The following is a 62,389-nucleotide window of genomic DNA, read 5'->3' as shown; positions in this document are numbered from 1 at the left end:
TCAGACAAATGTGGGACTTCATTTGATCAAAATGGGTGTTATTGGAGGCATCAACAATAGAGAATACAAACTTGGTTGATTGCCCGCAGATATATGGTGAATGTGGGTTAAATTTTCAAGGTATAGAGTTAGGTGGCTTTGAAGCCCACCAACAGGCAGATGTGTGATTATGGTGAATAAGCATTATGATGGGAATGGGATGGGGCTGTTGGGGTTTATATTTCTTGGGAGATGTTCAGAGAAGGAGAATCCTCAAAACCACAACTCAAACAAGGTTTGACTGCTAATGGAGGTTTTGATCTCCACTGTGGGAAGCATGACATAACAAAGTGAGTCTCATCACATTTGTAAAATTACTCATGTAGTCGATGTTAGAGTGGCAGTGTTGCAGAGCATCGCCATGATTTTTTTTCTTTTTTCTTTTTTTTAACTTATTTTTATCTAACTATAGTTGTGAGAATTTATTGGTTTATTTTAGCATTTTTCATTTTTAGTCATATCTTAGTTTCACAAAACATAGATTTGACTTGTAGAATTGGATAGAAAGTGTTCAATTATGTATTTTCCTCAAGGCATCCTGATGGAAATTAAATTGAAGAAACTATTAAAAAGAACTCAAAACTATAAGGGGCGTGATTAGGAAAATTGAAAGTCTAAGGGTTCTATTAAAATCTAGTCAAAGTAGAGGGGTTAATATTTCCAGAAAACGTTTGCATAATGTTATATATTGTACTGTGACTGCATACTTTTCTTGCAAACAAATCCAATAAGATTTTTATTCTAAATATTGTTGGAGCTTATTATCAAAATATGTGTAACACTACAACGAGGACATGTGAAGACATAGCAAGGTTAAATCATTAAGTGATGATTAATTACTTAATTATGGTGAACAATCAATCAGTCCATTAGATCCATTGTCCATCATCACTCCCAAATCCTCTCCAAGTTTATTTTGCTTCTCTTGGTTCTCCTTCCTTTCCATTCCTCCATTGCCCTTCCTCATCATTTTAGCAAATTCCCCATAATCTATTTGTCCATCCTGAAACACAACTATTTTAGTTAAAAGCAGTTTGCCGAATCAAACCACCTTATGAACTTGGCTATAGATAGAATCAAACAACCTTACTAACCTTATATTGAAACATTATTTAGGGTTGTTGTCTTGTTGGCATTGTGCAGCTGTGATGCTTTGAATTACTTAAAATTGTGCTCAATTAAATTTGATATAAAGCTATTTTTTTCTTTGAAAAATAACAAATAAATAAATAATTAGAAAATATAAGCACATGGGGGACGAATGTGATGGTCAAACATAAATGGACAACCGTGGGTTCCAATTAACTCAATAGATGAGGTTTCTTATTGTTGAATGAGGAAAGGAACATGTGTTTGAATCTACCTATACTAAAATAAAACTCATTGATTTTTTGGTCTAATAATAAATAAATAAACAATCATGTAGAGTGGATGCTATAAATTTCAAATGCTAGTTGTATCTTTAAAAAAAGAAATGATCAAGCTTATGTTATCTTGCTCAATTTCTTTGATCATTTCCTCATCAGTGGTTATGCACCGCTACCATCCTCGTCAGAAAGGGAGAATGCTGATAATACATTCTCCTCTGTCTCCAGTTTATTCAAATGAATAGTGCCAACTAGAAATTCTCAATAATCAGAGACTGTTTGGTTTGATGAGTTTTGAGTTATATAACTTAGTTTTTATCACTCAAAACTCAAAACTCAAAAAACGTGAGCTCCGCTTAAATGTAAGTTATTTGGTGGTTTTATTGTAAATCTGCCTGTCAAACACGGAAAGGTGAATATTTGTCCGTGTCAATTTCAGATGACTAGGAGAAAATCATAGCATACAAACTATAGTAGATCATATTGATGAAGGAGACATTTTTCTTATGGCATCCATAAGATCCTTGATTTCATTCAGACTCAAAAAGTTCAGAAGTCAGTTGCTTTAAAACCGTTTCTTTAGTTCATCCAATGTTATGGTTCCACTGTTGTTACTGTCTATTGTTTTAAACAGCTCTTTCAAATCACCTATTTTCTCTTCGGAAAGCCTCTCAGCTATGACCTACAAAATCGACGATGAAATTTAGAGCTCAATTTGCTTATAAAATTGTCACCACCACAATAAATATTAGGCCTAGGTACAATAGTTCAACGAGGACCTGTAAACATAAGAGGAACAGTAATTCAGCTTGAATACACTCATAAATTTTTTTACAGTATCTATTTTAACGATTTGGAAAAGAAATTGAAAGATGATATAGAATTCTGGTTTCCCTTCTCCTTCACACACCTTTTTTAATGATTTAAATTATTCAGGGATTTTGTTTAAGCCGCCTGTAATAAGATTATCTAGCTCCCACAGAAAAGGAAATAAATAATTACAGCAAAAACATATAGGATTCAACATTTAAATAATGGTGAAATTATATGTAAAATTAACCATTAACAAATGGTTAAAGTTTTGACATAGAAATAATTACAGCAAAAACATACTGGATTCAACATTTAAATAATCGTGAAATTATATGTAAAATTAACTATTAACAAATGGTTTTGACATAGATACGTGAAAGGATTAATATTATGTTACAAATAAGTGTTTATACTCATTTTTGCAAATTTGTATTCATGAGTCTACGAGGAGAAAGCCCAAGAAACCCTAAGCCCTCGTTTGAAAGGAGAGAATAGAATGAAATGAAAAGAAATAGAGAAAATAATTTTAGAATATTCTCTCATTATCTTATTTGAAAGTTTTAACAAATGGAATGAAAAATCTATTCCCTTGTTTGAGAGTTTAAGTGGGAGGAAATAGAATAAGTAGGAAGGAACACTCATTCCTCTCTATTTCCTTAAAACCTCAAATTTTCATTCCCCCCGAAATTAGGAAGAATTGGAGGGAATGAAATTAGAATTTAATGAATTTTTTTACTAAAACTCTCAAAAATACCCCTATATACTCAATCCCTTATTTTAAAATAATGGTCTAATAGTAATATTATCATAAAATGATTCCATTCATTTCCCTCTATATTACTCCCAAATAAGGTTACTAGCTTTCGTTTGCGAGTTTATAAGGGAATGGAATTGAATGATTATGAGAGAATGGAAAAAAATGAAATGTATTAAAGTAAGGAGAAAAGAAAGGAAAAAAAAATAGAATGGAATGGAATTAAGTAACCTTGATTGGATGTTTTTAGATAAAGAATGAAAATTAATGGAATGTATGTAAGCTTATTTGGGAATAATAAAGAGTGAATGAAATGAAATCATTTTATGACAATATTACTATTAGACCCATATTTTAAAATAAAGGGTTGAATATATAGAGGTATTTTGGGAGTTTTAGTAAAAAATTCATTAAATCTAATTTCATTCCCTCTCATTCATACCAATTTTAGGGGGAATGAAAATTTGAGGTTTTAAGGGAATAGAGAGGAATAAGTATTTCCTTTTACCCATTCAATTCTCTCTCACTTAAACTCTCAAATAAGGAAATGAACTTTCCATTCCCTTCATTTAAACTCCCAAACAAGGGAATGGAAGAATATTCCAAAATTATTATTTTCTTTCATTTTCATTCCATTCCATTTCCTCTTTTCAAACGAGGGCTTGCATTCCATTCATTTACATTTCTTTCTATTCTTTTATTTTAAAACATCCAAACAAAGGTACTTAATTCCATTTTATTCCTTTCTTTTCCATTCCTTTCCTTTGCTTAAATACATTCCATTCCATTCCCTTATAAACTCCCAAAAAAATAGCAATCGGGTTGTATTCTCAAAGGCTCAAAGAGAAGAGAATGCACAAATAGGGCCAAAACAATGGCTTAAAAATGAAGAATACTTTTTAGAATGGAGAATAAAGTCCAAGATAGGTTCATGGACCCCTTTTGGGAGAGGATTAATAAAAGGCCTTCTTGAAATAATAACATTGAGAATAGAGAATAAAGCCCAAAGTATGCCTATGAGCACCTTTGGGAGATGAGTAATAGGAGGCCCTTCTTGAGGAGTAAAATGGGTATTAGAATAGCCCAAAGGTGGAGAAATAAAATAGAGGCCAATAAGTGAGGCCCAGCATAATTAAATAAATAAAGAGAAAATAAAGCAAAAATTGGTCAACAGGCCCAATCCAATATGATAGAAAGCCCATGATGCCCTTGTATAAAGGGATAAGGATGAATTCTGATTCTGCATAGGTAAAACCATTATTGTCAAATCGTGAATCATACGTGAATCGATTTTTTATTTTTCTGTATCGTGTATCGTATCGAATCATGTATTATAAGATACACAAACACCTAGTAAAATTATAAAATAATTATAGATATACATATATAAAAGGTATATTAATTATAAATTCGAAATATATTCAACTAATGACCAATTTAATCATTACTTTTGTAATAAAATTTAACAAAGTTAACTAAATAAATCAAATTAACTTATGTTTATAACATGCACATTCGAATTGATTAAACTTAGAAGTAATGCATGATATATGAATCAAAATAATAATATCTTTTCATCATCTTGGCTAATCAACTCCATCTAAGTCAATGTTATCATCATGTTCAGCATTTTGCAAAATTATTTTTTCATAGACATTTTCTTCATTATTATCAACATTTAGTTTGTTTTTTTTTTTTTTTTTGATAGGCGAACCATGCATTCAATCTCATCACCTTTTGGAAAGCAAAGTATAATGCCTACCCCGCCAACCCGTCTATTAGATGAATCGTCCGTGTGTATGCTCCACTAAGGATACTCTCCTGCTTCTTGGCATTCCACGTTAGTGAATTCTGCGATGAAGTTAGTGACCACCTGGCCTTTGATGGCAGTACGCGGGCGGTACTGTATGTCAAATTCACTCAACTCTATCGCCAATAATGCCATTTGTCCAGTAGCTTCGGAATTGCTCATCGCTCACCGTAGAGGTTTGTCAATCAAGACGATCACCGTGTGGGCTTGGAAGTATGACTTAAGCTTATATGCTACTTTAACTAAAGCGAAGGCGAGCTTCTCCATTGGTGGGTATCTTTCTTCTGCACCTCAGAGTGCTCGACTTATGTAGTACACGGGCTTTTGCACCTTCTCTTCTTCCCTAACTAAGGCTGCGCTGGCGACCGTCGAGGATACTTCTAAGTAGAGGAACAGCTCTTCCCCAGGCTGGGAAGGGCTTAGCAATGGGGGGGACGAGAGGTAGGTCTTAAGGTCCTCGAATACCCATTGACACTCGGTTGTCCATTCAAAATATTTCTTCAGCATGCGGAAGAAAGGTAGACACTTGTCTGTTGCCCTTGACACGAACCTGTTTAAGGCTGCTATTTTACCATTGAGGCTTTGTACTTCTTTCACGTTCCTTGAGGGTGCCATCTCCATTATGGCCTGGATCTTGTCTGGGTTAGCCTCGATACCCCTCTGAGACACCATGAATCCTAAGAACTTTCTTGTTGTTACTCCGAAGGCACATTTTCCGGGATTGAGCTTCATGTTGTAAGAACGTAGGGTGTCATATGTTTCCCTGAGGTCTTCCAAGTGACTTTCCTCCTTTCGGCTTTTTACCAGCATGTCGTCAACATAGACCTGGACATTTCTCCCAATCTACTGTGCAAACATTTTGTTCATGAGCCTCTGATATGTTGCGCCTGCGTTTTTGAGGCCAAATGGCATCACTTTATAGTAGAAGAGGCACTGGCTGGTTACGAACAAAGTCTTATCCTAATCTACTTCGTGCATTCTAATTTGGTTGAAACCCGAAAAAGCATCCATGAAACTTAATAACTGGTGTTAAGCCATAGAGTCCACCAGGACGTCAACCCGCGAGAGGGGATAACTATCTTTGGGGCACACTTTGTTTAGGTTGGTGAAGTCTACGCACATCCTCTATTTTCCGTTGACTTTTTTGACCATCACCACGTTTGCAAGCCAATTGGGGTAGTAAACCTCCCTAATGAAGTTTGCTTCTTGTAGCATGTGGACTTCTTCTGCTATTGCTTGATCTCGTTCTGGGGTGAATACTCGATTCTTCTAACAGACTAGTGGAAAGGAGGGTGACAAATTCAGTCTATGCACCATGACTGAAGGGTCTATTTCCGACATGTCTTCATGGCTCCAGGCAAATACATCTTGGTTATCTCTAAGAAAAGTCATAAGTGCTTGGCGGACCGTAGGGCTAGCGAGGGTACCAATCCTTGTCATTTGGTCAAGCTTGGAGTCGTCAAGAACTATCTCTTCAAGCCTTTCAACAGGCTATGTCACCGTTTTGTGTTCTTCTATGTTCATGGCCTGGAGGTGGTCGTCCATCTCCATCATAGTTATGTAGCATTCACGTGCAGCCACCTAATTTCCGCGTAGCTTTTCTACTCCATAATCTGTAGGGAGCTTGATCATTTGGTGGTAGGTCGAGGTTACTGCCTTCCATGACCATGGTCACGGTGGAAGTGGCAGTACTTGTCCCTAGATCTCTTATTGGGATCTCCCTTCAGCTTGTCGGGGAATGTTAGGGCTTCTTCGTCTTTGATTTGCATTAAGACTTGATCAATCAGGGCGGTTAGCGGGGTGAAACTCGTGAACTTCCTCGTGGAGGGTTTGGAGCGTCTGTCCTCCCGCTGTTCTCCGGTCCTAGCCATCTTACGCCCCCCTGTCCGTCCGTACGTCTTCCTGTCTTTCCCTCTTCTTAGGCCTCTCTTCTCGAGCCAACAATGCATCTTCCGCATTCATGTACTTTGTTGCCCTGTACAGCACATCTGACATAGTTTTTGAGTCGTTCTTGTATAAGGAAAATAGGAACTTACCCTTCCATAGTCCATTTGTGAAGGCAGCCAGAGTATCTTGTCGTCGGCTTCATCGATCGAGAAAGCCTCTTTGTTAAAGCAGGTGATGTAGGATCTCAGCGTCTCTTCCTCCCGTTGCTTAATGTTCATCAGGCATGCAGTAGACTTCTTATACCTGTGTCCCCCGATGAAGTATGAGGCGAACTAGGCGCTTAACTCTTTGAAGGTACTAATAGAGTTAGGCGTCAGCCTGCTGAACCAAATCCTCGCGGATCCCTTCAGCATAGTGGGGAAGGCTCTACACATGATCTCATCTGGTATTCCCTGTAGGTGCATCAGGGTCTCGAAAGACTCCAGGTGATCTAAGGGGTCCTTGGATCTGTTGTAATTTTCCACCTGCGGCATACGAAACTTCGGCAGAAGGGGGAATGAAGTGACGGAGGCAGTGAATGGCGAATCAGTTTGGTGGACTAAGTCATCGAGGTCACTAAACACCCACCCTTTGAGGGCGTTCATCATAAAGTCTATCCGTTCCTTCATTATCCGCATCTCGGCGACTATGTGAGGTGGAACCGTATCGATGATGGATGGCCGACTCGTGTCCTGTCGTTCTAGCCTGCTTGGGGCGTTGCTCCCTTCTAAACCTTCTTAGTTCCTTCTCTCAGTGCTGGTACCTTCTTGGTCTTCCTCTTAGGTATCCATCACTGCGTTCTTTTGGCAGAGCTATTCCTCTAGGTCATGATTCTATTTAGTGAGACGTTCCACTGCTGCTCCGAGGGTTTGGACTTGCCTCTCTGGGGCAGTGGGCCGTGGTTCGTCGCCTTGATTGTTGGGGATGGTTGCCATCAAGCGAGTAAGTACCATGCAACTTTTCGTCCGAGAGGCGATAATATGGCTTACAAATCGCTATTTCCCACAGACAGTGCCAGCTGATGATGCCAAAAAATCAACAGTAAGTCACACGATCCTCACGTACTCGAAACAATACCTACACAAAAAAAAAAAAAAAAAAAAAAAAAAAAAAGACACAACAAAGAGCACTAGTGTGGTGCCGGCCAAATACCCTCTGAAGGTCAAGTTAGAACTTCTTACAACTCTAGAGTGCCAAAGCTGGGGTGAATTATGCGTACCTTGATTTGTGAGAGTCTCGGAGCTTTTATAGTAGTGTAGGGCTGACATCCATGCCTTGATTAAGAAGATGTTTCCTTGTAGGAGAGAAACTCTTTATTCCGCGTATCTTGCGGAATCCTTTTCTTGTAGGAGTCTTCTTGATTAGGGTTAAGTGTGGGGTGCAAAATATTTCCTTATATACCTAAGCGTGCAAACCACGCAAAAGACATGTTGGACTCGTTAGCTTCATCCTGTCAACTTATCCTTCTACAAAACGTCATTCTGGTCATCTCTAACCCATGCATTGATGACCTTTAGTTGCTCCCATCATCCCCAACATGGGTCGTCAACCTTTTGGGGTTAGTCACAAGAACATAAGCAAAGTCGTCTACTTCCTTAGGCCATCAGCTACTACAAGGTAGTTAGTCAGTACTTATGCTTCAGGACTTATACTTATCAAAAATGACCAAGGGAGTATGAATCAGTACAATTGAGATGGAGAGAGAAAGCTTTTGAGAGAGAGAGAGAGAGAGAGAGAGGTTGTAGAACCAAAAGTCCAGAACCACGTTTCTCTCTCATTCTTTTCCAATGTTCTGTTCACTTCTATTTTGTTTGTTTCATTATACTGTTTTTGTCTGGCTATCAGCAAATACCTTTTTTTCACCATTTTTCTTTTCTTGGGAAAGTTTTTCTTAGACAATGGTTGTTGAATATATATATATATATATATATATACACACACACCAACAGAGAGGTTTCTGAGAGAAGCAATGGAAGGGAATAAGAAAACGGTGTCATCTTCTTCCTTGACTTCTGAACTTTTTAGGTTCAATTAAAGAATCTTCTTCGTCATCTGGGATTTTTGGGTCTATCTTTGTGCCTTCAACCAAAGTATTGGTTTTAATCTCAGTTCAATTCTATTTTTTTTGAGCTAATGTTTAGAATCTATAAATATGTGATGTATTTTCTTTGATTGTTTCGATTTGATTTTCATTGCTTTTATTTTGTTATGTTCGTCTGTTTTCTGCATTTTATGGTATTGGTACCAATTTTTTTTTTTTTTTTTTTACAATGGGCGCCTTCTGCAGTTTGTCTATGTATCTCTCTAAAGCTTTCTCTCTCCATCTCAATTGAACTGATTCATGCTCCCTTGTCATTTTTATGTTCACATGAGTTTCTGTTAGTTTTTTAACACCAAACTAAGAGGTATTGATTTGGCAAGTGTATAAAGTTTGTGGAGTAAATTGGCCAATTTAAAAGTTCAGGGGATGTCTTGGCCACTACCTCAAAGTTCAGGGAGTGTGTGAGCTTTTTTTCCCATTTTATATATGTTACTTGGTTAATTAGTTACTAAAATCTCATAAAATTATATTAAAATAAAATAAATGCCTAAATTGGAATATAATGAAAATCTTAGGTACAATACTTAAATACTGTTCTTTAAGTTCAGCCAAGTAGCCTTTTTCTCATGGAATGGAAGTGTATTTTTAGTTAAGTACAGCCACTTGATTAAATTTTAAGAGAGGAACCTAAGTAAGTATTGTACCTAAGTTTTGCCCTTAAAAAAAATAACTTAACATATATAACCGTTATTGTAATGCCAAACATTTTGAATACCAAAATCTAGAATTGTGGTCTTGCAGATCCGAAATATCTGACTGCAAGTATCATCTTATCTTGATCCTAAACCCAGCAGGAAAAGATTAATAAAGAAACTTTTTCCATTACAATAACCCCAACAAAGCTTTTATCAACATCAACAATATATTGAATTACCATCAGAAAATTTTCTCAAAGTTTACATTAGCAAGTTTGTTTTATTTCCTGAATAATCGTAAAATGATATACTAATAGTTGTAAAAGAAACTAAGCATAAAAACATTAATAAAGAAAAAAGAAGTCACATATTAGACTGAAAAGTTTCTAAGTTTCGAGCTTTCATAACCAACTATTTGACAATTAGCAAAGAATTTTATAATAGCAGTAACAAAAGTGCAAAAGAAAACTAGAAAAGAGCAGATTAATTGCTCGCAACTCGATTGAGAAAGCTAAAATTGATTAGATAATCCTTAATAAAAACAATAGGGTTAAAATTGTAATTCAAAAATTAAAAATCACTTAAGAAACCTTTTTCCTATATATCTCACATACCTTTGATACACTTTACCTAAAAAATTAGCACCTACTAAATCCAGCAGTTTACTCCTTTTCAAAATCATAAATTTTAGCATCATAAAAATAATTAACAATAGACAAATTCAAATTGAAAAATTATGCCATTAAACTCAAAAAAAAAAAAAAATAGAAAAGCCTCACATGTGGAGAGCGTGTGATGAGGCAATATATATATATATATATAATATAATATAGAGAGAGAGAGAGAGAGAGAGAGAGAGAAGAGAGAGAGAGAGAGAGAGAGAGAGAGATAAAATTGACAAGGAAATAATATTTTAATAAAATGTAGTGTAAAATAAATAATCCGATTTATGTGTTTTTTTAAAATTAATTATGTAAAATAAAAAGTAGTAAGCTCTTGAGTTAAAATAGACAAAAAAAAAAAAATATATATATATATATATATATGTCAGGTCTTAAATTGTTGCAATGAGTCAAAAACTCAAAATTCTAAAGGTCTCATCCTATGGGCTCAAAGGAAAAGACTAACCCACCCTGGGCTCAAAAGACTAACCCACTCGTGGGAGGTGGAACCATGACTACCATTCACATGTCATTAATTTACTTAGGGGTGTAATCAGCCAATTTGAAGTGCGATTTTTCCACCAAAACAAAATTTTCGGTTTTACCAAATTTGGTACCGACGCCAAACCATAGAGGAGGAACACCAACACCAAACTAACTAGATTTCAATCAGTTTGGTTCAGTCGGCTTTCGGTTTCTTCAATTCCTTAAAAACCAAATAATAAAAAATAAAAATAAAACCTATTTCCCTTTGCTTTCCCACATTTTCTCAACACCCAAGCACCAAGCAAACACAAAAACAATATACTCAAAATCATGTATATATTCAGAGAACATACCAAAATGAGAAAAAACCTATTTCCCTTTGCTTTCCAATGTTTTCTCAACACCCAAACACCAAGCACCAAAAAATCAAAATCATGTATATATTTAGAGAACATACTAAAATAAGAGAGAAAGGTCATGAGGAACGATGGAAAAGCAGAGAGAGAGAGAGAGAGAAACAGCGGCATAGAAACGAAGGCATGATAGAAAGTGGAAGATGGGGAGAAGGAGAATGGATGGAGAAAGAGGGGAGAACAACTACTACTGAAGTGATAAAAAAATAAAAAATAAAAAAAGAAGGGTTAGTATGGTTATAAAACAAACCCAAAATGACATAGTTTTGTTATAATAAGGAGAGAAAATAAAAGTTATTTTACTATGGGCTCAAAAGACTAACCCACTCATGGGAGGTGGAACCATGACTACCATTCACATGTCATTAATTTACTTAGGGGTGTAATCGGGCAGTTTGAAGTGCGATTTTTCCACCAAAACAAAATTTTCGGTTTTACCAAATTTGGTACCGACGCCAAACCATAGAGGAGGAACACCAACACCAAACTAACTAGATTTCAATCAGTTTGGTTCAGTCGACTTTCGGTTTCTTCAATTCCTTAAAAACCAAATAAAAAATAAATAAATAAATAAAAAAACCTATTTCCCTTTGCTTTCCCACATTTTCTCAACACCCAAGCACCAAGCAAACACAAAAACAATATACTCAAAATCATGTATATATTCAGAGAACATACCAAAATGAGAAAAAACTTATTTCCCTTTGCTTTCCCATGTTTTCTCAGCACCCAAACACCAAGCACCAAAAAATCAAAATCATGTATATATTTAGAGAACATACTAAAATAAGAGAGAAAGGTCATGAGGAACGATGGAAAAGCAGAGAGAGAGAGAGAGAGAGAGAAACAGCGGCATAGAAACGAAGGCATGATAGAAAGTGGAAGATGGGGAGAAGGAGAATGGATGGAGAAAGAGGGGAGAACGATTACTGCTGAAGTGATAAAATAAAAAAATAAAATAAAATAAAAAAGAAGGGTTAGTATGGTTATAAAACAAACCCAAAATGACATAGTTTTGTTATAATAAGGAGAGAAAATAAAAGTTATTTTACTATGGATCGAACTTGTGTTATAGGTGTGAACATGCATGTCCTTTCCACTATGCTACCAAGAACTATCTTGATAGAACTTGTATATATTAATATTAAATATAATTCAGTTTGGTTTCGGTTAGGTCAGTGCATTTATGTGGAACATCGAAACCGAAACCGAAATATTTCGGTTTCAAGAAACTCAAACCAAAACTGAACCATACCAAAACAGAACCAAAATTTTGGACTCGGTTCAAGCAATTTATCGGTTTTTTTACACCACTAAATTTACTTTGGTGAAGTAGAAAGATCATAATGAATGTTGGTAGGCTTCAACACAATCTTCACTTCATCTCCATGATAAAGATATAGATCACTCACATTAAAAATTGGACTAATTGAAAAATCTTTTAGCAGCTCTATATAGTATTTATTCTGTCCCAACCTTCTCAATTCTTGGCATGGACCAAACTTCCTTTGCTTGAGCTTTCCATAAGTACCAACTAGAAATCTTTCTTTTTGCAAATAAACTTTAACCTAGTCACCCTCTTTGAACTCCAAACATATTCTATGAGCATCAAATTTGGACTTGTAAGCTTGAGATGATAACTTCAATTTCTCTCGAACTTGTTCATGAACTACCTTTATGTGACCAGCAAATTCTTCAGCTCCCATTCTCACTCTTACTACATTTGATAAAGGCAAGAGATCTAGAACTTGATTTGGATTTTTTTTTTTTTTTTTTTTTTTCTCCATGGACAACATCAAATGGAGGCTTATATTTTGAATGGTTGATTGAGTTGTTATAAGCAAACTCAGCTTGAGAAATGACAAACTCCCATTTCTTTGGATGCTTTCTTGCTAAACTTTTTAGCAACTTTGATATTTATAGGGATTGGTATGAGAGATACATGCATACAAAGAAGTGCTAGACAACTTCCAACCTAATTGACAACTTCCTAGATTGACTTCACATCACCCTATAATCAGATTATTAAGTTGTAGCTATTGCCAAAGAGACTCCATATATAACTTTGACCGAATAATAGAGATATATAAAAGACAATTGCACTCAAATAAATGACATATGTCACCAACGTGACTGCCAAGTGAGTCGTAACTATGCTTTTGCATCAAATTCTATTTTTATGCTTTATAGGTTTGCTTTATATTGTAATAAATCTAAGAAGTTTATAATCCCATGAAAATATTTAAAATCTCTATCATGAAATTAACAACCTTTTATGCATTTTTTTGTTTAAAAAATATAACCATATTTTACTATTTAAATTGTCAATAAATGTCAATTAAAATGAAAAATCAATTAAATTTAATCAATTTTTTGCCAATATAAAAACAAAAGTGTCCGAGTGCTAGGAGCTTTAGTTGGTTATGATGATGGCATGAGGAATGGTAGTGCTTGGGCAGCATGGGGCTAGTTATATGGTTTTATGTCTCCTCATGCTAGATTCTAAATGCTCCAAAGCGCTCTTTAAGGGGGACATGGCCGGTTCCTCAACTCGAGTTGGATCATTGAGCAGCTGATAAGGGTAGCATGTGGTGGTACCTTACTCCACATGATGCCCCAAGGTCATGGCATAGGAGGGCCATGGTGGGTAGAGATGGTTTCATGATGGGCAGCAACTGATGTTGTCAACCCTTCTGTGGTGGTGCATGACATTGGTGGCTTGGTAGCTGATTGCTTGTGTGTGGGCAATGTGACTTGTGTGCAAGGCAAGGCTAGTTTGCCATGATGATGAGCAATCTGATGATGTGTGCAAGGCATGGGCTGATGGGTGCTGGCCTAGTGTATGGACTAATGCTAGTGGGCTGATGGACAATTACTGTGTGTGTGCTACATGTGGACAGGCTTGTGGGTTATGTGGCTTGATGGGGGATGGCTTAGGCATGGACCAAACCTCCCCAAGCATGGATTGACACATTGTGTGGGCTGTTAAGTGATGGGCAGAAGCCTTATGATGTGCTAATACATGGGCTGCAACATGTGCTGATGTGTAGTGGCAATTACCAGAAATTACTAAGTAGTTCATGATGTTCTTGATGATGCTGGCTTGCTATGTAGGGGTTCGAAACGTGGGGAATGAACCTAGACAGCAACAGTTGATGATGTCCTAAGTCAGACCCAAGTGGTAGATTATCCAAAGTGCAGGCAGTAACTGCCATTAACAGTTCTTTCTATGTATTTGACCCATATGCTATTGAGGGAGTCAATAGCAAACTCGGTAATTGTTTTTTGAAGATTTGTGTGTATTTCTCTAAGTTTTGCAAAGATTTCCTTTGTACTTGAGAGTGAGTAATAAATGTTGGAGGTTTTTCCTGTAAACATAGTGTGTGCTATGCGCTTGTATTCCTAATAATATGTTCTAAGTGTTCCTGTAGTGTGTGTATTGTACTTGTTGGCTGAGACTAAGTTAGGGACTTAGGACCATCACAAGCAGAAAATTTAAAAGAAAAATTTACACTGTGACACCGTGCATAGCACACATTTTAAGGTTAGTGACAAGTAAAAGTTGAGTTCCCTTTGTTTTTCTCTTCCCTCTCATTTTAGCCAGGAGTAAAAATATGTAAGATAGCCCCCCGCGCATAAGAGAAATGGTTACTCTTATACCTTATTTAAATATTTTTAAAATTAAGTATAATAAAGGGGAATAGATATCTCTCTTTGATTGGATGTTTTAACAATTCAGTAAAGATATGATGGGAGAAAAATTTCATATAATTTGACAATTATAACCTAATTTTATTAATTTTAAAGAGATGAATATAAATTGATATCTTAAGGACAAGACATTTCATTTTTTTTAATTCCCTCCAAATTCCCCCCAGTTTGGGTTTGGGGGAAATAAAAAAGAGGGTTAGATACCCCTCCAAACCCCCTTCAAACTTCTCTCCCTCCCCTCTTAAAAAACATCCAAAACCATACTCCTTCCATTCCCTCCCTCCCCTCTCCTCTCCTCCCTTTTCCTCCAAACAAATCAATATATATATAAGTAGAGATCTCATACAAGAGAGCATGAGATTCTGCCATATGGCGCACTGTATGAAGAAAATTGAAATACTCTTAAACCACATCAGAGATAAGAACAAATTTAAAAATATAGACTCTTTATTTCTTTTGGTTTAATGTTTCAAGACTACTTTTTGACTTTGTTACATTTTTATTCAATATTTTAAAACTACTTATTTGTTTCATTTGGTTCAATGTTTCAAGACTTTTCTCCTCTCATACACGAAAAAACTTTTTGCATTTCCAATCACACTTTTCACTTCTACTCCTTTATATTCACATGCTTACAGTCTTTCATGCCATTCCATCTTTAAAAAAACCAAACAAAAAACGATGTCATTTGCCTTCAACCTTCCAACAAAACTTACATAACTCCAACATTGCAATACTATTTGTATCTAACCCATATGAGTAAACTATGACCTAGGAAAGGGGCTTGCGTTTTTTATTCAATGATGGTAGCTTACGGTTTTGATTTTGAAGTCAGATGTTGTGAATTTTGTAAATGTTGTGATTTGCTTTGAGTCTTTGGATGTTTGAGATTTTGGTTTGCGAAAGTTATAAATGTATTTTGTTTTAGAATTAAAGAAAAAAAAATATTCTAATTGATTATTTATAAAGTTAGATATTTTTTATATATTTGTGTTAGAACTCATACTTTGTAAGTTTCTTTGTACATTTTTTTACTATTATTTTGCATGGTATGAGCCATAGTGATAAAATAAAAATCGATGATGATTTCAAAATATTTTCAATTTTTTTTTTAAATTATACGGAAGTCCAACTTAAGGACAATTAAATTTTGATATATTGATATGATTTTAGCCAATTTCTCTTTGTTTAATTATGTTCTCTTTATGTTGATACTTACAGATGATTTCCTTAATTTCATTGAGATAATGAATTAGGTATTTGTGATTGAGGTCTCCATATTTGGTTGTGAAAATAGAGTAGTTGAGGAAGTGTTCAAGAAGTTACTTAAATTTATGTAATTTTAGGATATAAAAGTATTTTAAGCTTTAAATTCTTATTTGTATATTTCAAAATCATTTAATCAGTTTAAAAAAATAAAATCTACTTTTAACAGTATATTTTATAATATGTTATAGTCTTATAGTGTTATATAATTTTTTTTCCCTTTAAATATGAATTAAGAAAATCAAGTTTCAACTTTCAAAGCAATCAACAATGTTGTGGGCAAACATGAATATTATACAATAAAATAAGTATTATATGTACAGGTCTTAATATATATAAAAATAATTTCAAATCAAATTGTAAAGTAAAGAGGCTCACTCTAGAAAGTTTGATACTCTTTAAGTTGATTACATATGACAGACAAATCCATTGTGTAATATTGTGATTAGCTTGAAACAGAAAAAAAATTGCAAGAGTAGAATGTACTCCAAGACTCTAGCATAACTGAAACCCCATAGCAGACAAGCTAAATACATAATTCAGGGTTTAATGTATATAAATCTGACATGGACCGTTAAAGGTCACATTTTCGAACCATGGAAATTACAAAATATGCTCAGATTTCAATGGGTATTATTTAGAATAGATGTCACCAATATTTGAAATTTACAAATTTCAAAAGAAAGTTTTAAGAGATGTATGGGTGAAATTCACTCTCTCGGCTTTATGCACAAAAAGAATAAGCGGAGAGCCTAACCAGTTAGACCTTAAAATCATGAACAAAACTTTGGTTAAATCTGCAGCAAAATAGGAGCAGGAATTGCATGAGTAAGATTCACTGGCTCATGAAGAAGCCCCGGATTTATCCTCAACAGCCAAAGCTGCTGCTCTGTACCATGAAGCTGCAGCCATTGCACCAGGATCTGGTACTGATGCAAGGATCTCCCCAGCAACATATGTCGAACGACCAGCCTACAAAAGCTTTCTCATCAGATCCCCATGCTCATAAAACCAATGCATAAGAATGTGGAATTCACTTTTTTTTTTTTTTTTTTTTTTTTTTTTTTTTTTGGTAGCATGATTAACATATACTATACATACATACATCCAACCTGACTGCCGTCACTGACCTGAACATAAGATGTTTAGGTGTAAAATAAGTTATCATGAGTTTACAACCATCCAAACTGCATCCATCTACAATTCAAAATGTAACAACTAATCTCTGCATTGAACAGCAGAGGACAAAAGATAACCAACCGATTGGCCAGCCTTATGCAACAAAAAGACCAACAGACACAAGTCCTTAACTCTGATGCCAACTAGCAAAAACACACTTCCATTTTTTTTTTCTCTTCAAAATTTGAACATTGCAGATCCTATTCCAAACTGCAACAGTTATGGAAGAAATTAGTAGTACTGGCACTGATCCTATGGCAAGTATGTGTGCGATACTCATGGACAACAATGATGGTTATATATCTCAAGGGCTTTATAAAGCTCACCTTAGTTGCCCATCCAGACTAACCTCAAGAAAAGCACAATGTATAACCATCAGACTCAATAGCTTAAACCCTCTGACTCTAACACACCTCTAGGAACAATCATAGTATGCAAGTAAGCTGAAGATCACACACAAAGGTCAAAGGTTAAGTAACCTAGGATGCATAGACACGGATACAGACAGGTAAAGGTACAGGTACAGGTACAAGTATAGGTACGGGTACGGGTACAATACGGCGACACAAGCAATTTTTGAAAAATTATAACATGATACGGCAGATTGGACACCGTTACGACACGGGTACAGCACCCCAAATGAAGTTTCCATGCATCCTAGGTCTTAACCTTTGACCTTAAGAGCCATCTTATGCCAGAAAATGTGCATACAATGACAATCATTTAGAAGTCCATGTGGTTGACATCCTTAATAACTTAAATGGTTCCAATAAATAAATAAAGAAAAATAAGAGAAGAGAATCTATCAGTTCGAACCTTAAAAAGAAAGTATAACAGATTGGACAAGGTATGATCACATATAATTTCACTGCACATTTTTCAATCATTTTCTTAGAACCCTAGAGCTGTCCAAGATTCAAACTGAGGCTTACTGGATTCATGGAAATTACTTCCAACTTAATAAGTATCACGAAAAGAAAACACATGGTTTTATATGACTTTTTTTGGTCAAGGGCTATTAACATTCATATCCATCAATTAGTTACAATGCTCACAGAAAGAAGCAAATCCCCTACAATATAGGAAAAGGAATAATATGAATGTCACCTGTGCCTGCATGTGCTTGGTTGACTCAGCTCCAGCCAATGCTGCCTCAGATGAGAGGACAAAAGCAACACAGGGATCATCCCCAGCATTTAACCTCTGTAAGTGAAGATAGATATGTTAGTCACATAAGACCACATTAACAATGAAGACAGAGAGATAGTGATCATTATTGATGACCTCCTGAAGCATTGCTGATGCTGGAATAAGGGCATCTAACAATGTGCGATAACCAGCACTAGCTCCACCATATTTACTGATTGCAGTAATGGAAGCTTCAAGTGCTTCAGCCCCTGAAAGAAGAAACTTGATGAGTGAAGGTGCAAGTCTGATTATTATAATATTAGGAGAATCATCTCACATTGTTTTGCCGTGACAACTGGCTGAGAGCTTGCTTTCAACTGTGCATATGCTGCCTTACAAAATATATTATATCTGTTTCCAGAAGAGAGAAAAAGTCAACTTTCAGACTAATGCTACAGAACTAATTGTCAAAAAACATTATTGTTAAAGCTTAATCGAGTAAAGATTAAGATAAAGTAAAATACATGATCCCACTAGTTCCTCCCATAATTCTTCTAATAGATGATCCAATTTCATTCACTGTTTCTGCAGCATCATTCAGAGGATAACTGGGAACAGAAGATGGATACTAAAGTAAGAGAGCAAAAATCTGGAACGATATTCATCTGGGAATGTGACAAATATAACAAACTTAAAGATACTTGAGCTAAAAACCGTCATGTATGTTAGTTTAAAATAACTGTAAATATACCTGCTACCTCTGAATTTGTATACGCATAAGCTTCCAAAAAAAATATATCACACAGATCAACCAAAACAAGAAAAGGTATATTGCTTAAGTTCAAAGCTTTAAACATTATGGATCACAAATTCTGAGCATTAAAAGTAGCTCAACCACCATATTCAATAAGCACAAAATCCATATCACAATGCAAGAATTCAAGAAAGCATGTAATTAAAATTCTAAATTGCTTTTATCTTCTTGAGAAACCATAGCTAGGCTGGATATCTACAAATAAACTGAATTCTCTTTCCAGAGATTGTGAAAGAAGTTCCACAAGAAATGTTGTTACTGCAGTTTAGATCATTACAACTCATATTCAAAACAAAGGGATGGGAAACGGGCAGTTTAGGGAAGATCATAAATGAGATGGGTACATAACTACCTGGTAACTCATTTAATTACTTAGCTAATACCCATGCCCAACCCAACCCATTCCATTTAATAAGAGTTAGGACTTTACCCATTAACCCAATGATATCTCCACATAATATATATATATATATATATATTTTATCCAACCAAAAAAAAAATCTCCACATAACATATATAAATTTTTTATAAGTAATAATCATAACTGGTTTGGGTATATAACTATCCATATATCACTCATTTAACTTAGTAGATAGTACTCATACTCGTCCAACCCATTTAATAAGGTCAGGACTTTAATCATTATATAAACCACTCATACAAATTATGTACGCCAGAGTTACTTGATAGTTGATACTTTTATATTAACATGTTATTTTACATTGGCATAAGGGTATTTTGGAAATTATGCCATAAAGCATAAACCCTAGAGAGTAATCAAATTAACAAAGCCCTTCACCTTTTCTCAAATCTCTCTCTCCATATTTTCCCCCATATTTTCTCTCTGTTAATCCTAATATCTCATATTCTACAACTTCACTTAGCATCAAAGACTACTGATCCAGCCCCAAAACACATTGGAACAATCTGGAGGTGTAATTAGATAATCATGGTGTGTGCTAAGGTCAGCACCAACACGATCACTAAATTTTGGCAACCATATGATCATGATGGGCCCGATTCTTTTTTAATGGATCAGGTTCATGAAGCACCACAGGCTTGGGCTAACCCGCTATATCAAAACTTTCTTTTGCCCTTTCCTAATTAAAGTCTTTGTTTTTTTTTTTTTTTTCACCTCACCCAATTTTCAACTTAACCCACACTCAAACAAAAATCAGCTCCCACCTCCTCTCAATAAGGTGGAACTCTTCACAATCGATCTCAAATAGAACAATGACGCGGTATTGTAGCTTTATGGAGACAAACTCGGCGTTTCCTTGCGGGGGTGTGACGGCAGCACTCAGCGGAGTGGAGATGTTGCTAGACAACTCACAATCTGCAATATGAGTTGCCAATGGGTGTTGTTGAGATGTGCCCATGGCACAATGAAACAATGGTTAAAAGGATCTCTTGATGCATGGCAACACTTCCATGTTTTTAGCACAGACTCAACAATGGTGAAGCATGGGGATAAAGTTTAAAAAAGCTAGGGTTTGGTTAGGTTGTGAGGAAGGGGTTTTGACGTCAGTAAAGGTGGGATCATGATGGTATGTGTATTTTTTTTTTTTTTTTGAGTTTTAGTGATGATGATAGTGTGTATGGGGTTGTAACTTGTCATGGCTGGACTTGGTTTGATTTACGTTGAAGGGCAGTGTTGCTGACTGGGGCTATAGGTTTCAGTCAGGTGTTCGACTTTAGGTGGTTTGGGTTATGTCAATGGTGGCAGGATAAGTAATTGATGGAGGTGAGCAGCAGTGATGGGTTGCTGCAAGGTGGCAACTATGGCTTTTGTGGGCAGTAAGGATCAGGTCGTGGCTGTGATTTTGTTGGAGGTTTGTTTGACACTGCTTTTCGACTTGAAAACTGCAATCAAATTTCCATAACTGATGCAGCACAAATTCTCCAAAGGGATTAAGAATCAACAAGAACAGAATATTAGAGATAAATCTAGGAATCAACACCTAAATTTGCTTGGAATTAGCACCAAGCAAGAAAAAAAAAAAAAAAAACACCTAAGGTTGCCTAGAATCAACACCAAGCCATTGGAAAAGTTTCAATAGCAAATCTTATTACCCAAGCAAACTGTCTCCATTGGAATAAAATAGTGCACTTATATAGACTACTGATAGCAAACCCTAATCCCAATTAACTTGGGTCAAAGCCCAATTTATTGAATTATGAAAATAACTTCAACTCTTAGAAATTAAATAAAATACTAATAACCTAATTAGCTAATAAACCCGTCACAGCCTGAAAACAGAGTAATAACAAACGAACATGTAAGAGCTGCTCCATATCTGCATCACAAATTAGAATAGTATCATCCGCAAACAACAAGTGCGATACACATTCCCCACCACCCCTCCTACCATCAGCCCTAAAGCCACAAAGTAAACCTGCCCCCTCTATTCTCTTCAACATCCTACTAAATACCTCTATCATAACCAAAAATAACATAGGAGACAGTGGATCCCCTTGTCTCAAACCTCTTGAACTGCCAAAAAAATCTAGAGACCCATTGACCAACACAGAAAACTGAACTGTGGAGATACAAGTACGAATCAATCTACACCATTTCTCCCCAAAGCTCATTCTCTTTGGCAAATATAAAAGAGCCTCCCAATTCACATGGTCATAAGCCTTCTCAATATCTAGCTTACAAATCACCCCCGAAATCTTACTCTTCACCAGACTATCAACACACTCATTAGCAATAAGAACTGAATCAAGGATTTGTCTACCTCCCACAAAGCTATTCTAAGATTCTGATATCAACTGACCTAACACCACTCTCCAATGATTTGCCAGAACCTTAGCCAAGATTTTATAAATAATCTCCGCCAAGCTGATAGGTCTAAAATCTCGAATATTAGAAGCATCATTTCTTAGGGATCAAGGCAATAAAAGTAACATTGAGAGATTCTTCAAACTTACAATGCTGATAGAACTCTTCAAAGACCGCTAAGATGTCTCTTTCCACAACTCTCTAACAATGGTGGAAAAATGCCATAGAGAAGTCATTCGGACCTGGAGCTTTATCCCCTTCCAATTCTTGGACAACTAACAGAATCTCCTTCTCAAACCTCCTTTCCAGCCAGCCCCTTTCCAACCCCCCAATTTCATCAAACTCCAAGCCTTTCACAGAAGGCCTCCACTCTTCTGTCTCCTCATACAAAGTCTTGTAAAATTGAACTACTTGAGTAGCCATTTCTACTCCCTCCTCATAAATCACCCCATCTACTTCCAAAAAACTTAGATGGTTATACCTTCTGTGGGAATTAGCCATCTTATGGAAGAACTTAGTATTATTATCACCCCCCTTGATACACAACATCCTCAACTTCTATCTCCATGAAATCTCCTCCAAAGAAAGAAGATGCTCTACTTGAGACTTCACTCACTTCTCTCGTGGATTTCTGCCTCAGAGAGTCCAAGTTCCCCTTCCTTAACATCTAATAAATCTAAAGCCCCCAATGATTCTTTCTTCTGACAACTAACATTGCCAAACTCTCTACAGTTCCATTGAATCATGTCTTCTTTCAAAGCTTTCAATTTTTCAACAAACACATAACTAGGTGTACCAGAGAAAGAATGTCGATTCCACCAAGAATAAACCCTATCAACAAACCCATCCGTCTTCAACCACATATTCTTAAACCTAAAGGGACTCTTCCCCCTCGCCATTCCCCCTGCCTCCAAAAGAATTGGGAAATGGTCTGAAATAGGTTGCGGATTTTACCGCTGGATCATATCCAAAAAATGTTCCTCCCAATCATGTGAAACTAAAGCTCTATCTATCCTAGACATGGAGGGTTGGTCAGTGCCACTTGACCAAGTATATCTCCCTCCCTCCAAAGGCAAATCAATCAAGTTTAGATTCTCAATAAACTCTGAAAATTTTTCCATAGTTGAAGTAAGACAAGAACCACCCCTCTGTTCACTTGCAAAATGAACAATGTTAAAATCCCCAATGCAACACCAAGGAACATTCCAATATTGCTGAATACCAACCAACTCATCCAACATATGTCCCCTCATACTGTTATCATTTAGGCCATATACCCCTGAGCATGCCCAAACAAAACCATCCTCCACACCTTGCCATTGAACCAACACCGAGTAAGAACCCACCAAAAACTCCAACTTATCTAAAACCCTCCTATCCCACATAATCAATACTCCACCAGCCGTCTAGTCAGCATCTAAAGAATCCCAATCCACATACGGACAACTCCACAAACTGCTAACTAATTGTCTATTCATGCCAGCAAGTTTAGTTTCTTGAAGGCACACTACATCACACTTCCACTCATGTAACAAGTTTCTCACTACCAGACGTTTCTGAGAGTCATTTAACCCCCTGACATTCGAAGAAATCATTTTCAGCTTCATAAAGACCTTTTTTTCCCTACTATCTCTACTACACAACCAACACTCTACCATCCATCATAGTTAACAGAGGAAATTAAATTCCTTAGCTCTCTTTTCCCTCTACCTGTAGGAGCAACTACTTTTCGATTAACAGTAGCTTTTCACTGTAACAGGTTGTTCTCCTCCATCTCCCTTTCCAGCCTTTGAAGGTGAGCAATACACAACCACTCATGAGGACTAATAGGAAGCCCAACCAATTTACCAAAACCTGGGATTCTGTGCCTCACCCAATTTGAGACATCCAGCTTACTACCAAGACCCATTACCTTAGTACCATCGTGCACTTCCTCTGACAAAGCCAGCTCTGGAGGAGCAATGATAATCAGGGGGTTACAATCTGAGAAACACTCCTCACCCAAACCCAGTTTTGAGCCAGTCATTTCCTCCCCCATCAAACCACACATCCCTGGCAGGCCACAATTTGTTGTCAATGGTATCAACGCTAAAGTGGGCTGATCGAATCTCAAGGGCTGCAATCGGGCTGATGAACCAGTCCTCCTTCCCCTAAATAATACTCACACAACTCCCACTTCCAACTTCTTCACCACTATAGTCCGAGACACCAAAATCCATAAACCCAACTTTCGATAAACTCCAAAGAATATCTGCCAAGAAAAGGCCAATTGATGCTTGCAAAATAACCTTTCTGGTTGTACCTGGGACCATCGCGAGCCCATCAGAGCTACACCCGTCAGAAATGTTACGGTGAGCCTCCATCAGAGTCTCCACCAAACAACCCATTACCACTGCCTAAGAAGAAAGCTCGTGGGAGATCTGACAATCATCCTTTGTTACCGATAATTGGACCAGATGGCTCGGGCTAGGCTCCCCATCGGAGATGCCACGGATGAGCACCATTGGGGTCTCCACTAGTTGACCCAGCACCACTGAAGGCTCATAGGTGACTTGAGACTCATCCTTTGATGCCAAACGAATGACTAGAGGGCTTGGGCTTGCCTTAGATGAGTTCTTGCCCACTTCAAAAGTGCTTAGGCCTGAGAAACTTAATGTGAGGGGATTAGAAAAGCCCACACAAGGCTGAGTCAATTTCAGGCCGTGAACCAGATTGGGCCTACTATTAGGTTTTTAAATCCCCCGTGAAGCCCATTTAAAAAAACTTTGGTCCACCTGTTTTATAATCCCACATAACCCTCCTCTTTCCTTTCTCATCCACCTCCACAATCAATCCCTTCCCTGTCAAGCATGCATTCCTAAAATCACGCCCTCCGCCACAATTAGAAACTTTTGAATTTGAATTGAATGTCAATGGAAATCTCTTTTTATTTCCTCCCATAATTGTTTCTCCTAAATTAAAATCCACATTAATGCTCCGAGCTCTCTCAACACCGCCACCTATAGCAGTCAGACAAGGATTGGCCACTGGTTTTTCACTCAACAACAGTTTTGCAGGTTCTGGATTCAGAACCACCATCCTCTTCTCCCCTAACTGAGCCTTTCCTTTTTCTTTGGTAGCCAACTGCTCTGGGTTTTTCCTGTCCCTTGCTAGCACATGATGGCCTTTTAGTGTATCAGCAAAGGTTCTAGAAATTTGAAGCTTAGAGTTTTTAAGAGGCTGAGCAATGAACTTTGAATGGCCTGAAACACCCATAGCATATTGGTTAGGTTCCAACATCTTTCTAAATCCAAGCCCAAAAACCCTCCTACCATTTTTTGCATTGCCTTCAGGGATAATGACAGACCTCCTAAAACCACCAACTTTGAGTTCAGTCAATAATAAGAATTGGCCAAAAGAGTTGGAGCCCCATTGGAGAGTATAAGCAATATCCCCATCCCTAATTATAAAAAAAAATGCTTGGAACTAACCCCAACGACAGTGTGTTTGATACTCTTAATCAGCCATTGTACCACACTCTTACCCATAAAAACTGATTTCATAAAATATTTGCCCCATTCAAAAATCCGTAGAGAAAAATAACGTCCCCCTTCCTCAATCACCAACTGAAATAATTTAGATTCAATAAAAAAACTGCGAGAACCTCCCATACTTGCTCAGAGAAAAAGAAGAACAAAATATTTGGCTAATCTGAGGTAGTCGGGCCTCCTCCTGTGTTCTCTCTAAATTTAGAATTAATCTCTCATGTTTTTAGATTAATTCTGAAGAGGGATGAGCTGAATACTGGAGGCTGCAAAGCAACTCAGGGATATAATAGTTCCATATTCAAATAGAAGAAATTTCAAGACACTTTGCAATCTTTTATATATACACACACATATATATATATATAAAAGATAAGATGGGAAACAAAAAGGTCCAAACAACTGAACAGAAACTTACTTTCTGATGTCCTCCAGAATTGCTGTTGCACCTCTGTACATCTGCAGAAGCAAATAAATTAGTCATTGAATGAGACATACTATAACAATAAATAGGAAATGATGAGAGTTTTGAGGATAGAACTCACTGTTGACCCACAGTCACCATCTCCTACTTTGCTATCCCATTCATTAAGACTGTCCCTAAGATTAATAATTGCATTTGCAGCTGCTTCAATAGCCACCTCAAGAATATGTCCTTGTTGATTCTGTTGTGGCGGTCGGCTTAATGACTAATCCAAAGTAGACACCAGCAGTCAAGGTCAAATAAGGTAGTATAGTAAAGAGGAAAAAAATGAATAACTGAAAATAGAAAACAAATATATTGTACATCACAATCAAATTGTGCTCCAAATTGATAGAAAAAAATGAAACTAGGCTGCTACAATACCACATGAACAGACAACTTTCCATGGTACCATGAACTCTAAAACCATAGAACCCGTGAACATTTTTTTTTTTTTTGTTTGGGGAGGAGGAGGGGGGGAGGGTGGCCTTAGGGGAACCAAATGAGGAAAAAGAAATGAAGACTAGTATATACCATTATGCTACCACTGTAACATACCAACACTTTCCTGACTACATCATATAATGTCTAAACATGCTGACAGATAATACTTCCATGCATTAGGTAGTGAAAGTTGTTACGAGTATGAGCAAAACAGTAATATCATGTACTTCTTTATATACATATAAATAATTTTTTTGTGTTAGGATATTGGTGATGGGCATAATAGAGTGAAGTTTTGGCAAGACCGGTGGTGTGGAGAGACATCTCTTGCTGTTAGATATCCGGACTTGTTCAGATTTTGCAAGAATAAGGATGCCAGTGTGGCTAAGCTTATGATATCCACCAATGGTGTCCTCTTTTGGGTTGTGAGATTCTTTAGGGGTGTGCATGCTCGGGATCTAGAGGCTATGTCAGACTTCATGGAAACCTTATATGGTTCTCCTATAAGGGGGCTAGGTGAGGATAAAATGTGTTGGATTCCTAGCAAAGATAAGGGTTTCTTGGTTAGTGATTATTATAGAATTTTAGTTGGCACCACTTTCTATGGTTTTCCTGGGAAAAGTATTTGGAAGCAGAAGATTCCCTCTAGAGTAGCTTTCTTTGTATGGACCGCTGCCTTAGGGAAATGCTTGACGATTGATAATTTACGAAAAAGGAAAGTGTGGATTTTGGATTGGTGCTACATGTGTAAAAGAAATGGTGAATCGGTTGACCATCTATTCCTTCATTGTCCTTTTGCTATGGATCTATGGTCTATGGTTTTGGGTCTATTTGGAGTAACTTGGGTTATGCCGCACATTGTTTTGGGGCTGCTTCGGTGTTGGCAAGGCAGCTTTGGTCGTCATCGAAATGGTTTTATTTGGTCCATCATTTCTCATTGCTTATTGTGGTGTCTTTGGAGGGAGAGAAATAGTAGATGTTTTGAAGATATTGAGAGATTTATTCCGGACCTCAAGCTACTCTTTTTTAGAACTTTTAAGAGATTGGTTGTTTGTCTTGCAAAAACAATCATTCCCTTCTTTTATTGATTTCCTAGACTCTTGCAATTTTTGTATTTGATTTCTTATCCCTTGTTCACTCCTTATGTACTAGGGTGTTCCCCTTTTTTTATCAATATAATTTATTACTTATCAAAAAAAATATTTTTTGTATTTGATTTCTTATCCCTTGTTCACTCCTTATGTACTAGGGTGTTCCCCTTTTTTTATCAATATAACTTATTACTTATCAAAAAATATATTTTTTGTGTTAAGGTTGACTTATCAAACCCTAAACACTTTCACCTTTAACAACATGGTATTAGAGCCCCCAACACACCACTGCCTTTAACCCTCTGACAGACACCCATTACCACCGCCACCGCCAGATACCATTACAATTGCCTCCGACGACCTTGCTAGTTCTCAGACACTCTCGCTAGCTCTCCAACAAGACTGATGATCTCCGATGACCTCGATCTAGTGGCTAGAGGAGCTGCCTAGCGCAGGTGATCTTCTCTCGGGTTCACGACACCAGGTAGACGTCGCCTAACCGCGAGAAAGGCACGGTTTTGCTTGCCTTCCTCTGGCAACCCATCCTAGCCCCCTCACCACCTCCTACGCCACCACTCCTGTGCCCTAGCACTGCCACCTAAGTTTTCCAAAAGAGTTTTTCGGCTATGATTTAATATGGTCTGAATTTTTATTTTCTTATTTTCTTCACTACAGTATGACTTTAAGTTTAAGCAACCTTGGGTTGATTTGTTGAGCTAGACTTTGTTGGTTGATGTTTAGTGGTGGACTGGGTCTACTGGTGTTGGTATGGATTGATTGTTGCCTTGATTGGAGTTTGGTGTTGCTATTGGTTTGCCAACTGGTTGGAGGACATTGGTTTTAAATTTGTTTCACTGTAGTCAGTGTGGTTCTTTCGTTTGTTTACGGGTTCACTAGCATATTTATTTAGTGTTAGTTTGTTCTTAAGATTGCTATTATGGAGTCCAAAGACAGTGTTCATCCCCCTAATTATTTCTTATCACCTGATATGTTATCAATTACTTCCATTCGTCTTAATGGAAGTAATTATGCTCAGTGAGCCCAGGTTGTTGAAGTTTTTCTTCTTGATAGAAAGAAGTTTGATTACGTGATTAGAGAACCCCTTGTACCTACAAACCCTAAATTTGCCGATTGGAGAGCCGAAGATGCACAAATTAGGAGTTGCTTGTGAAATAGCATGGAGTCCAAGAGATTAGCTGTAGTTTGGTTTTCTTACCAACTGCTAAACTTGTTTGGAAACAAGCCAAGGAACTTTACTGTGTTAAAAATTTGAAGTGGATTTATGATCTTCACCAAAATTATTTCTCCTTGAGTTTGAGTGATTTGTCTTTGGAGGACTATTATAGCAAAGTTTAAGGACATTTGAGAAGAACTCAATATTTATCAGCCCATCTCCTCTAATGTTAAAACTATGAAGAAACAACGAGATTCTATGCATATTGCTCGCTTCCTCTCTGGATTGCCTAAAAGTTTGAAACCAGTAAAATCACAAATTTTTGTGAGTCCAATCCTCCCTTCATTGAGTGAAGTTTTGGTAGACTTCGACAAGCCACATTATCTGACTCTAGTACTACCTCTTCCTCCAATACTGATACATTACCTTCTGGTGATAAATCTGCCTTTGCCACTTATACGAGGAGTAATAGAGGTGGTCGTGGAGGCCAACGTCATGAGGGCCGAGGCCGTGAAGGTCGCGACCAAAGGGGTCGTGGTAGTGAACAAGGGGGTTGTGGTCGAGGACTTGGTCTTCATAAGTGCACTTATTGTGAGAATCATACAGTAGAATTTTGTTAGGAGTTGTATGGTAAACCCTCGACTCACCAAGCTAGTTTTCAAGTTGAAGAACTGCCTTCACAGTCACTTCTACCAACATCCAAAGTAGTCTCCATCCCTGAGAAAGAATACAATCGCCTCTTGTCTCTGCATTCCAACTCTATTGGGTCTGATTCTACTGCTACTTTGGCTCAACAAGGTACTTCCATGACTTGTCTTGCCACTCAGGACCCTTGGGTCATTGACTTAAGTGCTACTAATCATGATAGGTACCTCAGGCTTAGTCTTTGACCTTGAGCAATCTAGTAGTCTTCCCAATGTTACATTGGCAAATGGCTCAGCCACTACAGTTTCTAGTTTGGGCACTACCAATCTTAGTCCTAATCTCTCTCTCTTTTGTCTTATATATTCCTAATTTTCCTTTTAATCTTTTGCCAATTAGTAAGCTTACTAAGCTTTTGAATTGCATTGCCATTTTTTTATCCACTCATTGTATCTTTCAGGATCTCAAGACAGGGAAGATTATTGGTGGAGGGCATGAAGCCAGGGGACTTTATTACCTAGATCGGCGTGGTTCTTCCCATTTTGTGGCTTCTCATTTGTCTATCTTGCCTCTTCAACATCATTGTCGCCTTGGTCATCCATCTCTCTTGAATTTGAAGTCATTAGTTCCGTTGTGTCATCAAATTGAGTCCTTACAATGTGAAGCATGTCAGTTGGGTAAACAACATAGTTTGCCTTTTGCCTCTAGGCGTGAGAGTCGTGTTAGTAGTTCTTTTCATTTACTTCATTATAATATTAGGGGTCCAATAAACACTCCCTCATTGTTAAGATTTAGATATTTTGTCATTTTTGTTGATGATTATTCTAGAGTCACCTATCTTTATCTTATAAAAGAAAGGTCTGAATTATACTCAATTTTCAAATCGTTTTATATGGAAATAAAGACTCAGTTTAATGCTTCCCTTCGTATTTTTTGGTCTGATAGTGCTTGTGAATATTTTCTTACATTTTTTTCTCAATTTTTTGATGATCATGGTATAATTCACCAATCTTCATGCCCCCATACTCCACAACAAAATAGTATTGCTGAACGCAAAATGCATCATTTGTTAAAGGTCACTCGTGCCTTAAAATTTCATATACACGTTCCCAAATCATATTGGAGTGATGCTATTCTCACTACCTATCACTTGATTAATCGTATGCCTTCCACTGTTCTAGGTAGTCAAATCCCTTATACTGTGCTCTCTCCTAATGCACCTTTGTTTCATCTACCTCCTAAGATCTTTGGTTGTGTGTGCTATGTTCATATCTTAGATCCAGGAAGTGACAAACTTAATCCTAGATCCATTAAGGTATTCTCGTACTCAAAAGGGATACTGATGTTACTGACCTACTCTTCGTCGTCGTTTCATTAGTACTGATGTCACATTTGATGAATCTCAGTCCTATTTCTCTCCTTCAGTTGCTAGTGACAGTTCTCCTCCTTGTCTTCCTCTTCTACCACCTGTGTCTCCTACTGAATCTCCTCAGAAACCACTCCAGGTATATCGTTGTCGGCAAAAACCTCCAACGGAGACTTCTTCCCCGCCTAGTGATCCACCTCCTGATCCTGCCTCTCTTCCAATTGCTTTGTGCAAAGGTAAGCGTTCTTGTACCTCTCATCCTATCTCTCAGCTTGTCTCTTATGATCACTTGTCTTCATCTCTCCATTCTTTTACCACATCCTTAAATTCTACTATTGTTCCTAAGTCTATCCAAAAGGCTATGTCTATCTTTGGTTGGAAGTTTGCTATGGAGGCCGAAATGTCCGCCCTGTCTGAAAATGCTACTTGGTCTTTAGTTACTCGTCCTCCAGGGAAAACTACTGTTGGTTGTCGTTGGGTGTATATTATGAAGTATTTGCTTGATGGTCCTATTAAGCGCTTGAAGGCTTGCTTGGTTGCCAAGGGATATACCCAAACATACAGTGTCGACTATGCCAAGACATTCTCACCTATTGCTAAAATTTCTTCTGTCCGGATTTTGATCTCCTTGGCTACTAATTTGGGGTGGTCATTATTTCAGTTAGATGTTAAAAATGCCTTCTTGAATGGCGATTTGAAGGAAGAGGTGTATTTGGAGCAACCACCTAGGTTTGTTGCTCAGGGGGAGTCTAGAAAAGTGTGTAGATTGCATAAGGCCATCTATGGTCTTAAACAATCTCCCAAAACTTGGTTTGGTAAATTCAGTGAAGTAGTGTTAAAAGTTTGGATTGCGACGTTGCCATTTTGATCATTCTGTGTTTTCTCATTTCTTTACAAGAGGAAAGATTTTGTTGATTGTATATGTTGATGATATTATAATTACTAGTGATGACAAGAAGGGTATTGATGATTTGAAAAGATATCTTCAAAATTCCTTTCAAACTAAGGATATGGGTAAACTTCGTTATTTCTTAGGTATTGAGATAGCACAATCTAAAGAAGACATCAATTTATCAAAAAGGAAGTATATGTGTTGGATATTTTGAAAGAAACTGGCTTGTTAGGATCTAAACCAGTGGAGACGCCTATGGATCCTAATGTCAAACTATATGAAGATCAGGAGGAGCTGTTATCTAATCCTAAGAGATATCATCATTTGGTTGGCAAACTGAATTATCTCACAATTACTCGCCCAGATATATCATTTGTAGTTAGTGTTTTGAGCCAGCATATGAAAGATCTTCTCCTTCCACATTGGGAGGTAGTTATTCAGATTGTGATGTATCTTAAAGCACATCCAAACCGTGGTCTTTTGTATAAAGCTAATGGTCACCTATGGGTAGAAGCCTACACTGATGCTGATTGGGCTGGATCACCGTCAGATAGAAAATCCACTACTAGGTATTGCAATTTTTTGGGAGGAAACCTAATTACATGGAGAAGTAAGAAACAAACTGTTGTTGCTAGATCTAGTGCAAAGGCTGAGTATAAAGCCATGACACACACATCATGTGAGCTTATGTGGATTAAGTATTTACTTGAGAAATTAAGATTTGTTGTGAAGCTGCCTATGACTATGCATTGTGATAATCAAGCAGCAATTTACATTGCCTCCAATCCTATGTTCCATGAGCAAACCAAACATATTGAAGTAGATTGTCATATTACACGGGAGAAAGTAGAAGATGGTGTGATTACTACTCCATATGTTTCTACAAGAGTCCAAATTGTTGATATGTTTACCAAAAATTTATGTAAGACTCGTTTGGGTTTATTGTGTAACAAGCTAGGATTGTATGATATATACTCTCCAGCTTGAGGGGGAGTGTTAAGAGTATTAGGGGGCAAAACAATAATATCATGTACTTTATATACATATAAATAATATTTTATGTGTTAGGGTTGACTTATCAAACCCTAAACACTTTTCACCTTTCACAACAAAAGTATATCACATTTTTCTACAGCACCTCAAGGAAACCAACCAAATATTCATATAGAAAAGATGTTATGCAAATAAGTTGCCTCAGAATGGAGTCATCTAAACCCGAATTTCAGGGTGACCAATAAAATCATGCACATACCTCATCACTCTTTGTAGAACGAGATGGTGGCATTGGAACAGGAATCTTGGCAGGTGGATGATTACCTGCCAATAAAGACAACTTCTAAGCTCAAAGAAAATCAAATCAATGTAGGACTTGTCATTCTCATTCACATATGGGACTGGATTCAAGTTGCACTTATGTAACTTTTGTTATGTTACACTATTCAATTACTCTTCATTCAAATAACATTTTACCAAGAGGTCCAAGACACCGTTGGATTAAATATTTTCCTCAGTTATCATCCATGCTAAATGTCACATCAATAGATTTCATTTACTATCCAATCCAAAACTCAATATTTTTAGTTTTTATAATATAAGAAAAATATACTTTTAGCATGCATGATGACATAAAGAGATCATATAATCCAAAAGGGACTGGAGAAATATTAATCCAAGGAAAATTATTAAGCAGTTTAACATTATTAAAGAGTTACACTAAATGGAACTTGAACCTTACACACACACAGATAATGTTTTTTACTAAAAAGTGGACCTCCTTTTGGTACTAGACCACTATCAATAACAACTCCATGATGCTAATGCCACTGTAGAAGCTTCATGAAAGACAATCCTATACATAGAAGAAATGAATTTAGGGAAATTAAGGAAATAAGTAATGTTCAAACACATTCACAGACCATCAACACCAACAGGCCAGTATGGAGCCTTGGTTGCAGCATCCAGACGTTGCAAAATTGTTTCATCTGCCTTCATGATGGAAATTGAAAAGCCTAAACAAAATAAAAAATAAAAATAAAAAAACTCAGAAAAAATACAATATCAGTTTTAGATAGAATGCTATTGCCAGTGATAACAAACCTGCCATATCAAGAGATGTCATAAATGACCCTGTATACACTCTATCAACTGCCAGTCCATGTTCTAGCTGCAGTTTTGGCACTGCTTTTCCCGATGCAATCATTAATTCCATTATAGGGGTGGCTCCTAACCTGGAATTGAAAGAAAAACATTCTCAAAAATGGAGGCATACCATGAGGATAGTCAAACATCAGGTAAATTTTGACAATCGTATGGAAGCAAACCAAGTTGAAATTTTCTAAGTTTTAAAAAATATGATAATAGGAAACAATAACACTACAAAACAACACTTACCTGTATTAACTAACCAGCCATACCAAATTCACCCATTAGAAACAAATGCAAATGATTGATAAGATTTACATTCCTCGATCACCATTCTATGCTGAATGGGTTGGTTGATTTAGAAAGCAAGGCAAATTTTTACACATTTTCCAAGATCAGGAAGGTCAGATAGGAGTATTACAAGTCAGGTTAACTATCAAAACTCATCTCCTCTGATATATGGCATATTATATGTATTCTACATGGTTGTTGAAAACAAGACAAACTGTAGCAGAATAGATTTTTTTAAAATTATTATTATCAGTAAATCATTATCATATTAAGAAGAGGAGATTCCTCCAAACTCCAGTACAGAGGAAAACTGCAGCATAGTATACTAAAGAATTCATATTGCCAATTCTAAGTGTTTGGATATCGATTGTTAGAGTTAGAGTTCAGCATCACAACATTGACAAAAACTTCAGATATAGAAATTTTTAATATTGAAGAATGGAGAGTAAAAACAGAGAATTTATGATCATAGAAAAGTCTAAAAGAGATGTATTGTCGAATTTTACCTTCCCTTTTTTATCTTCTCAATCTTCTGACAAACGTATAGCAAAAAAATAGTATAGCTTTCATTGACAGGAAATATATTACCATCTAATCTGAGAAAAAGATATTTCCAAATCTGAATCCTCCTTTTTCTCCTCTAAATAAAGAGAATTATTAAATTAGATCAGGTAGCCAATAGGTAAAAATTGATTATTGATTTTTTTTTTTTTTTTTAAAAACAGACCATACAATTTTCTGAAATTTCTGTCTGAGATGTGTTGCAATACATTGTCATGGGAAAGCTAGAAACTCTTTTTTTTTATAGGTAATAAGACTTTATATTGAAAAAATTGAACATCATGCTCACGATAGTGAACACTCTGAACAAGAAACAGATACAAAAAAATCAAGAACTAGAGGAACTAGAGGCTAAAAACTCAGATAAAGAAATACAATTCGTACACCCCCAAATGCGAGCCCAGAGAAACAAAGTACCAAAAAGAAGAGATTTTAGATGATCTAATGTTCTCTCCTTGTCTTCAAAAGTGTGGGTATTGCGTTCCTGCCAAACTAACCACATTAAACATACCGGGACCATACTCCAAATGGTCGAAAGCTAGAAACTCATTCCACTCAACTGTGTATAGATAAAATCTCTTTGATATATTGTGTCAATTATCATGATGTGAACAATAATTCATGTTCCATTACTTTATAAGGTGAATTCTGATCTAAAGCACTAAAAAAAATCCAACATACCCATTGATCATCAGCACCACTCTATTGCCTCGTGTAATAGGAACATAGTTTGTTTCCTGCAGGGATTAAAAATTCAAAGTAAAGGATATAAAATTGAGCTGTAACATTTTGGGGGAGAGAGTAAAGAACCTTAACCTGTGAGGTTAACAATATATACAATGTGATTCAAAATTTAAATACATGCATGGTGTAAAGATACATAAACTACCACAAAACCGTTCATCTACTAATACGTTCAGAATATAAAATAAAATAAAATAATCTAATAATCTGAAGTTGCATAAACAGCTAGGTGCCTCGCTTTGTGAGAAGTGATAGATGGATTCTGCCAATATGCTAGCAATAGCTATATTTTGTTTTTGATAGAGAATATAGGGTTTCCAAAGGGGAAGGGGAATAGTAGGGTTTGGGGATGAAACAATGTGAAAATCAAGATTTGGGTTGCTGTGAACTGTGATGTGAACAGTAACCATGAATAGTAAAATTAAAGAAAAGTTAAATTCTAGGCTTCACACCTAGACTTCCTAAGCATCACACCTAGGGTTCCTTGGTGTCACACCTCAGAGAAGGTTGCATCACACAAACCATAAAGAAAGCTTCGTAGCTATTAAATTCTGAAAATATTCATCATCTCAATAGAAAGCATTACAACTCTTTAAATAAGAGCCTAATACCTATTCCTAGTTGAACTAGGATTTCTTAAAAAACACTAATAAGATTGGACTACATATTCCCAATTGAACTAGGGTTTCTCAAAACCCTAACAAGACTAGACTTGGACTTCTTACGCTTTTACTACTAAGCCCAACTAAATAAACAAACTTAAATAAAACCCAAAAAAGATCTAATGGACTGTTAGCACAGCTAATTCCAGAATATTATAAAATTGCAAAATTGCCCTTGATACATAAAATCAAATAAATCTGTTTTCCCACTGCCTCTTGCATCAACTTGCCAGTAATAGCTACAAGTTTCAAACAACTAGAACATGTTGTCAAGACTTAAAAATAAAAATGCTTGTGTTAGCAAGACACCAAAGCTATACAATACAAAATGTAACTAGGAACATTATTTGTCCCAAAAAAATTTTAAAAATAAATAAATAAAAGAACTCTTCAAAAGACTATCTAGTAGCTACAGAATTAACTTCAATGATTTCCCATGTAAGCAACAAAAAATAAGAGCATAAATTCTCCACATAGACAAGGATGATAGAAAAACAGAAAGAAATAACCATAAAAGAAAGGTACACAAATTTTAAATTTATGATGGATATTGACCTTCATAATTATGGGGTATAAGAACCCCCCCCCCCTCTTTCTCCTCTCTCTTTCAACAGGAAGAAACCAGTCACACAACCATACCAATTTTAAACAATGATCCAAGTTACCTAACCCAGCCAGCCTTGAGGCAGCCAAAGGACTAGACGTCCTCCCATTCCACCTCTTATTCATAGGTAAGGGATTACCAATTGATTCAAAGATCATTAGCATAATTTTGTGGAATAAGCTATATTAAACACAAATTTAGTTTCTGTTTAAAACAGTAAGAGGAGCATGTTATATAGTAATAGAAGAATTGAACCTTAAATACTTGGACATACCGGTGAGAGTATCTGATTAAGAACATGAGAAACCACCACATCCACAGGCTGAATGTCAGCCATTGCAGCACCAGGTTCACCATGCTGTAAATAAATGCATGTTTAGTGTTAGAATTATGGTTAAATGATTAAATTCATCATTTCTTAACAGCTTAAACTTTTGGGACAATGTAATTCATCCTGGTATCAAAATAGGAGATCCTGAGTTCAATCCTTGTCTCCAATCTACCTCCCATTTAAAAAGTTAAAATACTTTTTAAGGCGGAGTTTGGGCCCACACATTAGGGGAAATGTTAGAATTACGGTTAAAAGATTAAATTCATCATCTTCACATAGCTTAAAATTTTGAGACAATTAGTAATTTATCATTAAGTACAACTAATATGCTTCTTTTTTTTTTATATGTAAGAAAGATTTTATTGAAAAGACTATGCATGCCTAATATGTAAATATGAAACAAGAAATATAATTATTTTGGAAGCCGAAAAAGAACCAAGCAATTGATGGAGAATACCAGCAAATGTTAGCCAGATTAAAAGGTGCATACATCAAAAGAATCAACTAAGCATATGTTCAGCAGAGAATGAACTCCAGCTTATTTTAAATTAAACTAGAAATTTATAATTTTGAAACCTAAATGAAGACTGCAATTCTTATCTCAAAGATAAGTTTATGCACCCAAACTGGCTTACAATTCCAAGGCCGAGTTCCATTTTTCCTGGACCTAAACGATCTGATGTAACCTGTCCAGGCAGTGTGCAAACAGATAGTGCAACACCCATTGTTCCAACCATTTCTGATGCACATTTTGCTTCTGCAGCAACATCAGCAAGTGAAAGGCCAGCAGCAGCAGCAGCTCCAGCAACCTGTCTTTCCCAAAGGGTAAGAATTTGTAGGACTAATTAAGTGGGGAAAAACTTTTAAAAATTACCTAACAATTTTACTTACCAATAAAATAAAATAAAATAAAATAATCTGGTGATTCTATTGTTAATTAAATATAACAAGCCATGACTCCGAAAGGGGGGAAAAGGCATAATAGAAGAATCTCATTGAAAACTATGACATAATAATTTATTTTATTTTTCTTTTCTTTTCTTTTCATTTTCCTGTTTGATAAAATGAACTTATAAACCAGGATCTGAATGTATGATCTATGATCAAGAAAGATTCATACTCTTCATGAATAGCCTTATTCATAATTTTTCACCCAGTGAACACATACATAAAATAACTATTGAAAAATATTCAAAAAGAATCTTACTGAGGAAAAAATTAATAAGACAAGGAAAGAGCGCACTAAAGAATAGAAAATTTTCTATATGAAGTACCAGAAAAAGGATATATATATATATATATATATATAGAGAGAGAGAGAGAGAGAGAGGGAAAAAGAGCAAGGAGTCTATTCTCTTCGTCCACACAAATGGACATGCCACCAACCTCCTTTGTGTTATGTGTTTTGGGAGAGAGAGTGAACCTTATGAACAAGAATAGTCCCAGCCAATCCTCTTCGTCCAGCTATGCCTCGAGGTGGAGGTAAAGCACAATCATCCCCAACAATCACGGTCTACAAGGTGCAAAAAAAGAAATTTTATTACACTTTTTTTTTTTTTTTCGGGGGGGGGGGGGGTGTTATTCAGGAATCTAAACATATATAAGATGATTTGAATTGAAAAATTAAATGAAAACAATACCTCCACTTTATAACCTTCAGATTTTGCTTGCTCGGCAGCCAAACCAAAATTTAAACGATCACCAGTATAATTCTGTCAATAACAGATCACTACACCATGAATCAAGACACAGAAATAAAACGACTCCTATTAATCAAACCATCCTATTCAAGTTAACCACATTCACGCCATAAACCATTCACCAAGCTTACTGCAGTTTCCAACATGGTTTGAAGAGCCTTGCAAAAAATCTCCCTCACTCCTTTTTATATATTTTCTTTTTAACTGGTCTGGGGGGTATCCAGAATCAGCATCACTTTTCCGAAAGAAATTCCATTAGATGCCTAGAACAAGGACGCCTCCACAAACCCTGATGTAGAAATCTAAAAGTAATTAAGATATTACATAACAAATAAAAATACCTTGACAATCAGAAGACATCCCATAGAACCAGTTACAGCACGGATGCCCTAAAGTAAAAACAGGTTATATTAGAGTTTTCTAAGAAGAGTGATATAATTATTGACAGAGTGATGAATATGCTCTTCCAAATATAAGAATAAATACAAACAAACCATACGGCAAGAATTGAATCTACTGGTGGAGAGGCAAAAACATCCCCGCAAATAGCTGCTGTCAGCATCCCCTCCCCTACATATCCAGCATGTGCAGGCTCATGCCCACTTCCACCTCCTGTTTAGAATAGAACAGTATAAAGAAAGGCTCCCTAGGATACGCAATTTATTTGCAGGGCAGTAATTGAATGTAAGCAGACTATCTTGAAACATGTGAAAGGCCAAATACTGACAAGATGCACAAGAATGACTTGTTCCATGCATTATATTAAAAAAGGGATAGTGATAGTAATTAGATATGGACTGGGAACATAGCTCCAAGGCCCATAAGCCCTATCGTTGCCTCAAAAGTATAAAGTTTTCATGAAACAAGAGTGTAATTTTCATATTCTTGTTATCATACAAAACTGCATATTAGACAGACTCCTGTTTTAGTTAAACTTCTTTATCTCCTTGGATGACCCATGACCCAGTAAAAGCTCCGCTAATTACCTATTGTTACTCTCTCTCTCTCTCTCTCTCTCTCTCTCTCCAAAAAGACACCATCATGGATACAGAAGGGAAAATAATGAATAAAAGAGCACGGAACAAGTAGCAAAAAGGTTGTCAAAGCTATCAGGCACAGCAGAAATGGCATCTAATTGTGTGAAATAAGTTGGTTCATACTGTTAACCAGATAACAATCCATAGCATACCTTTTTTTTTTTTTTTTGATAAGTAAGAGATGCAATTTTATTAAACATAAAAAAGAGGCATTAGGTTCATGATAATGAATACAAAGGAACAAAAAAAAAAAAAAAAATACAGAGAAATCAAAAGGGAGGTCCAAGGGAAATAGGAAAATCAAAAGAGGAAGAACAATCAGCGAAACCCTAACACCTAGAGCAATCAAAAGAGTGCAGTGAAACCCAGATTTTAATTGATCCAAGGAGCTCTCAGAGTTATCAAACGAGTGGCGATTCTTATCCTTCCAAACAATCCACATCAAGCATCCCAGAGTTAATTTCCAAGTATCCAAACCATGCTTCCCAAGCCAATTTCTCCAGAAAAATAAAAAATTCTTAATCGACTCTGGCATGACCCAATGAATCCCAAACAATTGGAGCACATCCCCCCTAGTGCATGGGCAACATCACAATGCAGAAAGAGATGAACTACTGATTCTCCCTCCCTTTGGCAAATACAGCACCGATTCACTAATAGCAAACCCCTCCACATAAAATTATCCAACGTAAGAATCCGATTCCAAGCTGCTGTCCACAAAAAGAATGCGACCTTCATAGGAAGTTGATATTTACCGATGACTAATCTCATGCTAATTGTGAGGATCATTTCTACTGAGCACAATAATCCATAACATCAAGTCCCTCACATGTCTTTTTGGGTAATTAAAAACCACAATTGCAAATCTTCACCAACAATTTTGTTATTAAGATTTTAAAAAGGGGAAAACTCACAGCAAAGGAGTCAGAAAAGGGAGATACCAAAAACCTTATATTACAGGCCTATAAATAAATAGAATTAGTACTGGTTTCTGCTTACCAATTTGGCATCACCTAATTTTGGTAGCTTAATTGTGACAGGTGAGACAAAAAGCAAGCTTTGCTACTAATTTGGTAAAAGGAGAGATAAAAAGCAAAAAGCTAACCACTGTTTGCCAAACAGACAAGGGTGATTTTCAAGAGCCATTTACTTGGGGAAAAAAAATAAAAATCTTTCCACAAAGTTTGCATTTTGATGCCCTTGCCAAAACCAATTCTATGAATGTAGGTGCTGTTTTAAAAGTTAGATACTATTAACTTACAAGTTGTTAGCTTCATGCCCTACCATGGGCTAAAATAGTTGCAAAACAAAAAATGCAATGAAAGGCAAGCACAAATAAAATAATATCAATTTATAGAAAAGGAATTAGTGTTCAATAAAATAATATCTCCATGCTAGCAATAGGCTATTATCCTTAAAAAAGGATAACTTTTTCCCGATTGCCATTTCTTCTTTAAACCGTACAAGTGACAAGGGAAACTATGGAAAACAATCAAACATGCATATACAACTGTTCTAGGCCAGAAAATTACTATAAACAGATGATATTAAAAGTTTAAGAGAGGGTGATCAAAGTTATGACACTAAAATCAAAAAAATTATTTAATATTTTTCATGGTCTAAAACCTGATATGATTGCAACTTTATCATATGCTGCACTTGAAACATCAGCACGTAATACAACCTTCACCTGTATCCCCACAAAGCAGGAAAGTATCATTATAAATTCTACATTTATATATATAAGCTGCTTCTTATTGATTATAGAAGAAAACTCAAGAGAAAAAGATCACCTCTGGAAAACCATCTAAGTACTGCAGCCCAGGATAAGTTTCCACAAGTCCCTCGATGAACTCAGTTACCACATCTGCAACAATGAAACCACAATGACAAGCAATTAAAACCCAATTTTTCCAACAAGCAAAGACTACATTGCATTTCTCTTTTATTGTAACTTGCCACGTTACTTGCCAAGCCCTAAAAAACAAAAGAGTGATGTACTTACACAAGGGCATAGACCAACTCCATAACTACCCATATATAACTCCAAAAGAAAGACAAAAAGGACGTAATATTTCTCAAGAAAGGAAGATAGCTTTAAGCTCCTTTTTTTCCCCTTACCTTGTCCTAGTAGAATTAAGCAAAGCCAAAGAGAACCAAGACTATTTTTTTATTAGTAAGTTACACATGCACCTTGTGGGTATTGAACCCCCTACCTTACCCTCCATTCCTTCTTATGGGAGGACCCAAAGGAGGATATGTGATTTGAGCTAGGGCTCAATGGCAACAACACTTTTTTTTTTATGATATGGAACCTCACCAAGGCAGGGCCCTTTGGACCCAACCCTAGGGAGTAATTTACAGATATATGACCTGCCACCATTACCAAGTATCAGGTAATCCAGGGGAACTCCTAGTGGGGATCAAACCTAGGATGTCTAGTTCAACAACTCATTGGCACCAACACTTACAATAGTATAAGACTAAAACCCTAAAATTTTACTTCAATAAAGAACCAAACAAACCAGTTTTTGAAAGTCGCAAGTAACACATGTAATGAAAAAGAAAAACTGAAATGAAAACTCTTTGTGATTCAGACTCTTTTTCTTATTTAATTTCACACCACTGACCAGTCTAGGCCACGAACCACACACATTTATTGATAGGTAATTGGAAATTTTATTAAGTATATCTTGCTCACGATGATGAACAATTTGTACTTGAAACAATTACAAACAAATTTTATCAACTAGCTTTTATCACTTTTTCAACCCCGTTGTGGCTTTCCGTACAACACTATTTGCCTTTTTATTTTTGGATAAGTAAACAAAGCTAATTGCCTCTTCAATTTACCTCCAATATGTCAATGTGAAATATGATAGCAATTGACAAAGCTCATTGCCTATTCAATCACTATAAACTTTCACATTGACATATTAGAGACAAGGACTATAAGAGGGAACAACAACGCAAATTCCCTCCCCTCCCCCGGCAGCAGAAAACTCAAAATGCCATAAAGCATTTCCCTAATTCTCCATTGTTTCTAAGCTTGATATGCCATGTAGTTATATTAGATTTAGCTGAGTAAAGGTTTTAGTTTCTAAGGTTTTGAATTAATTTAAAACTAAAAGAGAAAACCCCCTGGCAGCCCAAAAAATAAAAAGATAACGACAATACAAGATTTAGCCTTCAGGGCCACTTTCTTAATCAGTACCAAAACCAGTCCTTCCATCTTCTAAAACCAAAAAAAATAAAAAATGCGGATAAAGATAAGGAAGAGTGCTTCTTAAAATTGCTTTTGAAAAAGGCAAAGCAAACATATATTTTTTCTGAACTGTGTTGGAGTTCAATTTCATCCCTCAATTTTAACATGTTATCATCCTTGCCATCACTCTCCTTTTAGAAAATGACCTATTGCCATGAATTGTTTTGAGTGACTCAACTTGTAATTAACTTCGATCCTCATGGGATACAAGACCAAAGAGATTTGTCCAATTTTTATGGGCAAGAGGGTAACAACAAAGCTTTATGGATGAACTAAATTAATTGACACAATCAGTGCCAAAAACAACGAAACATGAGCTCAGTTTCCATCTATTTAGAATATGGTTGAAGATCAAGATCCTAGCAAAATTTCTGAGTATCGTTATATAAATGTAGGTATCTAGACAGACCCTACACTTACCACAGTGGGCCATCTATCTTAGAAGGAAGGAATCAGATTCAAATATATTAAGTTCCATCTCATCTGTAGGCTATTAAAGTCAAAAACACAAAAATCTGGCTAATTGAATTTTTGAAAATTTCCCGGTAACCAAACAGAGAGTATAAAAAAAAAATGTAAAATTAATAAAGAGGTTGTTATCTCAAAACGGAAATGTGCAAAAACAAATTAATGCATTTTGATGAGATAGGAAGAATGCGAACCGTTGGGATCGTTGATGAGCTTCTTGCCTTGAAAAGCCATGGCGATTGACAGTAAACCCTAGCAGTAGCAGAGGTGGTGGTTTTGCATGAAATGTAGGCCTGAGATTGGAGGTTACTTGCTCGTGGGTTTGGTTTGGGGGTGACAGAAGGTGGTTGGCTTATTATTATAACATGTGGAGATATATGTGTATATATATATATATATATATATATATATATATATATATATAGTTTATATATATATATATAGTTACATATACACACTACTACCAGTCTCATCATACTCACAAGTTTTTATCTAATGGGGATAAAAATGTAAATTAAAACTCTTATACTTTAGACCCATAAACTCACGTACATTTTGCCAATTTCTCTTATTCTTCTTCAAATTGAAAACATTCTGTATAACTCTACATCCTCTCCTTTCTTCTTCTTCTTTTTCTTCTTTCAAATTTGAGGAGCACTTTCTTTTGGGTGAATGTGAAGGATTCAATAATATTTGACGATTGCTTATTACCCATGGCTGACTTAGAAATTTCCAAATTGAGGGTTTGTGCTTGAACCGGCTACTTCAGAAGGATATTGGTAAAGAGTCTTTCTTTTTGTTTTGGTCTGCAATCAAACACAAACTCTTTTTTTTTTTTTTTTTGGGAATATGCAATACTTTTTTTCTTTTCCTGAGGGGATTACTTTGGTTTTTTTTTTTTTTATAAGAATTTATGTAACTATTTTTTAGGGGATTACGTTGCTACTTTTTTTTGAGAAACAAGACTTTAATTATTATTAAGAAACAAGAAAGTCACAATAGAATGGAACATCCTCCATCCAAACAAAAAAACTTGTGACATGACGTGTATGTCTAGCAAGGTTATGAGTTACATTATTACCATCTCTACCAACATGTTGAAACTTAACCCAACTAAGCCGATCTGCAAAAACTTGGGCATCCCTAATCAGCAAGCCAAAAGGAGCAAAGGGAGGTGACTGATTTGTTAGAGCTCTCATAACAATGTCAGAATCGCCTTCGAAAATAATCCTGTCTAAACCCAATTCTAGAGCAAGTTCAATGGCCTGAGTGGCTGCCAAAGCTTCATCTCCACAACTGAACTAGAGAGCTGAACATTCTGTTTTAAAGAGACCATAACCGAGCCTCGGCTGTCACAAATTATCACACCTATACTTGCTCTACCATCATCCTGAAAAAACTGCAGCGTCGTAATTAGTTTTGTACCAGTCCACCGGTGGTGTTAACCACCTTACACGTGGTCTGATCGAAGGGGCTGCTGTGGTTTTCTTTAGCTGTGCAAATCGATACTCCATCAAAGCTTCAAAAGCTCACTATGATATAAGGTTTAAGGGAAATCCAGGTGGGGCTATTCAAGCTTTGTTTCTTCTATACCAAATCGTCCAAATTTGCAAAGCAAACAGCTCAACGCTGCAACCCAACTCAAAGACATGGAGGAGCAGTTAAGGGAAGTCTTGGAAGGTCGTTTGTCCTCTAAAACTCCATTGAGCGTCTTCATTCCATACCTTTGCATGGTTCGGACGTGACCATAGTGAATGAAGTACATCTTCATTATGTTGTGCACAGAGAAAGCAATTAGGGTCATTCACCACACAGTGGCACAGCAGGTTGGTCATTGTTGGAATGGCATTTTTGCAAGCTCTCGAAAGGAAATTCCTGATTTTGCACAGCAATGAGAGCTTCCAGATTTTCTTCCATAGCAGTTTCAGCAATTCGACTTAGGTATGGTTTAGTGGAATTGTCGTTCTAGCTTTAGTTTTGAGGAAGAAATACCTTGACTTTGTGGCGTATTGACAGGATTGGACATATGGCCAGAAAAGAGCATCCTCTGTATTGGTTCGACTTAGTGCGATTTGTTTAATCAATTCAGCTTCCACATGACTAAACACATTAGGTAGCAAGGTTAGATCCCATTGTCAAGTTGTAGGATTAATGAGAGAACTTACAGTGACATTTTGAAGCTCAGCTGTGAGGGGGCTTTAGAGTCTTAGATTTTGTAACAAAGGCAGCCAATTATCGCCCCAAAGCTTAATTGATTCTCCATTTCCCACTCTCCATTTTGCTCCTTGTTGAATGACCTCCCTACCCTTCAAAATACTCTTCTAAGCATAAAAACCTCCTTGTCCTTCCTTGGCTTCCATAATAGAACAATTAGAAAAGAATTTTGATTTAAACACTTCGTAAAACAAATAGTTTTTATTGTGCAGCAACCTCCACGTTTGCTTAGGCTAAGAGAGCATCATTAAACAATGATAACTCCTTGAAACCCATGCCACCTTTGGATTTTGGTTCACACATATCCTCCCACTTGATCCAATGAATTTTTCTATGATCTCCTCTTTCTCCCCACCAAAAACTACAAATAAACTTTTCAATTTCATGACAAAAGCCAAGTGGGAGCTTGAAGCAACACATTGTATATGTTGGAATAGCTTGGACCACTGCCTTAATCAACACTTCTCTCCCTACTTATGATAGTAGGGTTTCTCCCCAACCTTGAAGCTTCCTCCAAATCCTTTCTTTGATGTAATCAAAACTTGCCTTTTTGTGTTTTCCTACAAGTGATAGCAAACCCAAATATTTATTGTAGTGCAAAATTTCAAGAACCCCTAAAGCTTCCTTGATTTCTATCCTCATGGCAGTAGTGGTGGATTTACTAAAAAAGATAAATGTTTTGCCTTGATTTATTTGCTGCCCCGACATACTTTCATAGAAGGCTAGGATATCCAACACCTTTTGGCATTCATTTCTGTTGGACCTGCAAAACAATAAGCTATCATCTACAAAGAGAAGATGGGTTAGTTTTGGGCTTCTTCTACTCAAAGCAAAGCCGTGTATAGAGCCCTCACTTGCTACCTACAAAATAAGATTGTTAAGACCTTCCGTGCATAACAGAAATAGAAAGGGAGATAGGGGATTGCCTTGGCGAATTCCCCTTGTAGGATTAATCAAACCCTTTGGTTCACCATTCACCAACACCGAGTACGAAACTGTTTTGACACAAACCATCATGAGGGTAATCCATCTTTCATTAAATCCTAATTTTCTCATTACTTCCTCCAAAAAACACCACTCCACTCTATCATATGCCTTACTCATATCTAATTTTATCGACATATAACCTGATTTCTTAGATTTGTGAATATTCATACTATGTAGTGTTTCAAAAGCAACAAGAATATTATCTGAAATCAAACAGTTTTTTGTGAAGGCACTTCGGTGTTCAGTTATGATTGAGGGTAGGATTTTTTTTAACCTATTTGCAAGGACCTTTGAAAAATTTTTATAAAGGACATTACAAAGGCTAATAGGACGGTAATCAAAGACAGCAACAAGATTTTTAATTTTTGGGATTAAAGTTATGAATGTATGGTTTAGGGGATGAGGTAAGGTGGCAAAATTTAAATATGACAAGATAGTTGTTGTGACATCATCACCTACAAGACCCCAATAATTTTGATAGAAGAGAGGGGGCATACCATCGGGGCCAAAAGCTTTTTATAGAGCCATTTTTTTCAGTGCTACTTGGTTTCCCAATCAAACACAAACTTTAATAAAGTATCTCAGAATCATTAATGGTGTATTTATAGTAAACTCTTTAATTAATAACACACATGCTAGCTACTTGGTTTGTTGATTAAAGTTTTTTTTTTTTTTTAATACTTGGTTTAACCCTAATTCTTTTATCTTTCTCAAGTTGACATAAACACAAGTTTATTGGATTGCATTGAGGAGGCATTGGAATGGAATATTGGATAAGTTCGGATGAAAGATTTTACAAAAATTATTTAAAAAAAATTTCTTTTGTAACAGAAACTATATTTATCATTTGTATAATTCTATGTGAAAATTCAATTTACACTTTTTTTTAATCTATACTACTATTTAATGGGTTTCCCCTATTTGGATCCCTCAATTTTTATGCTAAAATACCCTTATCATACCCACATACAAGTTTTCAACAAACGGGGATAAATATGTAAATTAAAACTCCTATATTTTAAGACCCACAAACTCACGTACACTTTGCCAGTTTCTTTCATTCTTCATCAGATTGAAGACATTTAATTTAGCTTTACATCCTCTTCTTTTTTCTTCTTCTTCTACTTTCAGATTTAGTTTCTAAACAATTTAAATAGAGTTAGAGACTCACGGCTTTTCAGGTTTTATCTTTTGCAAGTTCCTCTTTTTTTTTTTTTTCTTCTTTTTTTCTTTATCATTGACTTTCTTTGAGTTCTTACCTGCAATGGCTGCCAAGTATTCATAATTTGAGAAATACTTACTCGTGGGTGAATGTGATTAGGGATTCAAGGGTGTTTGATGGTGGTTTATTACCCGTGATTGACTTTGAAATTTCAAATAGGAGGGTTTGTGCTTGAACTGGCTGCTTGGAAAAGGATATTGGTAAATGCCTTTTCTTTTTGTTTTGGCCTAGAATTAAACACAAACTCTATTTTGGGTTTTTTTTTTTTTTTTTTTGGAATTTACAGGTTTTTTTTTTAGTCTTAGGACCCAAAATTTAATATTAGGTCGAGACAGAACAAAAATTGTTTTTTTCAAGATATCCAACTATAACTTTGGACCCCTTTTTTTTTTTAAGGCCCTCACGTATGCCAAGATGTGTTTTTTTTTCTACCAAGACATTAAAGAATTCTTATACAACTCCACGCAAACAAGATAGTTGTTATTAGATCAGATTTTCTTTAACACCAAATTCAATGAAGGAAGGACTTCTTTTGTTTTAGCCCATGAAGTTTCATGTAGTGATACCTTCTTGATCTTGGCCAACGATTTTAGCAGTGACACCTTCTTGATCTTGGTTGGATGACTTTTGAATCAAATACTTTGATTAGTGGCCATTGCCGGAAGTAATTTGTTTGCTAGTGAAAACAAGTTCCTTCGAGCATAAGAACTCTCTTTTATTTTGACTTCTTTCTCTAGCCAAATTGGCCTTTGACTAGATAAATACTTTCAATTACCATCTAACTTTTCTGATTCCATGTGAATATGGAAGTTGGATAGTATTCTTTTGGATATCCTCAATCCAAGGAAGACTACTGTTGGGAAATTTAGACCCTAGTTGATAAAATTAACAAGTTTTAAACCCAAGTTGTTAATTAGATTTATTATGAATAAACCTTGTTAAAACAAACAAACATCAATACCATGCACCTCGGAATAGTAAATAAGATAAGATATGATGACCCAAGAACACCAATAAAACAAACTAGTTTCACAGTAAAAAATTTAGGGGGAAACCTTCCCGAAAAGCAAATCACTATAATAAAGAGAAGTTTCAGATCTAGTACAAAACCTGTGTCCCTAGACTCTACAATCCCCGTAGATGAACTTACAAAAGAAACCTTCTACCGCTTCAGAACCTCTAAACTCTTCAATATATAAACGCCACCCTTTTGCACGGATCCCAATACGTGACTAATTCCAACAACTTGAAGATGTTGTTGGCTGCAAAGTTCTTCACTTCATCAATAATGAAGATCAAGAAGTACTTGATTACAAAACCCTAAGGCGCAAAAGACGCAGTAACTTCTTGCAGAGAGAATAAGGCATTAGGTCACTCTCTGCATGTGTTCTCCATGTATAACAGCCTTTAAAATAAGCCTTATATATGCCTAGAGTTATGAGAAAAGAAACCCTACACATACATGTCAGATAGGGCCAAAAATGAGATCTGGAAATTTTGGTTTCGTAAATCTCAATAGATTCAGCTTCTGTTGAGCTTCGTTCTTAAATCTCGATAGATACTGTTTCTGTCGAGGTATTTGTCAAGCTTTAATGAACAGCTTTTCTTCACTTGTTTCTTGATCCAATCTTCATGGCTTTAATACTTAACTTGAACTCTTATATCTTAAAGTACTAAACTCATCCTAAATCTACCCAATTACAAGTAAAGTGCATTTTGTCAAAGGATTAGCCAATTACAAAAAATACGTCTTTAACAACTTCTTTTGGACTTCTCTTTGTTACTATTATTATTTTTTTAAAAAAATTATTATATAGTAATTTACACTACTATTATCACAAACTCTTATCTATAATTTACGCTACTATTATATAGTAATTGTTATTATTATCACAAACTCTTTTTTTGGTTTTTTTATTTATTTTTTTTCTAGTAATATACACTACTTTTTTTAGAGGGTATTACATGCTACTTTGTTTCCTAATATTCAAAAAAAATTAATTTCTCATTCAAAATGTATCGGTAATTGGTTTCCCGTCAAAGGTCATGCTCTAATTACCCATCATTATTGGTTAACAACTTCTTTTGGATTCAAAATATATGGCCTAACTCTTTTAAGTCTCTTAGGTGAGTATGACTTTACAAATTTAATTATTGAATGCATTGAGGAGGCATGAAATGGAATGAAATATTAGATAAGTTCGGGTGAGAGACTTTACAAGAATTATTGTTCAATTCAAACCTCACATGAAATGGTTATTATCTAAGAAATTGTTGCAAAAAAAATTTCTTTTGTAACAGAAACTATATTTATCATTTGTATAATTCTATGTGAAATTCAATTTATATTTTTTTTAATTATTAATTTACTACTCCATAAAAATGTTATGTACCTTTTCTCAGTTTTAAAGGTAGTTAATAAATTTTAAATTAGGATTAAACAAAAAAGGATAACTGTTATAAATAAAATTTGTGAAAAAAGAACAACAATAACACCACCAAAAAGGAAAAAATTGTGGATGTGCGCAGCAGCATTTGGAGCCTTTCCTTAAGACCAAAAAAAAAAAAAAAAAAACACTTAGAGCCTTTTAGTGTAAAAGAAAAAAAATTGTAGTTGCTAAATTTTAAATATAAGCTCTTTTTAACTTTTTGTTATGGATATGTAGTACATGGCTATATTTTAGGATTAAAACACTACATTTTAGGATTAAATGCAACTTGATAATTGTCATAAATAAAAGAACAACAACAACACCACCAAAAAGAAAAAACGTGTATGCACATCTAGAGCCTTTCCTTAACAACAACAACAACAACAAAATAAAAAATATAAAATATAAAAAATATAAAAATAAAACAACAAAAATTTGAGTCTTTTATCGTAAAAGAAAAAAAAAATGGTAGTTGCTAAATTTTAAATATAAGCTCTTTTTAACTTTTTGTTACGGATGTGTAGTACATGGCTAATTTTAGGATTAAAACACACTACATTTTTTAAATACAACTTGATAACTGTTATAAATAAAAGAACAACAACCCCACCAAAAAAAAAAAAAAAAAAAAAAAACATGGATGCAAATCTGGAGCCTTTCCTTAACCCCCCCCCCCCCCCGGTCGCCCCCCCAAAAAAAAAAAACTAAAACAACAAAAATTTGAGTCTTGTACCATAAAAGAAATAAAATATGGTAGTTGCTAAATTTTAAATATAAGCTCTTTTTAACTTTTTGTTATGGATGTGTAATACAGTACATAGCTAAATTTTAGGATTAAAACACTACATTTTAGGATTAAATATAACTTGATAACTGTCATAAATAAAACTAGCCTCAGCACGTGCATGCTCAGAGGCTCTTCTATTTTTTTTTTGGAAAAAGTTTAATAATTTATATCTATTATAATTTGGGATTACTACATTTCCCAATCATAACAAAATAACTTAGGGGTGTGATAGTATTATGTGTTTGCAGGTTAAATAAATAAGGTTTTTTTTTTTTTTTTTTTTTTATAAAATTTTAGAATTGATTATAGAAGAGCCTATACTATATATTAAGAAGATTCGATTTCATAAAATGTCAAAATCCCCTAATCTAATTAGATAATCCTTATTCTTAAAATATAAAAGAGGGGTTAAAATTGTTATTCAACCAAATTAAAAAAAAAAAAAAAACTACCAGATAAACTTTTTTTTTCTAAAAATTAGCACACTAAACCAGCAATTTACTCCATTTCAAATCCTAAATTTTAGTTACTAATTTTTTTTTTCCTTATGTAACCTCACTAACAATAAATAAATTTAAATTGAAAAATTACATTAAACTAAAAAAAAAAGCCTCATTGCACATGTGAAGTGCCTGTGATTAGGGGTGTGTGCGGTTTGGTTAGTGTGGTTTTTTCCCAAATTTATTACCAAACCGATAGAGATCAGCTTTTTCATAATTGGAACCGATGCACATCGCCTAGAGTCGGTTTTTTGACCTATAGCAGTGTGGTTTTTTGCGCTTAGTTTAGTCGGTTTGAAATATTAAAAAAAAAAAAAAACTGTTTTTTTTAATAATAAAAAAAATTGTTGTTTCAAGCCCAATATCAACATATCAACCTGTTCAACATTTCAAGTAAATACAAACTGTTTTTATTTATTTATTTAGCAAGCCATCAAAAATCTAGTCACGCATAAAATAGAAGCAAAAGAAAAGTCAAATAAAAAAAAAAAAAGTAAAAATGCCAAATAATATTTTTTTACATCCAGCCAACACACAAAAGCATATTCCAACTCATACTTATACCATAATTACTCATTACTCAATCAGACACTAACAATATACATTACTTAATCTCAATATATATCAACTTAATAGAGAGGCATAACCTAAACAACTAAAATCAGAATGTAATGCAAATAAAATTAATGTCGACTTTCATGTAAAAATAAATAAAATTTTTGACCAAAGAAATGCTTTACAATGAACATATACTAAAACAAATAAACAAAATCTAATGCCTAATAGGAGTACCACAGTAGTTCCACTAAGTAGCTCAAAATCCCCAAGTCAAAAAATATGCCAAACAGAAACTTGCTCACCAAGTTTAGGACTCTTTCTCAAATTACCAAAAAAATAAAAATAAAAAAGTAAAAAAACAATCACGAATTTTCAGAAAACTCTTATCCAATAAAAAAGAAAAAAAAAAAAAAAGAAAGAAAGAAAAAGACCCAAATGTACTAGAAACTCCCATATTTGTACAAGCTACAGACGTAAGGTTCATAGGCCTCCACATATCACTTCGACCTTATCAAAAGGTGACAACCTCCAATAGCAAAAACTCTCAAAATTCCAGAAAGCAAAAAAGCTCAAAACTCTCTCTATGAATGATTGAAGAGTGATAGCTCTCTCAATCTCCCTCAAAATCAAATTGCTGGAAAAAAAAAAAAAAAGATGTCAGTACTCGTGGACTGAGTATAGAGAGAGAGAGAAGAAACAGATTAATTGTTTGTGATTATGAAACTCATCGACGGTGTTGCGACGAACTGGCAAGGGGTGAGCACTAAGCAGCAGCAGAGAGGCGAGAGAGAAAGAGAGAGTTCTGAGGTAGGTTATGTGAAAAGAACAATTTATATGCTTGTTAAAATTTGTAACCCTAAACTAAAACGATGTCGTTTTATTGTTTTATTTTATTTTTTTTAAAAAATAACCCAATTAAACCGAAACGTTCTGTTTCATTAAGTCATATATTAGGAAATAGGAATCATAGATTCATAGCATCATCGTCTTATGGAACTGGACTAGAGCATTAACATATCGATTCGGTACAAATATCAGTAATTGGAATTGATTTCCGATTGCATCATCGCACCAACATTGAAAAGACCACTAGTCTTCAATTGTCGGCCTCGGCTCCTGCAATCGGCTTCAGGTGCAATGTGGTTTCTCGGCTTTGGTCGGTTGTAGAAGTTTCTCAGCTCCCTTACACACCCCTACGTGTGATAAGGCTAGTGTGTGTGTGTGTGTGTGTATATATATATATATAATATCGGTAATTGGAATTGATTTCTGATTGCATCACTGCACCGGTGTTGGAAAGACCACTAGTCTTCGCTTGCCGGCCTCGGCTCTTGTGGTCGGCTTCTGGTGTGGTACGGTTTCTCGGCTCCGGTTGGTTGTAGCAGTTTCTCGGCTCCCTTGCACACCCTTACGTGTGATAAGGCTAATGTGTGTGTGTGTGTGTGTGTATATATATATAATATTGGTAATCGGAATTGACTTTCGATTGCATCACTACACTGGCGTCGGAAAGACCACTAGTCTCTGCTTGCTAGCCTTGGCTCCTGCGGTCGGCTTCAGGTGCAGTGCGGTTTCTCGACTCCCTTGCACACCCCTACGGGTGATGAGGCTAGTGTGTGTATAAACACACACACACACACACACACACACACACACACACACTAGCCTCTAAGCACGCATTCACGTGAGTGCTCAAAGGCTCTTCTATTTTTTGGGGGGAAAATGTTAATAATTTGCATCAATTATAATTTGGGATTACTACATTTTCCAATCACAAAAAAAACCTAGGGGTGTGATGAAAAATTATTTCACATGTAAACACATAATACTCACCACACACCTAGGTTTTTTTTTTTTTTTTTTTTTTTTTTTTTTTTGTGATTGGGAAATGTAGTAATCCCAAATTATAATAGATGCAAATTATTAACTTTTTTCCAAAAAAAATAGAAGAGCCTTTGAGCACATGCGTGAAAGGCTAGTTTTAGTTATGACAGTTATCAAGTTGTATTTAATCCTAAAATGTAGTGTTTTAATCCTAAAATTTAGTCATGTACTGTATTGCACATCCATAACAAAAAGTTAAAAAGAGCTTATATTTAAAATTTAGCAACTACCATTTTTTTTTCTTTTATGGTAAAAGACTATTTTGTTGTTTTATTTTATTTATTTATTTATTTGTTAAGGAAAGGCTCCAAATGTGCATCCACGTTTTTTTTTTTTTTTTGGTGGTGTTGTTGTTCTTTTATTTATGATAGTTATCAAGTTGTATTTAATTCTAAAATGTAGTGTTTTAATCCTAAAATTTAGCCATGTACTACATATCCATAACAAAAAGTTAAAAAGAGATTATATTTAAAATTTAGCAACTACCATTTTTTTTCTTTTACAATAAAAGACAAAATTTTTGTTGTTTTAGATTTTTTTGGGTTAAGGAAAGGCTCCAAATGTACATCCACGTTTTTTCTTTTTGGTGGTGGTGTTGTTGTTGTTCTTTTATTTATGACAGTTATCAAGTTACATTTAATCCTAAAATGTAGTGTTTTAATCCAAAAATTTAGCCATGTACTACATATCCATAAAAAAAAGTTAAAAAGAGCTTATATTTAAAATTTAGCAACTACCATTTTTTTTTTTCCTTTTACACTAAAAGGCTTACATTTTGTGTGTGTGTGTGTGTGTGTGTGTGTGTTAAAGGAAAGGCTCCAGATGCAGTTGCAATTGCGCACATCCACATTTTTTTTCCTTTTTGGTGGTGTCGTTGTTGTTCTTTTTCACAAATTTTATTTATGCAATTATCCTTTTTTGTTTAATCCTAATTTAAAATATATTAACTAACTTTAAAATCGAGAAAAGGAACATAACATTTTTTATGGAGCAGTAAATTAATAATTATAAAAAAAATGTAAATTGAATTTCACAAAGAATTATACAAATGATAAATATAGTTTTTGTTACGAAAGAAATTTTTTTTGACAATTTCTTAGATAACAACTATTTCATGTGAGGTTTGAATCATACAATAATTCTTGTAAAGCCTCTCACCTGAACTTATCTAATATTTCATTCCAATGCCTCTTCAATGCAATCCAGTAAATTTGTGCATACGTCAACCTAAGAGACATAAAAGAGTTAGGGCTAAATATAAGTTTGAGAGATGTGGAAAATTCCATGGTGCTCTCAAAAAAGAGATTTAGGTACTTTTTTAGGGCACCTCTCTTTTTTGGGTAAGTGGTATGGAGTCGTCACTTATTTTTTATACAAAAAAGAAAAAAGAAAAAAAATTAAATTCAACTTTACATGAATGAATTGTTCCATTCTCATTGATTGAGTAAAAAAGTACAAAATCGAATATTACATGGCTTTGGGTCCTAGTTACAATCTACCAAAGATACATGACTTTTTGTCCTAGTTACAATCTACCCAAAATAAAAAAATAAAGATAAAGCCTAGATCTACCTATCCAAAGGCACTAAATTTGGAGGCTAGTTTATAGAATGGGAAGGTGTTAGACACCCATTTTGCCCAGACAGAGTTTGGTCTTTTAGACTCTCATGACCGATGTACCCCTTTTATGCATGACATGAATGATATGTTGCACACATGAAAAACTAAATCACATAAGTCTATTTATGAATGCATCCTCTTCTTTGTTAAAAGATTCAGATATGTGTTGTGATAAAAAAAAAAATTTATTTGGTTTAGAAAAATCAGATCTGTTTTTGTACATGTAATAAAAAAATTGGAAAAAAAAATTCAAATCTGTGTTTATTAAATAAAAAAAAAGTCTTTTGGTTTAAAAAAAATATCAGATCTATTTCTGAAAATTAGAAAATTTGGTTTTTGGTTTGTATTAAAAAGAATTAGATCCGTTTTATAACAAAAAAATTAGATTTGTATATAGGAAAAATCAGATATGTTTTTATATGCGTATATAAACAAGAAAAAGATTTTTTGAGAAGAGGACTTTGTTCATGAAATAAACCTATGCTACATGCACTAAACAAACAAACAAAACTACTCATGACTTTTTTTTTTTTTTTTTTTTTTTTAAATTTTAAAATCTGCTTTGTTAAAAAAAAAAAAAAAAGATCCATATCTAAAGACGATGTAGATAAGTTTTTTGGATTTAAAAAAAAATCAGATTTGTATCTAAAGAAGATACAAACCGGTTTTTTGTTTTTTTTAAAAAAAATTTAGATCCGCATCTAATAATGATGCAAATCAGTTTTTTAATTGACAAAAAATTCAGATTTGCATCTAATGAAGATGCAAATTAGTTTTTGATTTGAGAAAAGATATGATAACAAGCAGATTTTTGAAATAAAAAATAGATCTTAACAATAAAAACATCATAAACACATTCTAATAAAGAAAATATCGACAACATATGAGATGAGCATTGCAAAATCAAAACTAAACACATATTTATTCATGTATCATAAAATTAAAAGAGATAGAAGAAGAAGAAGTAAAGAAAAGCTACCTCTTGCATGGATGTACTCTTTTTCTTGAGAGAATATTTTAGGGTTCAAAGAAATTTATGTAATTATCTTTGAAGCCTAAAAATCCTTGCTTACAAAAAAGAAATTCTTAAGACTAAAGCCTCCAAAACCTCTTTGACGTAAGAGAGAGAATATCAGAAAGGGGAGTCAGAAAGAGAGGAAATCTGAGAGCGTAAAAAGTGTTCTAAATTTTGAGATCCAGTCTCTATTTATAGAGGCTCGGAGACTTGAAAAAATAGCTTAGATGATCAGAATACGAACCAGGACGCGCCCTTATCGCTAAAAAATTGAAAATGATGTGTTTTAATTCACCTGAATGCTGTCAGGCCAAAGCCCTAATGTGTGCCATTCGGCACTCCAAAGTGCAGAAGGGTGACAATCTTGCTTTCAAGTTCGGGTGCGTTTTGGACTCATTTTTTAGGTTCTCTTGAGCCGGGACTTGCATTTAGATGCGCTTTTAATCCGTATTCTAAAATTTAAACTCTTTTATGGATAACTTAGGTCTTTTCAACAACAATTATTTTGTAGATAATTGCTCTAAAATAGATCTTGATAAAGTCTAGATTATCCATAATTTTATCGTTATACAATTACCCCTTTATTCCCATGCAAGCAATCCTATTTTTGACATTAACTATCAACCAATCACAAAATTATTTAATTAATTTTAATTGTTTAGCTAATTAGAATTAATTTAAATTAATCATGCGTGATCGACCCTACCTAAACACGATGCATGCTGACCGTGTAAACTTGATCATGCGATATCTTTCGATTTTGTTAGGACATATGTGATTCACTTGTTAGGAACATATGTCACTATTTTATGTAATTGACTAATCCTTTGACAAAACGTACTTTATTTGTATTTGGGTAGGACTAGGATATGTTTAATACTTCAAGAAACTTTGTTTCAAGATCAAGTGTTGAAGCCATGCAAGTCTGTCCAAGATTCAAGTCTGAAAAGTGCTTGTCATTAAAGCTCGACAGCTAGCCATCTATCGAGCTTAAAGAGCTGTTCCAGCCCCGTGGCTTAACAGCAGCTCGACAGATAGGGTATCTGTCAAGGCTTATGAAAAACAGAATTTCAGATTTGTTTTAACTCTAATCCGTGATTATGTGTTTGAGCTTTCCTTTCTCACAACCCTAGACATATAAAAGGATTATTTTAAGGGCCATCAAAGTGGACACAAGTTGCACAAGTGTTGAGCAAAGTTTTGCTCAAGCAAATTGTGACTGGCGACAGAATTTGCCCTAGTTCATCGTTCTTGTGTAGAAGTTGCTGTATTTGTGCACCGTAGGGTTTTTTAACCAAACATCTTTTTGATCTTCACCGTCTGGATGAACTGAAGAACTTTGCAGACAATAACTTTCTCTAGTTGGTGATTGAAGTCACATAATGGGATTCGTGCAATTGGTTAGTCACGTACTGGGAGCCATGCATTACAAGAAGAGATTGTCACTACAGAACAAGTCCAATTGGATTTTGAAATAAGGGTTCAACTGTAGGTTGGTATAAGGTATTGAGATTTCTTTACTTGTAACCACTTGTTGTGATAATAGTGGATTCTCGGGAGTGGTGACCTTAAAATCACCAGTGGGGTTTTTGCTGTGTTGGTTTTCTCCATTCGTAAACAAATCACCGTGTCAATTTATTTTCCACTGCACTTAGTTTAATTGGTGATTTGTTTGTGCTACCACGCGTTTACATGTTAATTTGATTAATTAATAATCTTGATTAATTAATCAATTAATTCATCACAAGGGGTAAATTCATTTTTGGCCTATCAGATCTAATGGTCCAATTTGGAAACCGGGCATATCGTTGTGACCGTTAGAACCTTAATATCATTTTTATGATATGCAATGAATGAATTAATACATGTAATGCAATCATGAATTAATGCATATAATGCAATCATGAATTTTGGGTATATGATTGGTCACTCTAGTCATCTTCCTTTATTAAATAATAGGTGCAAAATTGAGTGTCTATAGAATGCCCTTCATTGACAGAGCTTGGAAAGCGAATGTCAATGTAAAACAAAGACACTAATTTTAGCGGCTATGATTTAATTTAGGTTGAATTTTCAAAAATTACCTAGCCCTCGAACCTAAAACTTTGGAACATAGAACTAATGCTTTACCTTTTAAAAAAAATGAAAATGTAAATACTTGACCTATTTGATAGTTGATGATCTTTGAAATGATTCTTGATAATTGAGGTGACCGAGAGGCTTTTTAATCTCGATCTTGAACGTGAATGGTAACCAAGGGGCTTTTCAACCTTGGAACTGGAGTTGTGATGACCAAGGGGCTTTTTAACCTCGATCTGAACTGTGGCGACCAAGGGACTTTTCGACCTCTATCTTGAAGAAAAGGCAACCAAGGGGCTTTTCAACTTTGGAATCGGAGCTGTGACTACCAAGGGACTTTTCAACCTCAATCTTGAAGAAAAGGCAACCAAGGGGCATTTCAACCTTGGAACTGGAATTGTGGCAACCAAGGGGCTTTTCAACCTCGATCTTGAACTATAGTGACCAAGGGGCTTTTCAACCTCGATCTTGAAGAAAGGGAACTGTCACGCCCCGAACCCAACTATAAAGATAGGCACATGACAACCGCTGCATGCTTATAAAGTAAGCACCCTACAAGTGTGCAAGACTTTTTTAGCAACTAAAATTTATCCTCAAAAATTAAAATCAAATAAATCCAAAATACCTCAACAATTTCTTTATGAATAGATCTCCAATAATTTAATAGGAACAAAATCCAAACCTTATGTCCATAATGCCAATTGGCCAATAAACATAAAACTATTAGAAGACCATCCAATCCCAAAATCACTAAGCTTCTTTTCCTGCTCACAACACAACGTCAAAACTCCCAAAACTTGGTATTCTTCACAATCTAAAATTGGAGGGGAAAAAGGGGTGAGTTGTCACTCAATAAGTAATCAAAATCCTAATAAGTTCTATCAAGCAATAGATCTGTAAAGTAATAAGATGTAATATGAGTTTTCAAAAGTTATAATATACTATAACTATTCAAGAATAACTAAAGAAGTTTCATAGTCTTAAAATAATAAGTTGCAAATAGATCACGTACTTTAACCTTACAAATATATATCATAGATGGTTTAGAAAGTAGTCAGTTTTCCATATATCAAAAGTTATAACTTACAATAGGTTCCAAAAATACATAAGCAGTTTAAGTGACTTAAATTAGTTAAATACTAAAAAATTTCCAAAATCACATATGTAGTTTTAAGGACTCAAAATGGTTCAAATACTCAAACGTAATTCAGATTCATAACAATCTTATGACTATGGTCACGCTATATCCCCGTGACTGGGCATCAGAGTACCAATGAATAACCCCATTTGGTTTAGGTATCAAAATACCAATGAATAACCCCCATTGGCTGGGTATCAGAGTACCAATGAATAACCCCCATTGGTTTGGATATCAGAATCAATTCATAGTCAGATTGTCCATAATCATATATATGAAATCATAGTTTTTGACAAAATATATCTTATTCAAATACATATATACATATATATATATATATATATATATATATAATCATATATTCAATACTCAAATCTATTTGTGATATTTCTATATTCTTTTCTTTAATTCAATATAGCTAAAAAATATCAATTAAATAAAATAAATCTTATATTCAATGCTCATATGTATTTGTGAAAATTCTTTATTCTTTACTTTGAATCAGTATAGCTAAAAACAATTAAATAAAATACATCATATATTCAGTAATCAAATATATTTGTGATAATTCTTTACTTGAAATCAGTAATACAATAGAAATAATATTGTAACAACTGTAAACAAATTTCAGTAGTTAAAATACGCAAAATAAAACCAATTAGGATAAGATTACTTACCTCAGCTAGCATACGACAAAAGTATTTCTTCTTAATCCTTCCTCTAAAATCCTTAGATATCATCTAAAACAATTTTTAGATACAATTTACTCCAAAATAAAATTTTAAAATTAACTTGCAAGGTACTCGACCAGAAGAAAATTTTCTAAAATCTCCAATAATTCTCTACTTTTATCTCACACCAAAAATCCACATATTCATATCATATATATATTCTTTACTTTTTGCCACAAATAGTTTCCTAGGGTTATAGACTATAGAATACCTATAGGGTCAAAAGTCAATTTATAAAAAAAACACCACCTGAACACAATTATGTTAACACCTTTCTATTTTTATTTTTATTTTTTATTTTTTTAAACATGCAATAACTGATAACTTGTCACGCCTCAAAGCCTCGACTAGTTACTATTCTTTTTGATTTCTCATGCTTCCTAACTCCATCACTTCGGTATAAAGGCCTGTGCAGAAACCTGACCCATGAAGCCTAAAAAATTTCTATCTCCGCTTAATGCAACAAAAGGCATAGATAAGATTAAGTTACTAAAAAAAAAAAAAAAAATGCAGTAACAGTGTCTAGTTTACTGAAAATAAATCCAAACTTTTCTTCGTTTGCATCACTAAAACTCTTGAATGATTAAATAGCTTCACTATTGGCCAAAATACTCACATAAAAAGTACTCTAATCCCAAATAAAGCTTAGATTTGACAAGAAAGAGATTTTTAAGCTCTTACCTCAATTGTGCAGTCAAACCTTCTCTACTCAAGTATTTTTGGGTAGTCTCATCTCTCAAAACATCTCCCATATAAATTCACATAATAAGCTTTTATATAGTTAGGGTTTCAACCTTATTTTCTAAAACTCCCTTATAATTATAAATTATCAAATTGACCCCACAAGAGATTTACTTAAAAACCCTTCCTTTTATTTTATTTTTTTATTATTTATTTTTTTTTCTGGGTATTATAGGAACCAATGAGCTTTTCAACCTTGGAACCAGAGCTGTAGCAACTGAGGGGCTTTTCAACGTCGATCTTGAATTGTGGCGACCAAAGGGATTTTCAACCTCGATCTTGAACTGTGGCGACCAAGGGGCTTTTCAACCTTGGAACTGGATATTGTAGCAACCAAGGGGCTTTTCAACCTCGATCTTGAAGAAAGGGAACCAATGGGCTTTTCAACCTTGGAACCGGAGTTGTGGCGACCAAGGGGCTTTTCAACCTTAATCTAGCTGTTGGAATGTCGATCAAAGGGCTTTTCAACTTTGATCCGACTGTTGGAATGTCGATCAAAGGGCTTTTCAACTTTGATCTGGCTGCTGGAATGTCGATTAAAGGGCTTTTCAACTTTGATCTAGCTGTTGGAATGTCGAACAAAGGGCTTTTGAACTTTGACCTGACTGTCACCTACAAAAAGTCAAAATTTGGGATTAGTCTTTAAATGATGAGGGCTTTATGGTCCCACTGTTTTTGAGATGTGTGATTTCCATTGGTTCCTTTTTAATTTGAATTATTTTACATTAGCATGAAAACCTTGATAGATTTTTGTGTCTCCTTGAAAAAGATTTTTAATTTTTGAAACTCGAAATTTGAAACTTGGAATTTGGAACTTGAAATTTGGAATTTGAAACTTGGAATTTTGAAAATTGAAAGTTTGTAACTTTGAGACTTGAAATTTTAAAGCTTGAAACTTGAGATCTTGAATTTTGAAACATAGAATTTGAGATTTGAAAATTTGCAACTTGACATTGTTGTTAGGACATACATGATTCACTTGTTAGGAACATATGTCATTATTTTATGTAATTGGCTAATCCTTTGACAAAACGCACTTTACTTGTATTTGGGTAGATTTAGGATGTGTTTAATACTTCAAGAAATCGTGTTTCAAGATCAAGTGTTAAAGCCGTGCAAGTCTGTCCAAGAAACAAGCTGCAGAAATGATGTTCATTAAGGCTCAACAGCTAGCCATCTATTGAGCTTAAA

General features: G+C 35.1%; 1 protein-coding gene across 1 annotated transcript; it reads right to left on the bottom strand.

Annotated features, from left to right (window-relative positions):
* Nucleotides 1-16,364: 16,364 nt before the first annotated feature.
* Nucleotides 16,365-43,650, bottom strand: LOC115963672 (putative 3,4-dihydroxy-2-butanone kinase). Its single transcript, XM_031082765.1, has 20 exons — nucleotides 43,485-43,650; nucleotides 41,351-41,424; nucleotides 41,184-41,247; nucleotides 39,020-39,132; nucleotides 38,862-38,909; nucleotides 38,461-38,532; nucleotides 38,244-38,333; nucleotides 37,456-37,629; nucleotides 36,764-36,847; nucleotides 35,161-35,216; nucleotides 33,583-33,713; nucleotides 33,402-33,494; nucleotides 32,738-32,802; nucleotides 25,959-26,102; nucleotides 25,832-25,872; nucleotides 18,815-18,898; nucleotides 18,628-18,701; nucleotides 18,447-18,559; nucleotides 18,270-18,365; nucleotides 16,365-16,955 (listed from the first exon to the last, which is right to left on the bottom strand). The coding sequence occupies exons 1-20, from the start codon at nucleotides 43,522-43,524 to the stop codon at nucleotides 16,827-16,829; spliced, it is 1,785 nt and encodes a 594-aa protein (XP_030938625.1). The 5' UTR covers nucleotides 43,525-43,650; the 3' UTR covers nucleotides 16,365-16,826.
* Nucleotides 43,651-62,389: the final 18,739 nt, after the last annotated feature.

The sequence above is a fragment of the Quercus lobata genome, chromosome 10, assembly GCF_001633185.2.
Source record: "Quercus lobata isolate SW786 chromosome 10, ValleyOak3.0 Primary Assembly, whole genome shotgun sequence".
NCBI classification, from domain to species: domain Eukaryota; kingdom Viridiplantae; phylum Streptophyta; class Magnoliopsida; order Fagales; family Fagaceae; genus Quercus; species Quercus lobata.
Note: the sequence above shows the minus strand (reverse complement) of the source record. Positions and strands in the feature narration are given on the sequence as shown.

Bases quoted from the DNA above. Each gene is read 5' to 3' on its own strand.
- LOC115963672 (XM_031082765.1), bottom strand. From the start codon at position 43,524: ATGGCTTTTCAAGGCAAGAAGCTCATCAACGATCCCAACG. The intron at 38,910-39,019 runs GTATGGTTTGTT...TTTTTACTTTAG, and splicing joins CAGTAGATTCAATTCTTGCC to GGCATCCGTGCTGTAACTGG. The intron at 38,334-38,460 runs GTATTGTTTTCA...TGCACCTTGTAG, and splicing joins CTGAAGGTTATAAAGTGGAG to ACCGTGATTGTTGGGGATGA.